Source organism: Leptosomus discolor, chromosome 11 (genome assembly GCF_034619465.1).
Source record: "Leptosomus discolor isolate bLepDis1 chromosome 11, bLepDis1.hap2, whole genome shotgun sequence".
NCBI lineage: Eukaryota > Metazoa > Chordata > Aves > Leptosomiformes > Leptosomidae > Leptosomus > Leptosomus discolor.
Window position 1 is genome coordinate 4,104,708 of NC_141401.1, and position 60,948 is coordinate 4,165,655.

Here is a 60,948-nt window from a genome sequence, read left to right on the forward strand (position 1 = left end):
GAAGGCGGCGGGGGGCTCTGCGGCCCGGGTGTTTTGGGGCAGTGGGTACACACGCCCTGCTCTCACCGTTCCCTGTCAGAGTGTCGCTTTTTGCGAGGTCTTTCTACCAGTAACCCAGCGCTGGCGTGTCCGAAACCAGTGTGAGGTACGATAGGGGGCCAGTGAGGTCGTATCGGGTCTGGCTACTCCTGTCTGGTGGCTACAGATGCTTGCAGAAGAGCAGATAAAGCACCTGGTGCGCTTTAGTTAGCGGTCAGATTTGGACAGCTCGCAGCAGAGGTTATTTGCCACCTCTGGAAGGAAATGACATTATTTTAGAGGCGTTCACACTATTTCAGCTCTGAGCAGAAGCGTATTCGTTATTGTGAGATGAGCCTACGAAATCATTGCAGGTATAAGTCGTCCAAAGTATATTTTATTGCTTAAATGATTCAACCATTGCATTGTAAGGAGATCCAGAGCCTTCAGACTCATACCCGAAAGTCATGGACTGCGGTTTCATTTTGGTTTATCTGATTTGATTTTTTTAAATGAAAATAGGGGGGTTTTGGATAGTTTGTTTTCTCCCAGTTGCTACTTGTGCAATTAACATTCAATAGTATATATGACAGGAAAAGACTAATATAGGGATTTGACAATAGCTTCCTCTGATCATGCCTCTTCGCTAATATCTCTGAGTAATTGTGTGTCATCATAAGCCATTTGTGTTAGTAAAAAAAAAAAAAGGAAAATGGGATATCAACAATGTTAGTCCAGTCAAATCAATGTTTTCTGTGACTTTGTGCTAAATTAAGTACCCCACCTTACAGAAATACATATTTCATAACAGTGATTTAGGATACTCTGCAGGCATTTGCAACTACTTAAACTTCACTGGCATGGTTTATGATGATCCTTAAACCTTAAAGGCTTCAGCTGCCATCTTGAGTTTTCGTCTCCAGTTCTTCGTTTCCTTTTCCATCAAGTTTCTTCTCATTTTGTTTGCAGCTCCACATGACTGGCTTTGATGTTAAAGCCTAACTAATGTGTTCATGAAAATAATGTATAGCAAAAATTTTTTTTTTTCTGTATAGTTTTCCTTTCTGTCTTTTGCCTGACCAGTCTATATATAAAGTTTTTGGAACTGTTTCCTGTTGTTTATGCAGGAGTCTGGCACTGTGAGGCATTACCTTAATTGGTTTCTAGGTGCTGTCATGAATAACTCAAATAAATAATACAAGTAAGGGTTGGAGTTTGTCATTTCTGGTGTATGAATATGATTGCTTTTCTTTACTCTTCAGCTTTCAGCTTTTCACTGTGCTCTCTTACTGTGTCTGAAACAAGTTTAGTCATTGTCTGACATTTTCCCTCTCTTTGAAGTAAATTTCTTCAAAATAAGCCCCCTCACATTTCATTTCTATGACTTCTATTCATGAACTGTTGTCATGTGTGAGTGAGACGTATCTTACAGTTGTTTTTGTAGTGTGGTGCAAATTAACAGTATAATACAAATGTATTCTGGTAGGATCAGGGAAAGCACAACCAATATCATGTGGTGAAGGTAAAATCTCATAGTACGTGTCCTAGAGGAGTTGTAAATCTCTTCTGCCATGACAACCTGTATCGTATGAATTTGTGCGTGAGATCTGTATGTTGACCATGTAGGATGATAATTCAAGTTGATCTTGAACACAGAAATAAATGTGTTGAGATAATTTTACTTTATTAGATATTCATTTAGGAAGAAATAAAACTCAAAGACAGGAACAATAGCTATATAAATTATTCAGAGTGATTTCTGAAAAAATTTTACGAGGTTTCAGGTCATAAATTTCCACCTCAAGCAGAATTCCAAATAGATTTGCAAACGGAAGAAGGAATTTATTGTCTGAAGTATCAGATTTATTCTTAACATCTAAAATGTGGGATATGGGAAAGGACGGGGGAAGGATTCTTAGATCTGCTGGGTGAGGGTTAGGTGAGGAACATACTATGACATTTTGGAGTTGTCAGGTTGGCCATTGCTGAATGGCTTTAAAAATACCACACCAGAGTGAATTGTAGATCACTCCCTGCAGGCAACTTCTTCTCTAATTTTAGATTCTCTTCTGAAGGAAATGCTGCCCAATGGTGGAAGAAGTGAGGAGTCTGGGTAGCATCTCTTGGTCTACCCCTAGTCCTTTGTACCTTTGGGAAGCCATTTTGTCAATGAATACTTCAACTGCAGTTAAAAAAATGAAATTGTCAAAATGAAGGTGTAATTCTCAATGTTTCATAGTGGTTTAAAAACTTGTAAATATTATAAACTAAACCAAAAATGCCTCATATACTGAATTTTGTAGTTTCATTGTTTTCTAATAGTCTGCTGAAAAGCAATAGTAATTTAAATTATTTGGTGTGATGATAAATGCAGCTGTAATTGATACACAGATGAGAAGATCTTTAGAAGTTTTCTTCCATTGGTAAGAAAAGGGAAATGTAACATTTTAAAGAAAAGCCAGCTACAGACAGATGGCTTCAGGAGTCTACCTGGAAGTTACCTGCTTGACTACGCCAGACTTAAAGACAGGCATCCAAAAAGCATGCCAGAAGAAAATTCCTATAAACAACATAAGTCCCACTCCTAACTTTGCAGTAGTCAAGGTCAATGAGTGAGTTTGGGCTTTTTTAATTAAAAGACTTCTGATTAGAGAACATGTTAAAACTGTCCTAAAAAGATAAATATTACAGACCAGCATCACTCAATATAGGTGAAAAAGAAACCCTGATGTTCTTAAGTATATCCTTGTGTTTTCTGGGGAGACACAATATCTGTCTAGCCATTTACATACCAGTTAGAAAATTGTGGGTGCTTAAGTGTTGACGCTTTAAAGAGAGATTTGCATTCTTAATAGCTCCTCTTTTCAAGCTATAATGAATGTTCCAGTGTTGTGACTGACAGATATGTTCCATCGACATGGCCATAAAGATTGAGATTTTTTTTTTTTTTTTAATATATCTTTCCTGAATGTGGTTAAGTATTTCTATGGACTTCTAATGAGTTCTACACTCTGTTTTTTAAGTATTTTTTTAATTTTAGACTTGTCAGTCACTGGGCCCTTGAGACCAACCCTGTGATATTGTTGGTCCTTTGAATTATCTGAAAAACCTCTTTGGGTTTCAAGATGTAGGTGTTCTGAATAGGAGTTCTGTGCATGTAGATGTAAAGGAATTCTTTGGTCCTTGCTAAATTAAGAGCCCAGTTCTCCCCTCCTGTGTATTCACGCTATGCAGCTTGAGCCTGCGTGCAGTGGAAGACAGGACTTGTCGTTTGGTGTCCATTGTTTTGGGGTTGGTTTTTTTTGAGAGGTGTTGCCATATCCAGCCTTAGTGGAGCAATAAACGTTGCCAGTTCAGATGAAAATTTGCAGTTGAAACTTTGTGCCTGTTTTTGGAGGAATCTGTCACAGAAGAAATGAGGTCTTAGTAGTTTTAGCAATGTAGAGAAAGATTTGATCCGACTTCTCATGTCTCTCAGAAGTAGTTTCATGTAATAGTTATCTTTGGGTTTGTTAATTCCGGCAAGTGAGCGTTGGTGTCAGTAGTATAATATTGGAACTATAAACTTCTTCATGGCGTGGTAATTCTTGTATCATTTTAATGTCTCACTGGGACGGTTTCGTGCAACTGTCGCTCTTGCTGTTTTTTCAAAGTGAGTTTAATAACACTAGTATTAGCTCTAAAAACGTGTGTTTTTCTTTTGCATCATTCTAGTTACCTGTTAAGTTCAGTAATAGTGAAATATTTATTTCTAGGTAACTCAGAAGAGAAATGCCTCATAGTGCTTCTGTTTCTCTTACTGGCTAAAAATAACTTCGGAGCTGATTTGCAGTGACCAGGAATAATCAGTGAAGACGTACGGCATTTTCTGGAGTATTGAATGTTCTCGTAATGAAGATCTCTCTTCTGCAGCAGATGTATAAGGACGTACTGGTAGGCATTCCACTACCAAAGGACAGCCATCATTATGCCTCTTTACTTAATCTGTGTGTTGAGCAGTCACCAGAAAGAGATGAATCACGTAATTGGATGCATCTGCCATCTACTGATGGTGGTACTGGGAGCCATCAGGACACCAGCATGTCAGATGCAGTTGTCCCTACAACAGATGATCTATCAAATAGCTTTGCAAACATGAATTCCTCATTCAGTGCACGAGAAGTGATGCTGCTTCAGTTAACCATGATCAAGATGATGGTTGCTAAAGCAGAGTCCCAGGAAATTGAATTCAATACAAGACAGAAGTACCGTGAAATCTTTGTCCTTCTTCTGAAGGAGGCAAAAATTGACTCAAAATTGGTAAGCTTTTATGAACTTTTGAAAGGTTTTTGTGAAAGGAGGGAAAACAAAAAGGCACATGCTTTAGATACTTCTTCTTTCAACATATCTGCAGATTTGTGTGCTTGGTAGTGACGACCAGCTGTTATCTCACATGGCTTCCAAAAGTTTGGCATCTCGTGTGTATTTCCAGCTGAAGGAAGAGGTGAGTATGGCATACCCTTTCACAGCTTAAAAAAATGACTTAGTGAATATGTGCCTTCAAGTTCATTTGACTTTAGAGCCAAGCTTTTATAATCTCTATGGCACAAAAGCAGTCACTATATGACTACTGCAACATCTAAAAGTACTTCTAAAGAGGCTCCTTTCAAAGCAGACCCACAGAGCAACATCAGAACCGCTCCTTTCCTCCATCCGTTGCCTGCATGTCTGCTCTGCTCTAGCTTTCTGAAAGGCCCATCTGCAGTTTGCTGATGTTCTGCCTACAGGCTCTGTTAGTCCCCTCAAAATGCCACAGTTTTGTTGAATTGTGTTTAGGTCCAGTGTCAGGAGCAACGTGAAGGTGACACAAAATAATAGCATGTGATAGTTCTCCCGTAAAGTGTGTCTTAAGGAGCTTTGGTGGATAGGAAAGATAAGTAATAAATCTTTCAAGAGAGTATTTGAAGTGTGTTAGGAGGGGCATGGAGTATAGAAAGAAAGTATGAAGTTTGTAGTGTGAGGTGGAATGTCCTTATATAGAAAAATCTGGAATTTTATGAAGCTATTTAGGGTAAAATGTGCCTAGATGACAAGAAATACTTTCTTTAATGTTGCAATACAGGTATTTCAAAAAACCAATCTAGACTATCAATTTTTTTACAATTACTTGATACCTGTTAGGTAGATAGAAATAGGTAATAACCTACTGAAAGTTAATCAAATGCTTTTCTGTACTTTCTTGTTTGAATATCCCGATTACTTGAGGGTTGTTTTTTTTTACTTGCTGTATATTTGGTGAATATATATTTTAGCCTCCCTTGAACATTTCTCTCAGAAATATGTTTGTAGTGTTTTTTGCAAAGTTGTCTGGTTTTGGCAGTTATGAATTCAGATACAGTCTGTCTACAGTCTTACTTTATTTTGGGTGGGTCACATGACATTAGAAGGTTTGGTTTTCCCTTTCTGGAAAATACAGATAATTCCTATTGCATGCGTATGCGACTTCATGTTTGTAAATAGAGGCCTGTGTACTTCAAAGGCACTGGACAGATACATGGGTTATACCTGTGTTTTTTCTATGCCTACATTTGAATCTTTTAATGTACAAATTTAAATCATTGATTTAATTTGCACAACAATCGTAAAGCATACGTGATTGTGGTTTGAATTAATTTTCTTAGAACACCTTGAATGTCACCTGGCTCGCCTTTAGTTTGAAGACTCTTTCAGGATTCCCTGTGAACACCCAGGCAGCAGCATGTCTGTGGACTCTTACGACTATTATCAAGGACATACTGAAAGACCAAGTTTTACCCAAAGCAGGTACTGTAGCAGTTTTATGACGTTACCGATCCGCGAGTGCCCACCAGGGGGAGGAATGTTACTTGTAATGTCATCTAGAGCACCTGTTTCCTTCGTTGTAAAGAGGGTGACAAAGTACCATTAAAAATGTAGTGGTTGAAACATGCGTAAAAACTGAGAATAGTCACGATCACCTGTTTTCTGCTTATTTGATGATTTAGCTGACCGTGCTGCATTCTGACTCCACAATGTTGTTCTTGTTGCTGTAGGTATTTTGAAGAAGTTGTTGGCTCCTTTTGATGCTGTTCTGGAAGGATTTTATAATTCCATTCTGTTCCACCATTTTGACAGTCAGCACTATACTTCACCTTATTCTGAAGCTGCAAACAATTTGATCAGTTTTATAGATCTGCTTGAAGCACTTTTGGCTTCCAGAATTGAATTAGAGCTACCACTGAGATGCCAGAGAGTGTTGTTTTTGAAAGTTTCTTATGTCCTGAACCTCATTAGCTCATCAATTCACTATTTATTCAAGAAGTTGTTCATTATGCTCCTTAAAAAATGTGTCCTTTACAAGTCTAGAGAAGATGCTAAAAGTGGATCACTGTTCTTACAAAACCCATCTTTACTTGAGGATATGCTTGCACTGAGCAATGCTGTTCTGCAGGTTGTGAATTTGACTTGGCTTAATCAGATCCCACTCAATGAAAAGACCAGTTACTTTGGAGGCAGCGAAGCTGCTCCTGGAGATGATGCTCAAGGTGGTTCTGACCAAACTGTTCTCAGAGCCTTAAGTCTGGTTGTGCTTAAAGCACTGGAATTCAAGTTTCAGAGCTCTGCTACAGAGGCTGAAATCAAAGGTAATAGTCTCTTTTAGTTTTGTTCATTAAGCAGCGAGAATTTTACAGCTTTTCAGATGATGTAATCACAGCTCATTAAGATTGTAAATAGTATTCAGCTGAATTAGTGGTGGTGGGAGGGAGGAAAGAGAGGACACACCTGCTGTCACTGTGTCCTGCCTAATTAACTGTCTCCTTGCATTTTATCCTGTCCTTAGCCCTGCAATATGGTGGGCTTGAAACACCTGCATTTGGGACTGAAAACTTTTCCTGTTAGGAGTATGTGTTAATATTTGAAATCCTTGAACCAGCTTGGCAACACCAGGCTCTTCTCCAGCTGGAAAAGAAGAGAGCCCATAGCACAAGCCTTTACTCTCTTCAGGTGGGGAACTAAAAGGAACTGCAGGTAACGCTTGCCTGGTTTCTAGGGCGGAGGTGGAACTTTACTGTATGCACTTACCCTGGTTGAAGGTACCAGGCATCACTGTCGTAAAAACATGTAATAGGGCAAAACCAGCAGTGGTAGAAAAGGTAAAAATAAGGAAGCTAGAAGGTAAGAAACAGGAAAATTATGGGACTTGGCAGAGTATAGTGGCTGTGTTCTCCACCTGATTTATCAGTCTTCGCATTGGTGGGTATGAGGCATATTTTTCATACCTGCTTGCTCGGGTATTTTGTTCTAGTGACCAGATGAATTAGCTCAGTAGAAGAGCAGACCTAGCTCTGGTGCTAGGGCTATGCCACAAGGCAGGCCGTGGGCTGGCACGGGAAGGCTGCGTAACCTGCGCCTCTGGCTGGAGAGGCTGCGTTGCTGTGCCATGCTGGTAGCCAGCTGGTAGTCTTCTCCTGTGCTATAATGAAGTGGTGGGGTGAGGCTTTTTGCCTGAGAGACGCTCCTGGAATCCCATCTTCCCACTTGCCTTTTTACCTCTGAGAGGCACATGGTGCACATCTTCTGATGCTGAGCGTGTGAACAGGGCTGTGCAAATTCCATGAGCAAAGCAGTTGCTGTCCCTGGATTACAGGCTTCGTGGCAAAAATGGACAGGCAGTTCTGAAGCAGTGTTTCTAGTGACACACAGTGAGAATAGGTGTTCCTTATTGTCAGCCAGTTGATGATGTGGCAAAAATTAATTTATATTTCTTTCTAAGCAAGGATGAAGTTTACAGCATTGTAAATATATTGAGGCATTTTAATACAAGTTCTAGATGTAAATGTTATTTTACTTTTTGTATTTCTATGTTATGGAGCAAGCATAAAATCAATTTTTAGTTCACCTGACTGTGCAAAAGAGCTATGGGCTTCTGTAAGACAGTTTCTGAAACTTTGTCCAGATTTTGGAAGATGATGCGTTTGTGATGCCAGTTGCATTTTTAGGGTTTTTTCAGTATTTTTAGAGAATATTTTACTTATGATCCACCTTCTGAAAAATGTATAGGGGCTGTCTAAGAACAAGTGAATAGAAAAATGTAGGTTAAATGTATTTTAGATGTCTCTCTGAAAATTCTCAAAGAAGAAATTCTTTCTTTTCCAGATTCATGACACAAAAAGGAGTTCTTTAATTAGATTTGAATACCCCAACTGTCAAGAGAAATTTCAAGTTGGAAAGAATGGTGCTTCTGTTTTAGTGACATTAAATTAAGTGGTTGAAACAAGCACCAAAATGCTTTAATATGCTAACTTCCCTTTCGGAAGCTTGTTGATCTTATCTTTTTTTTTTTTTTTTTTTTTTAATTAACATGAATTACAGTGGCTTAACTTTAATTCATTTCAATTTTGAGAGTAATTTCCAGATAGCTTTGATTGATAGGGAAGAATTTCAGTCTGCATAGTAACTAGTAATAACAAACATAATTTGCTGTTCCTATTATTTACTAAGAGGAAACGCAAATCTTCAAGTCAGATAGTAAGGAAAACCACATAACGATGTGGTAAGTCAAATTGATTCCCATGTTGGAGGAACCTTTTCAAAAGCGGTAATCACTGTTTATCTAAACGATGCAACTGTGCTCTTCAAGCCCTAGGTGTGCTTCCAGCCGCGTTAGCCTTGTTACTTGAGGAGTGCCTTTGGGGTGAAGATCTGGGTCACACTTTTTCACACTGTTTTCTAAACACTGAATGTGTTCTGTTACACAAAAAAATGGTTCTTAGTACTAGACGACATAGTGCCTGCGACACGATACCTACGACAGGGACTTAAGAGAAAGGGTCTGTCTGTCATATGAATACAAAGTTGTTCTTATGAGTAAGCTACTGCGCTAAAATGGCATAAACTTTGAGGTGCTTTTCCCATCCAGGAGTGCAGTGCTTAGGGAGAGGGGGAAAATGAAGATTTGCAGGAAGGACACTGCTTACATTAATGCTTCCAGCAAGGGTTTTAGACCATCTCGTGAATGTACATTTATCCCAAGCCTGTATGTACTGGAGAACATGCATCATGCATGAAGAATTTATTTTATAAAGAATATGGCTGTACTACAAGCTTCATACTTTGTGTTGCTGTAGAAATGACAACTTACTCCCATCAACTATAGATCATGCCAGTTAATTTCTGCAGTGAATCACACAGGGGGTTGGGCTGCTTCCGTCCTATCAAAACATTACAGCTGTTACTATTTTTTCATGTGGGAAAGGACTGACTACCTGAGATGAAATCTCAGCAGAGCTCTCATATTGGATCGTTAACATCTGTGGCATTGACTTGATTACAACTCACCTTTTTTTAGTTTGTGTTGTACCAATGAAGCTGCCTAATTGGGGAGCTAAAGGAAAGTATAAATCCCAGCTGCGTAGGTATAGCCCCATTTTTGTGGGTTTCCTGATACATGCAAATTTTTGAAGGTGTGATCTTGTTCATGAGTCTGCAAGCTTAGGTGTGGGAGGATTCACCCTGTTGTACCCCAGACTTTCTAGGTTGCCTCTGGTTATTCTTCCTTGAACTCCAAGGAAATGAAGAGTGCTGTTAGATGAATAAATCGTGTCCTTAAGTTTTGTCTGTCTTGGAGGGGAGGTTGGTGGTACTTGATGAGTAAATTAATCTAAACATTCATATGTTTAGAGTTCAATAGAGTAGCCATTCTCATTGAATTTAAGGTTAGATAACTGCTTGTGGTTTTCTGCAAAATATTTCTTGATTTCTTTGGTCCCAAGAAGCAAGAACTAATCTGTAAAATTTGATGCAGTGTTAGATCAGTTGAGCTCCTTAGCTTATAGATTATATAGATTATATATATATATAACTATATAGATTATAGATGCGTTCATGAACTGTTACGCACTGTTAATTTAAAAAATAAAAAGTGTATGCTGTTTAGTAACAAAAAAAATATATAGCAAAATTTGTGGTTACTTCTTTTTTTTCAGACTTTCGGAGTTCCATGTCCCAGCTGTTGATATTCTGGAGTCATGTGAAGCCTTCTCAGCAGTCTCATCCAGTTGTACATCACTGTGAATGGCTTTCCTTGATTTTCATCGAGCAAGATGATGATATGTGGGAAGCTGCTAAAGCTTTATTACTCATTTATTTAAAATTTGATAGGTTAGTGTATATTTTATTTGACAGAACTATGAAGAATTGTAATTTAATGTGGTTATTGTGATATATGTAGTATTTCCATTGATTACTTTTGTATAAAGAAAAAATATTTTTAATTTAAAAAAAAACCCAAACCTCAGGAAAATGTAATAATATGTGGTGTAAGAGCAGTTAACTTTGCTGATAACTTGATTGTTTTTTGGGTTGAAACAAGGGAGTTGTGCAGCAGTTTCCTATTAAATACTTTTATCGTATCCTGTAATTCAGAATAATTGACTTCACAGTCTAAAGTAGTCGTTAGGCAGAGGTAAAAGGCAAGACTGTTTTCTTTCAAGTCGAGTTTGACAAGAATGGGGTATAATTAAACTTGAAGAGTTCAGGGACTTCGGGCAAAGTAGACCTCTAAGGATTGGACCCGTGTTATTTCTAGCTAGTTGATAAAAACTGTTATTGCTAACAACTCAAATGTGTTCTTCGTGAATTTATCCTGGATATTCTCTGCTTCGTTGTTGTTTAAATTACTGTGCAAGATATTATCCTAATTTATAAAAGATCCCTCAAGCTTGAAATGTGAAGATGTTGTAAGTAGGGTCTCAGATAATACACACAGTAATTTTAGACACCTGAATAAAATTAGGCCACTCTTTTCCAATGTGCTTAGCATCCTGAAAGTTAATCTATGTTCAAGTTTTCAAAAATATTAAAATAGCAATTCATGTATTGTAAGTAATTTTGTTTGTTCCAGAGTGTTTCCTGTGGAGGAGTGCTGTTTAAGAAGGCCTGTTTTAAGTGCTTTGGCTTCCTAAACTGTTTGGTCTCCTAGCCCCGCTTGCCTTCATTCTTTCTCATTCTAGTATTAAAAACTTTTTTTTAAATTTTTTACTTTTTGACAAAAAAAAGAGCAAGAATACCTTTTTCTGGACATACCTGTTTTTAAAAAAACCTGTAAACTTCCATTGAATTTAATCCATTTCATGACTTACTTTTCAGGTTACGGCATGATGCTGCTGATAACTTAAGCCAAAAAGAGGAGGAAACCTGGAACTTCCTTACACATGCAAGTGGTTATAATCCTCACTGTATCTTTTTATTTTTTCTAGAAAAAATTGCATTTGATTCCACAGTACTTCTAGATTTTTTGATTTCATCAGAAACTTGCTTTCTGGAGTACTTGGTAAGGTTTTTAAAGCTTCTTAGAAAAGACTGGCATCAGTTCGTAGATGTCTGTAACCATTTTGATACCAAACATGGCACTTTTCAATCAATTTCTTCTGTCAAGCCACCCCATCAAGAAAAACAAAGCTGTATGACTGATGAGAGTTTGCAAAATGCTTGTTGTGAACCAGAACCACAGACTGTGATATCTTTGGCTGCTTCTCACAATTACTTAGTGTTTACAGCAGAGCAAGGTGATAATGAAGGTGCAGAGTCTAACCAGTCTAACTCATTGATATGCACTGATAGTACAGCTCTGCTGGGTTCTCTTCAAAGCCTTGTTAATTATGACAGCTCAGATGACTCTGAATTAGAATCAGATGGAAAAGAGAGCTTGGTAAATACGAAGCAGGTGCCTTTAAATAATGAAGGTGAGAGGTGGATGAGGGAAACTTGTTGCAGCTACACAGATGATAAATGGAATACACTCAAGTCTGAAGTGTTGCCTCTGAAACAAAAGGGATCTAATACGTCATCCTGTTTGACTTGTATGGCATCTTCGGGTAACATCGTTCCTCCAAGAATAATGATTTACAAATCAACAAAATGTTTGGAAGAACTGGAAAAAGCTATTTCTAGGTTGCAGAGACGAAATCTTTTCCCATATAATCCTTCTGCATTGTTGAAACTACTGAGCCACATTGAGAAGATCAGTAAGAATGTGAATCCACAGTAATCCAAAGAAGTGTTCTAGTGATTCTTTAACTAGGGGGTGTTTCCATGAGATTAATGACTTCAAAGCTCGTGCCTCTTGCACCTGTCAGTCTATTTAAACAGGATAAACGTGTTTTTGGTTGACACCTTAAAAATCTGCAATTGCATTCGGTGATATGATCCATTACCTTAGGGTCTTAGGCTTATTCATGGTATGTGTGTCAGTGTATGGTATGTAAGGATTAATTGTTAGGTATTTGAAATTTGATAATAAATGACTAATGTGAAAGCATATCAACAATATATGGTACTTAAAGTATTGTTAATTATACCTAATGTTATTCTATATGCGAAGTCATTTCCAGGTTGGCAGTGATTTATAGACTACAGTGCAGTGTAAATTCAACACTTGACTGCTCAGAGGTTGAGCTAAATAAAATATTTCAGTTTGGGACACTTGTGGTGTTTATACTGTGTTTTGCATCGGTGCTTTGCTCTAAGTGGACATTCAGATGTGCTGCTACAATCACGATAATCCATGCTACGCTTTTCTTAGCTGCAGTGCCTAACTGATGTCCAGGATGTACTTTTTTTTAGCTTTTAGTGTTTGCCTGATTTAATCAGCAGCGTTATCATTTCACTGAAAATTGAATTTAGTTTTTCTTAATACTTTGCGGTATATTCATTTAATTGAAAGGAAAGGTAGATGTGGGACTAATGCATATCTTGCCTATTTATAGAATGTTTTAATGGAGCACAGTATCTAAAATCAAGCCTAGGTAATGCAGAAGTCAAATTCCAACAGAATTCCTCACATCCGTTATGTATTTTATAGAAGTAGAGACTGTATACTTAATAAATTTCTTAAATCAGAAACAGATAACTAGAAACTGTCTGCAGCGTGTGAGATGGATGTAGAATTTAAATTCTTATGCTTACGTCTCTTATTAGATCTAATTTGAATAACCTGAAAAGCAAGCGTCTGAGATTTTGCCTGGGGAGAGTTAGTTCAGAACAGGATCCAAACCAGTGTGTGCACTTAGCAGGAAGCCACCTGATGCTGGTGCACTTAAGGTGCAGCTGGTAATGCTCGTACAAGGGTTAGGCAATGGGGAAGTACTGACGACGGGGACTGCTGTAAAAGTCTCAGACCTCTGCAGAACTGCGAGAAGCAGTTTTCCTCCTAGGATCTTCTCTTGAAGGTAAGTGCTCAGTTCTGATTTAGAACCATCTAAGTTCAATCTTCATTTTAAATAACTAGTGTTAAATTAAAATAGATACTGAGCTAAGACAAACAGTCTCTGGAGCAGGTGACTCTGATTCCCAAATCTCTGTGGCCATCTTCTAGATTAGTCTTGGGCTCTGAACTGGTGAATCAACACTATTGGGAGGGGAAGAAAACTAGGTGAAGCTTATGGGATAATTTAGCTGGAAATTACAGTGCTTTCCAGGGACTCTTGACTGGTATGAATTCCCAGACAGGAAGGTTTGAACCTCTGTCTTACTCTTTCAGGATGACAGCTGTAATCGCTTGGCAGTTGTATTGGAAAGAGTGATCCCCTTCTCTGGCGTGTAGGAGATCTGAATATTCTGTGTGTTTGTTGTGCTTTGGTTTCTTCCTGAGAACTTGTGTGCACAGGAGTGGGTGAGAATGCCAGTGAACAGAAATTTTGCCATTCATGCTTATAGTTAGTTTAGTTTAAAACTAACCTCCAAGTTGTCCAGGGCAGAAGAGTGCCTGCTTTCTTTTTACTGTTTGAACTTGTTTATGCTCTAGATGCTGAGCTGCTCATTTCTGTCAGGACTAAAATGCCTCTGGGCGTATTCAAAGATACAACTCTAGACAACTTGGGAACTTTACAGTTCAATTCAAACAAGGGAAGTGCCTTTGGGAAGGCGGTTAAGCAAAAGTTTCTCAAGGTCACAGTATTAAATGTAGGTAATACTTAGATTTTGGTGAAATCCTTTCCCTATGCTCACTTCTAATCTAGGCTTTGCTGACTGGTTTATTTTAACTGAGTAACTTCATTGTTTTCACTGAACATAGTATTGTTCGGCATTTCTCGTTCTATACTTTGACAGTTGAAGGTGTGTAAATTACAGTATTTCTCAGACACTGGTAAGCTCAGCAGGGTGGGAAAGGTAGAAGGAGGACATAATTTCAGTATTGTTAAGTGGTAGTCATCTTGTTTGTCAGTGATTACTACAACTACAAAAACTTCCTTGAAGTAAAATTTTAGACATCTCGAAATAATGTGTGGAGTTTAGCAAGAATTGTAGGAGCCATAAGTTTTGATTTTTTTTTTTTTTTTTTTTTTTTTTTTTTTTTTGGAAAGAGCAAATCCAGTTGCAATCCAATGGTGTTTAATTCTTACAGGCTTGAAGTTGATCGTGTGCCCATTTGGTTATTAGTAGCGATCATTCCCACATGTTTCACTTCTCAGCCATCGTTTTAATTCTCGGGATGTTTTAGTGGTAAAAATGGGTAAATGTGGTTTGTGTCTGGCAACTTTGATACCTTAATGTGTTGATATTTTACCATTTATGAACTGTAGGACCTGAGATGGAGTAAAACTGATGTGAGTCTACTTTTTCTCTTTTTGCACACAAAATGAACATGAGCAGTGAACGTAGCTGGTAGTGCTATGGCTATATTCAAAAAGTCTAGCACAGGGGAAACACCTTGCAAAACAATTTATATTTTAATCCATTGGTGAGCCTATAAGGTGAGGTGGTTGGAGTTTGTTTGGGTTGGGGGGCGGATGTTCTTTTTTTGGCTTGAGTTTTTACTGTCTAAAATTTTTACATGGAGCTGTTATTTCATTTGCTAGAGCAGATTAACTCAGCTGCGGAACCTGTTACCAATGTTAAATTAGAACTTAGGAAGGTCAGTTATTACTAGGAAGTCGATGTGCGTTACCTTTTGATACTGATATCTAACTACTTTTCTTGTATTATTTCAAAGCAAGACACAGAAAAAAATCAGGTGACCTGTCTGGAGACAGTTTTCTCTCTGAGGACTTATCCTGAAGTGTCCACAGTCTCCCTTTATATCTGTGCGGTTGTTTTGAGGAGTTTACCTTCAACATCAATAGAATAAATTATGCTTTAATGAGGTAAGCAGTCAGTACTAGAAGTCGCTTACAGGATGTGCTTTTTTTGAATATTTTTGAGCTTGAATATTTGTAGCGCTTGATTGCAATTATGGCTGAATCCAGATGGTTCAGTGCATGTGGTTCTTCAAACTGGATTTCCTCCAGTATTTTTATGACTGCTTTCCATTCTAGTTTTAAGACCTGTAATGCAAGTTTTAATCCTGTAATACAAGAATAAAAACCAACCTTGACAATTTCTGTACTTACGATACTCTTTTAAAGCTGGGAATAAGGAGCCTTGGTTGTTGCCTGGTTTATCCCTGCAGGATAAGCATTGTTGGTACTTTTTCCAAAGTCAGTCTGGGAGGGTGTCTGAATTCAGTATCAAGTATTTATCATAGCCTTTCAGTGTCGGTAGGAGTGAAAATACTGTGGTCGTTACACAGTACTTCTGTGTATTTTCCCTTAAAGAGTTTTCCAAATGAATTTGTAAATTCTTGTTGTATTTTGTACAATTCTTGTAGGCCACCTGGTTGACTCTGAAATCATTAGAAGCCAATTGTATGTGTGAGAATGGATGACAGGCAGTCTTTTACTGTCAACAGCAGGCGTGGACCTGGACTTGGCTGAGACGCATGTCGGGGATTTAAGCTTTTCCAAGTCATTGTTGTTTTAAATGTTGTGCGAATGAGTTTATTGCTGGTAACTGTCAGAGACACTTTAACAGACAAGCTGGCTTCCTGCTGGTTTACATACAGCAAGGAAGGAAGGAATACAACAATATATTTTGTGGTGAAAAGCTTGCATGGAGAAATACGATATCCTTAGTTATTTCTAGTTCCTACTGACCTGTGCTGTAAAACATGAGTTTTGTCACTCAGGAGTGCCCTTTGAGGGGGAAGATTTGAAAAAATTGTGTTATGTTTGAGAAAGTAGCACACACAACCTCAAAAGTAATTGCAGTGCTGAATGTTGGCTTCCTTAAAAAGTTGTGGGAAGGTTTGTATGTAAATGTCCTGAAACTATGTCAGGAGTTCTAGCTGCTAATCATAGTTGTCCAAGAATCTGCCCTATCTCATCCTAGGGAGAGTGCTAGAGAGTTGAAACCTGAAAGATTGTTCTGTGGAGCTTCCAAGAGCTTCCAAATGTCTGTAGCTACTCTGAAGGAAGTAATAGCTACATAGAAAACAATGGATAAGATTTTGAAGCCTGTTTTGCGAAACAACATGTACTGATGAAGTAAAGAAGATTTGTTGTCAAATGATGAAATCCTGTGTGCATATTTCTATGTTCACAATGTTCGTCCTTTGGTTGCTAGCCTTATCTTCAAAAGGAATCTTCCAGAGTTGGTCAGCTCTTAGAGTAATTTTGTTACTACGGAGTTTTTATAGCTGCTTCATGTAGGGATTGAACTGAAACAGAAATTAATGCTTTCTGGAAACTTAACCTCCACTACTTGGCTTCCTTGATAGTATTTATATTCTTCAAGAAAATCATGTATGAAATGGTGGTCTCTTTCTGCCGACAGCTGCTGTGAGAATTAGGCAAAGATCAATTATGCAGCAAATGAAAACCTCAACTTTTTTTTTTTTAATTATTTATCTCCTCCAGGGAGACTCTTGTACTTGGTCACCTTCAGCAGAATATTGGTCCCTCTAAAGGAGTGCTTCTTCACCTAAAGAAGCTAAAATAGTTGACCAGTATGATGCCAGTGTTTTCTGTAATTTTCAATTATGAGCTGAGGCAGAGTGGGGAATTGCTGGTTGTGAAGCGTCAAAGCGATTGCCTTTCAGTTTCACCAAGCAAATGCTCATATTTTGCACTTGTGTTCTCTGTGGATGGATAAAGATTAATGCTCTAAGAGTCTTCTAGTGGTGTAATCAAACAACATTTGCTGCTTGTCTTATGTGTGAGTGTTACAAATTGCTGAGGTTTATTTTCATACAGTTGTTAAACCAGTGCTTCCAGCTCTGAGGATCAACAAGGCACCTTTTTTTTTTAATCCTGTATTATTTGAACTGTTGGAAATTAATTAAAAAAAACCTCTCTGAATGAATTGGTTGGACTAATTGCTAAGTCTCTAGTGTTGAAGCCAGAATGTTTTACATATTAGTCTCCTGCGTCTTAAGATAGTAACAGCACACAGGAGTATTACTTGCGTGAATTAGCAGTGCTGTATTTGGAGTGGAAAGGGTGAACTATAGAAGTCACTCCTTAGACACAGCTGTTCTTGCTAAGGTTTTGTGAGTGGCATGCAAGTCTGGACACACTGCTTGCTGTAAATGTGAGCAACCAAAATTACTCTTCTTGCTAAATTGACCTTTTTAAATGTATTAGAACAGACTTAGTGGAAGTACCTTATATAGATAAGGAATTATATTTGAATTGCTCTAGTGTTTCTGGTTATTGGAAAGGTGAATTTGACAAGTATGGACAAGTTGCTGCTAAATCAAGGGAAAAGGAAAAAAAAAAATCTTCTCACCAAGGATAAGTTAAAGACAAAACAGACTCAGATTTTGCATTAAGAATGCTGACCAAGCTGTAACCAGATGAATTCTTCACTAGATCACGTGTGCATCTCTGTGTCTCTGGATATTTGAGCATTCTTAATTGCTGTCCTGGAGGCTTATTGAAACACTGTATGTTCAGTATTTAAATGAAGTACAGCCAAGAGTTTGTAACAACTTGAGAGAGATACCATAATGTGGTATTTATATCCCTCAATTGTTAAGTGTGTGAGAGAAACTGGTTAGAAAGCAGTCCCCAGGTAATGTCAACGTCTTTTCCTGGAGCCTTTTTCCTAAGGCATATTTGAAATCTATTAATGGTCCTGTTCTCTGCGTTTTAGTGAAGTGATGGTGGCTTGGGTCAGCAGTAGAGCGTGTCAGTGCTCCTTCACTTCCCTCTGCTGTCTCTGTCCTTCTACTGACATCCCCTTTTTATCCAATTATCATCTTCCTTCTTGTTATTGAGGCCTAGAGTCTCAAAGTATTGAGCTTTCTTATTAAAATTCACAGGAGACAAGTTCTGAAACAATAATTTTAAAGAATTTAAGCATTTTGAAGATTTCCGCTTATGTGTTCAAATTATGTATTCCTGATTTAGTCCTGCAATGGCATTCATGTCCGATAAGGATTTAATACCTTAATGCTTGCTCTGTTCAAAGTCAGGTATCTAGTCTTCAATTATGACAGATGACATTATTAGTAAATTAGAAATGAACTCTCCTTGCTTAAAATCCTGTATGGGTTATGAATCAGGTCATACTTCCTAGTAAGAAAGTTCTTGAGGAGAAAGCTTTTTGAGATTGTAAACAGACTTCTTCATCCCTTTTGTGTGGGGGGTGGTTGGTATATTAGAAGAAGATATGAGTTTGTGTGAAGAAGGGAAGCTTAGCTTTTAAACTACAGATTGCAAGATTGAGAGTTGTGATACTTCATGTTCAGATATTTGTTGATTCTTGAGGAGCAGAAAGTATGGGACTATCAAGGGGTTTTTACCTTAATCTTGAAGGAGTGCCAGATGGCAAGCAGATGGATTGCACTGGTGGTGAAAAGACAATTCAGAGTCCGGATGATGATGATTATTATTGTTGTTGTTGTTATAACAAATTGATTCCTATTTTTTCTCTGTGTATACATATGACTGAGATTTGATTAACTGTCTGCCATTGAGATAATCAATTAGCAAAAATGACTAGGCACTAACAGGCAATATATTTAGAATGTTTATCTGTTGGCTCCCCAGATTAATTTTCTCTTTTTTTTTTTTTTAATAAAGAAAAACAAAATAAACCGTTTCGTTTGGTTTATTTGGGTGGTTTTTTTTTTCTTCTCCCTGCAGGTGCCATCATACACAACAGCTCTGATTCTAGAAGTTTAAGATTTAATATAGTGTGAAAGATTTGCTGAGAGGGTTTCCTCTACTGAGAGAGTTAACTAATACTGTAATCTTTCTTAAGTAACTGCTTAGAAGCTCAGGTGAAAGCTCACATCTAATGTGTGGATTCACTGTAATTTAATAAATGTATTTAACTGGCTGGAAAACAGAAAGAAGTTAATTTTGTGAATTTTACTTGTCTTTTTTTTTTTTTTTTTCCCATTGGCAGCTTATACATATTTTCCAGTGATATGTGAAATAATTATTTGGGTGAAATACATGCCTCCATTATCTAGTTGTATTTAATTGTGTGATTGAGTAGGAGTTACACTACAAGTAGGCAGTAGTGCCACTTAGATTTTTATTTTTCTTTCTTCTGAGATGTACAGACTAAGGTGGGTTTTTTGTTTGGTTTTCTTTTTTCCAGCACTCAAATTTAGGATACCTGAAGGATATATGCTATGAAAGTGCAGCGATAGTTGAAAGGTCAGTGGACAGTTTTGATCAGGAAGGTATGGTTAGCTTGTTTTTTACTGTGCAGTATCTTTAACCTTATAATAGAGTCCTACGTAGGTGGTGAGTGCTACCCAACAAATGCTCCTCAAAAAGTATGTAAAAACATTTTGTCCTGGCTTATTTGTCGCAGCCCCACGTTTGCTCCAGTCAAACAAACGTGGTTTTTGCAATTTAGCGTAACAGTGAAGAAATCATGGACTGAGGCATAAGAAAGAGGTGTTTCTGCCAATTACCTATTACATTACTGGCACAGTATTAGCCAAGTGATATATGAATCAGCTTGCTCTAGGCTTTCCTAATTGGCAGTGTTCCTAAATGTTCTGCTTGGTTCATACTAGTGGTTCAGATGTGGGAAAGTATGGAGATAATTTAAAGCAACAGCAAAGCCATAATACTATCTTTCTGAAATAATCTTTCGTGTTTAATATTTCTCTGGTGCGTCAGTTTATTGAATACTGCTCCCAGTTTTATGAAACGACTGAAGACTTGCAATAGCTGCAAAATATAATACCTAAAAAAAAAAAAAAAAGAGCTAGATGAACAAAACCAGATTTTTCTCTGGAGGCACATAAATGAACAGGATCCAAATGTTGCCGAGGTCACATCATCTTTTATTACAGTCTTATGGATTATGATGAAAGTTTCAACATACGCAAAAGTAGTTGTGGAAATTAAGGTCGGGGTAGGGGAACGTCTCCGGTGTTATTTACACAGACATCGTCTGTGGTTTAGGAAGGCTGCAAGCCCCAAACTGCTGAAGGCTAGGGGCATCACCAGTTACTATTTTGTGTTTATTCTATTCTTCTACTCTTTCGTAGCCATCTGCTATTAGCTTCCTTCAGAGACTGTATATTGGGCGAGGTGAAACTTGGGTTCAGCTTTGACATGTCTGTTCCTATTTCATGGGTTGCTGTTTGCTGACTGCAAGCAGGAAGAAAGGGCTAATAAGAGGTTCTCTGCTCCCGGCTTGTCAGGTTCTCTCCTTCCTTTCAAACAACATTAAGGTGTCCTGCCCACCGGAACGCTAAGAGGTGCCAACACTTCTGAAGGCTGTTACTTTTTATTTGAAACTGGGGAGAGCTGCTGGGGAATGTCTTCTAGCCTTATTCCTTAGTCATAGAATTTAAAAAATAAAATTAAAAATCGCATAGGGTTAAGTACAATTTACGTGTTTGTATGGTATCTCTAACCGAATGTACACACAGTGTATGTTTCCCTCTGCTTTAGGAATTTCAAAAATTCCACTTTATATCTTCTAAGGAACTGAGACACTTTCTGTGAAGCATTTAGTTGATTGAGGCTGGAAGTATTCCTGAGACTTGTCAATCGGAGCAGAATCCTTTCTCTGACTTTGTATGAAACCCCATACTTCATCTAATAACGCAATGTTTAGACATGTCAGCGCGAAGTGATGCACTTGGCGTTTCCTTTTCTGCGCAATCAGCAGGCGCAGCATCCTCCCATGCTTGTATAGTGCAATATAAGTCGAGACAAATTCTCATCGTGCAACAAAATAAACCATGTGACTTCATTTCTTCATCTCCTGTGTTGAAACAAGCACAAAGGAAGGCACTCCACATTGCTACTCCCGAGTTTCACCGAGTAGATACGTATGACATCAGGATTGCCTTCAGTCAGAAATCTTGAAGTGCAGCTTTGCTGGGTGGGTCTCTGAAGAATTTGAAGGAGTTCTGTAGCTGGGGCGTGTTTACCTTTGTCAAAGGAGTGAGCGTAATGCCTCTTCCCTGGTAATGTGCTCATGTTCTCTTTGACTGCAACATCAGAAAGGTAGGAATTTCTTTTTCATTTTTTTTTTTTCCTGTTCTGGTTTCTCTTTTTTTGTTTTCCTCTCCCTACGTCAGATGTAGTCTGACTTGTTAGCATGTGCTTGTCTCTAACATTGTCTGTTTTATATAGGAAAATTAGAGTAACTTCTATGGTAGTCTTCAGATAGAGTGAAACAGGTGTTAATGAGGCTTTATATGTTGCCACTAAGTATTCCAACCTATGAGACCTGCTTTTTAATTTAGAGAACACTAATACAGGTTACAGTAGTAGTTTTGCTTTTCTTCTTTTATTAAGTGCTTGTAAGAGCACTTCTTTCTGGACTGGAAGGGAGGCACATTTATTAACAGGAAAAATAATGTTAACTAACGATGTAAATGTGATTGCATAACAAAACCTTGAATTTAAGTTGCTTGAAAAAGCTAGTTCTACTTTTGTTTTGTAAAATGCTAAGAAAAAAAATGTTCTGTAAGAAATTCAGTTTAACAGAGTACTTAATAAGACTTACCTGTTGAAGATCGGAAGAAGCTAGTTCTATAAATAATAAATTTCAACAAGCTGCCAGAAAGAGTTCTTTCATGGTAATGCTGTAACATTCAGATGGAGGAACCCCGTTCATTTTTTTTCCTCTTACTTTTTGTAACATATACCTATTTTTAGCTAGCTTCCTGGCTTGGGTCAAGTCTTCAGCGGGGATGCCACTGCTGATGAAGAGGCTATGCTGGTACACGTTTACGTGAAGAGTCTCTTTTGCGTTTGTTAGGACGTGAAAAGGATTCCAAACAGTGGCTGAAATAATGAAATACCAGTTACGTTCTGGCTCCTCCTCTAATTGGCTCTGTGGGTGGAGAATGTCTGGGCAGGTGAAACTGCAAAGGCGGGGATATAACCTACAGGAGGAGAACCGGGAACAGGGGAGCAGAACTCCACTTGGTTTAGTTGTTGCTTCAGGGTGGTGCAGGGACCATTCAAGTCGGTGTACAAGCTTGAGCCACTAAGTGCAGTGAGAGCTGAGGACCCTGTTTCAGGAAGCTGCAAATAGGACAGTTTGATTTCAGAGTGCAAATGCACCAGCCCTGTTCCTTTCTGTACCTCCCAAGGGCTGGTTTAAAACCTTGAGTCATCCACTGTGCAGGTGGAGAAGCCAACCACCTTTGCCTCTGCGCCCTCAGGTCCTCTCTCTAGTTCCTTACTAGTCTGCTGTCTTCATGTTTTGAGGTACTGTTGTACTTCTAGTAACGTGCTTATCCTGGCCGCTGTGTGCCCATATGCTGCTCTTCTCTGCCCTTGACCCGTATCTTAAATAAGTGACCAAGAAGGCTCACACCTCTGGTAGAATCTCCATTATATAACTTAGTATTTTAAGTTAGACTTCAGGGCTTTATTTCAAATAAAATTTTGGTAAGCTGCAAAAAAAAAAAATAATCGTTTCTGCATCTTTCCCCAATAGCAATAATTTGAAGAAAAGTGTCATACTTAAAAAGATTTTCCTGTACATTCTGACAAGTGTTACTAACAAGTTCTTGAAGCAAATGGTGTTGTCCCTCTAGGTCTGTTCCAACTTTTTATGAATTAAGCATCTATTAAGAATCTGTGGTTTGGCTAGGGCTTTTTTTTTTTTTAAAAAAAAGAACTATATTTTGACCTCAAAATTATTGCTCAAAGATATTTGAGTTATTTCGTAGCTCTTTATCCAACTCTGTCAATGTTATGGATTTTTAAAGCTGAAAAGCAGACATAGTTTGCACTGTAACTGTACAGTGTGAGAACTGTGTTTCACTCTGAGCTGCCTGCAATCAACTAAAACCAATTTAGTGACTCAAAAATGATTTACCTTTAAGTGGAGAGAGCATGGTAACCTTCACACAGAAAATGAATTATTTGAAACAGGTCTGGTTCTCTTCCCCTCCCCCCGTCCCCCAGAGAACAGAGAAAAATACAAAATCACTTGCCACCTTAATTGAGATTTATTCAAAGAGCTATTTTAGCTTGCTAGAATATAGTAACCAAGTTACGAGGTAATGTGATAGAATAGTAAAAGAAGTAAAATACTCTAATTGCCCTATAACTAGGCACTTAAACTGTTTACAGTTGAGATTTGTACAAGCTGGGGAGTAAATTTGAAGTTAAAGGTCTCACAGCAATCTTAATTCAGCTGTTTTATGTGTGTGGAGTATTTCAGGGTTTCATCATCACAACCCCTAAGTCCAACAGCTCTTTTATTCTGTGCTGCCGCTGGTGGTATGTGTAGGCTTGGCAAGGTGTCGTTCACGCTGTGGCTCGGGTTGCGTGGAATTTAACTGGAATCGTGTTTTCACATTTGGACAAAACAAGATGAGAAAAGACACGACGCAAAGAGATGGTAGTGTCCAATCCACTATCCTTCCTTCAATTCTTTCCCCCACAAACCGTAGTTCAAACCTTTTATGCCAATCAGACGTGAAACACTGCTTGATCAAATGCAAAAAGCAGTGCTAAGGAGCAGGAGCAAGCAATGTCTCCAACTGGCAGATGCCTACAACTAGCAGCTGATGCCTGAATGAATGGTGGTGTGTGGAAGAAAACTGCGGAGGTCAGGGTTGCTCTTACTGCCTTAGAGACTAGTAATTTTTTAGCATAAAAAATGATCAGTGGAGAAGCTCATCTGGTGTCACATCCTGTGATTTCTCAAACTTGCAAGCTGCGAGTATGTCCAGAAGATGTATGAAGCAGCTGTTGTACATTTGAAAGGCTGTATGGCACAATATCAGCTGTCAACACTTGCACGAATACCATTAACAAGTTAGGGTTTGTACATGTGGGGTTTTTTGGATGTTATTAAAACTCACTTTTCTGTAGTATTGGGCCTTTTTTAAAAAGATACCTCTTAGGTAGTGCCTCTGCTGTTCTCAGTAGGAAAAAGGTGGCATAACTGTCAGCAACAAAGCATAGGTCCCATATTTTTTGACCTGTTTCACAGTGGTGAGTGCAGTTGGGATTCTTTAAACACTGTGCTAGCTATTTTTAGCAGAACACGAATCTGCTGCTGAAACTTGTGTGGTAACTGTTGCATATATTGCTTAGTCAAAACCAAAACCTGTGATAGGATGGATCTGATCTTCATTTACTCTTTTAAACCACTTTGGTTTAATGTTGATGGTTAACAGCCCGGAACAGCTTTGCTATCTCGCTTCATATCTGGGAGCCTTGATTTTTTTTTTTTAAATTTTTTTTTTTTCCCCCCAACAGTCACTGCACCAGCTTTACCAGTTCTATCAAATGATGAGAGAAATAGGAGGATTATGTTATTCTTGCTTCTTACTGGTGTCATTCTTTCCCTGTTACGCCCCTGAAGTCACACTGAGTAGTCTAGTAAGATGCTTAGAGAAATTAAGGCGTCTTTCACTTGCATGTTCGTGTTAGTGAACCATTGGGTTTTCTAATTTAGTCAGTAAGTAAGGATAGGAAATCGTCCTGACGCATCCTTCCAACCTGGATATCGCCTTCTCTTAGTTCTGGTTTTGGAAATGCAGTTTTTGCAAGCCAGAGCTTTTGTGTGGAAAACACAATCAAAGCTTTGGCTCTGTTTCTTTTTATTAATTCCCCAGACTGCAGCAGCCAGAAATTCCACTTCAAAGCAGCTCCTGAGTTTGTTTTTCGAAATGTAGCCACATAGCTTTTGTCAAACCAAAATTTGCCCTTTTTGGCTTAACAGCATTAAAAATATGAGGTTTTATTTTTTTTTAATTGAATATATCAAGGATCCAAGGAACAGAGCTTTGAGACAAACTCCACATTGGTACTTCCCAAGTGTGTAGGCTTTTCTTTAATTATAAAGGATGCGGTTCTTGAAGTGATCATTCCTGATTTTCCTGTTTTGTACTAGCCCATTTAAAACTAGATTAGGCTACAGAGGAGAGCCTTCCTTAGCAAGGAGGTGATTAGATTCCTTTATCTGGAGTATTTAATTTTCAAGATGCAGGGGAAATTTCCAGTTTCCTAAAGTATCTTTATTTTATTGTTACACTGACTAGTAGGTCTTTCTAGAGCAAGGGCAACAATTCCAGTTTTGTCAATGAAAATAATACCAGTGGTGCCAGTGTACGGATAGGAAACTGCGAAGCAGCAGGTTTTTTTTCCACCCTGGGTTGGGCTGAATATGGGTCAATCAGCTGTTGTCATTTTTCACTCAACACATCTTGCTGATTGCTTGGTGCTGTTATCAGTTGTAAGGAAGAAAAATCTCTGAGCTCAGCACTCTTAGCAGTAGGAGGTTCAGGCTCGGCAGGCTTTCAAGTTTCTTCTGAGAGCTGGTCCTAAATCAGGACAAGCTGGGCCTTTGCGTCCACTGCCTGTTCTTTGGAAGCAGTGTGCGTGAGGGAAGAATAACAACGTGTGACAGTTTATACAAACTAAAAAGATCAGCTGCCTTTGAAATGCAGCGTCTACAGCCCGATCCCAGCGCTGGAGCTGGTTGCCACCACTCGTGGTTGTAGTGGAACACATGCCTTTGTGTGGTAACGAGCTCCTGACAAAAGTAGGTGTCCTCTAATTTTACACTGATGTACTAGGGAAATGAACCTAGGCCCCAAGGACTGCAGTCATAGCACCTCTCAGAGGTGAAAATTTCTCAGCTGCGTAAAATGAGCCCGTTGCAAAACACACTCCACTCACCCCAGTGATAAAAAACCTGGTTCTTTCGTTTCCCACCGAGATTTCAGGCACTGTGTGAGGAAATGTCCATCTACCTCACCATCACTGCTCACAGGCTCTGGGTGGCAGAAGGGACAGCTGAAAGACTTCTGCTATTCATTAGTCCCTTCCACAAGAGGACCTGTGGTGGATGCCTTCCCTTTCCCTCTCACACTGTGGGCACTTGGAAGAGGTGTCGTCGTTGTAAGATTGCATGGCCAAAGGGTTATTGGCCTTCCTAACCTGTTAGGATTTGGAAAGCTGTCAAAAATCTTTGGGTTAAAACCAAAACTGAACACTATAGGCATCATTTAAAATATATGCAAGTGCTCGAGGTTGGTCTACATGTAATATGTCAGAACAATAGACCTTCTGGGGACAAAACCTTTTTTCCAGAACAAGTAGCATGTAAACAATAATGGGAAAACTTTCTCTCCTATGGCACCGGCAAAGTGCCTTTAACCTGACGTGGTCTGAAAGCAGAGTTTGCTCTCTGGCCATTCAGTCTCTGCCTGGTGAACTGACACAGATGTGGGATGAAGGATTCTGAGAAGTCACTCTGCCACAATTGTCCCAGGCAGCTGGTAGTCGGAGGAGAGGTTAGCAAACAGGAGCTATGGTTTTTCTAACAGGCAAAGCTTGCTAGAGACAAATGACCTGCGTGCTCTTTGTCTCCTTTTCTCCATCCTCTGGCCTCTTTCACAATTTACACATCCATGATTTAGGGCCAGAAAGATTAAAAGTAAATAATTTAGAATGAAGCAGTCAAGTCCTAATGTGGAGAAAGCTGATCACAAGGATTAGCATTTGGGACAGTGGTTGCTGTAGATGTGGTGATTAAACCATAGAGCTGGATTATTTGTATCGGTGATGCTGGGGGAGCATTGAAAGAATCTTTTTGGCAGAGGGGATGGGATAATAGATGGGTTCATCTTTAAAAGTGTAATTGAGTTCCAATACTAATTTTAATCAAGGTTTCTAGGAAGTAGCAAGTGTGTGTTTGTGGAAAAGGAGATGATAAAGCTAGTGCTGAGCTATTCCTGGTTAATTTGCCTTGAGTGGTGCTTCCTGAGGTGGAGACTTCTGTCAGGTGTCAGCTTCCTTTTCATACAGAAGAATGTACAAAGTACTTGTGGGTTTCATGAGACGTTTCTCAGCGAGCTGAAAGGGCCACACCTTGTTTGTAGTACCGGGGAAGAGAACCTTGCTTGTATATGATGTATGTAACAAAATAGTATTTATGGAGTTCCTGTGTGTTTCAGGATCTCCATGATTTAAGGAGGGATAAAACTACTTAATCACACAGTCACAGCTGTCAGCCGTTTGAGACAAGAGGGCAGAAAGAGAAACTGTAAAATGCTCAGGTCTCTGCTGCCCGGGTCTGTTTGGAAGGACTTCACCTTCTGGGTGCTCCAGGCACCTTGTGGTGATAACTGAAGCTGGAGGGAGACTGGAAAACAGCCCAACTACTTAAACAGCTGCTATTATGAAGATGGAAATCTCCAAGATTGCCCAGGAAATGGCCTGACATGCTGCAGGGAAAACATAGGTTGGATGTAGGATGAACATAAAATTTAAGGGTAATGAAACATAAGAATAGGCTGCAGAGATGTGGAATCTCATCAATAGTTTTCTAAGAATTACTTGGGTGACATTGATCAAGGATGGTCTAATCCCCTGCGTGCCAGGCAAGAGCTGGTACAAATACAGGGGGTTACAAAAGAAAGAGTTTCAGAGAACCCACCTTACTGTGAGTCTTTCTGGTGTTTGTGAGGAAGGATTTCTTCTGAAATCTGTGGACTCTGGATCAGACTCCAAATCCCAGAATTCCCTTAAATTTTAAGATTAAGCATGTGCTTATGAACTTAGTTTAGTAGAGATATATTGACTAGTTTAGGCCCTGAAAAGATGGTCGTACAGTAAGGCATCCATGTGTGGAAGGAAAACCTGAATTAGCAAGATCCCAAGAATCCAATATGAAAATATGCACTACTGGGTTTTTCTAGGGTTTAAGTGTTTTGGGTGCATATCCAGTCACAACCCCTCTCGCCATAATCCAACTGTTAGTGCTTTTTCCATTGTGTTATAATAGACTGGCCTATTTTTATTACAGTTTGTGATAGTTTGCAATGCACAGCCTGGTTTAAAAATATAGATATATTAGGAAGCAGAACTGTGTAATGAGTCTTTCCCCTGGTCTTCTAGGGCAGTTTGCAGGTTTTGTCTGACCTAAAACATAATGTTTCAAAGCCCTGCTTCATTATCATGGCGCCTGCTAGCTGTACTTAAGGGTCTGTTAGCAGCCCCATTATAAATCCCTACTTCCAGGAGTTTCAGCAGTAAAAAATTGCTCCAGGCTGAAACTTGGCATATAAAGTCTTAGTGCAGGAACAATTTCGATTTATCCCTCCTTTATTTTTGCGTTACTTATACACAGTCAATCAATTCGGTAGGGTTTTACTGTCCCAATTCGGCATTTAAAAAGATTAAATGGCTGGGTTATTAATATTTCAATAGAGACTACTGTGCTCGGCCAGTAAATTCATTCACAGCGCCTGTTAACCACCTCTGGTTGATGGATACAAGTCGCTGTTTCACAAACCTGTAAGGCTTCAGCTTAGGGCAAACAGCCCGGCGGGGATCACCACGATTGTTCGGTTAGGTGTTGGTTGAAGTGGGCTCCAGAGCCAGCCGTGCCCGAGCCGGGATAGCCGGCGTGAGTGCTCTGTGCGTGGTGTCCTGAGCCAGCACGGCTGGGAGCTCTGTGTGGCTGCAGGCAAAACTAAGTCCTGTGGCCCCTCAGACATGAAGGAACATGGAAGGGCCTGAACTACTGTCTGTCCTCGGCGCGATTTTGATCTTCTCGCTTGATCTTACGCATCGCGGTGACATCTTCCGATGGGACATCTAATGGTGTGAGGAGACTTGGTTGAAGTTCTCCCAGATCAACTGTTTCTTCCTCAGAACTATGGTTCAGTGAAATCAGTTATTTCCTCGTATTGTTTCTGGTTTACAGGAAATTTCATATGGGAAATGTTATATAAATTTATTACTCCTAGAAATTATAGAAAAATTACTGATTTCAGCCTTATGGAAAACATTATAGTAATTTCTATTTTTATTGAAATTCACAGTATTTTTATAGGATATATAATGTGTTTGTACTGTAAAGTCCTTAAAACTAAATGAGGGATAACGGAAATTTCTAAACATGTAATGCAGAATGCAAAGGTTAAAAATGAGACCTTTACAAGAATGAAATGTTTTGGTTTAAGTGAATTTTTGTTTTTTTCCTTCAGGAACTGATTTGAGACACTTTATTCTGATCTAGGATTTGGTCATGGTTAAATCATAGTATTTCCTGCAATTCCCCCCAAGAGCTTGCTGTGCACTGTTGGTTTTTATACTTGGTCCTGTCAACAGGGGTTTGCAAAATCAGGATCAAGGTGTGTATTGCCATTAGCACGTTAACCAGCTGCCTGTCTTCACTGTAGTGGTATTATAATAGCAAAATGTCTTCATTATTACGGAACTGAGTCACCCCATGGACTTTCTCATTTCTTTTCCCCTCTACCACCCGCTTATATTTAAATTACAACGGCAGCCTAGGGAAGATCAATTCTCTTTAGAATCTTTTGTGTATTGCTATGGTAGATAATAAATGATTATTGCAAAAGATTTGACCAGTGGGTGAATGACTGGAATGAGACAGCAGAACACCCCGCTGCAGATTTCAAAGCCCCTGTGTTGGTTAACGCCGGCTCAAAATTTAGCTCTATTATTTTATCTTCTGCTGGATCATACTCCCACCTGCATGCTCTAAACTGAGCGGTTTTCAACTTCCTGCAACTGATTTTTCTTTTTTCTTTTTTTTTTTTTTTTCCCCCCCCCCCTCCTTTCTTTTCCTGAGAAACCTGACTTCACTGGCTAGGTCTGTTTGCTGTTGATTGAGCCTGTGGATGCCCGAGCATCTCTACGGTGTCTGCAGGCTCTCTGTAGGTGCCTCCTGTTGGACCCACAATACCAGTGCAACCCATGCAGGCCAGGACAGCTTGTTCTTGTAGGACCTGAGCTTCATCTGCTGCTTGTATCTTCTCTTTAGGAAACATCCTGCCAGCTGGGAACCACTGTTGTACACAACAAGGTTCAATGTGTTTTATTTCGTGCATTAATATGTCAGGAATAATTTTTAATTATCTCTTTATTTGCTCAGTATGGCGCACATATTAAAGACGCTCAACAGCTGGTTCTGGTGGGAGAATATCTGGATGCCTATCAATGTCACATGGGCACATTTTGTAGACCGGGATGGACTTGTCTTTCCAAAACCACATCAGTTATACGCCACAATACCGTATGCTTTTGTATTGCTGATTATCCGATTCTTCAGTGAAAGGTAAGAAACAGAAACTCAATTTTATGCCAACGTTAATCTTCATTAATGGTAAAAAATTTTGAAAATTAAGATATCTTTAGGTCAATGTTCTTATGTTTTTATGAAAGAGGATTAGTTGGTGGCTTTCTAGAAAGATCTAGTACAGATAATATGGCAGGTAAAAAGTTGGGAAATACTTTCAGTATGAGGAATATGCGGCTGTGGTCCAATCTAGAAAGAAAATATTTCCATCCAGCTCTTCTAGAACAGTGTTTGGATAATTCTAATGATCTCCTTTTCCGGAGAGACAATTAATGCAAAACCATTTGGATTTCCTCTTCCTTTTTCTCCTTTGGTGGAAGGGTAGAGGTGTTTGTCCTCCAAACCAAACCTCTCCTTTTGTTTGGTCCTCCACCAGAACATTTGTGCGAGGCTGATAGGTCCCAGGTGGCTAGCTGTAGCAAAACTAGGCAGACTGGGGGGATCTCAAAGTTTCACGTGAACATTTTATGCAGATCTAGTAAGGCTGATTCTGTTTTTTTCTCACTTTGGCACTGAAAGATGGCTTGCCTCTGCAGCTGGAATCATATGGGACAGGCAGAGGTTGGCTCCATGGAAGAAAGCTGCAAATATATTAAGATTTGCAGTGCTTTGACTCATTTGTGCCTTTTTTTGCTTGACTTTCTTTTTTAGGTTTTCTTCCTTTAAAGAATGTGATTAGTAGGTTGTTATAATTATTTCAGGATAGAATGAGGAAATTTGGAATGTCTTAAGTTGGAGAGACTTAAAACAGAACCAGATAAGATCATTCATGTTAGAGATCAAAAGTAATTTGGATCATATGTTTATAACCATTCACAGTGTCTCCTGAGTAAATGCTTGCCCAACTGTGTCTCACTGCGCTGCTATTGGAAATTGCTCGTGTGAATAATTAGCCCACACATCTGGCCTGCAGTGAATCTGCCCATGAATGAGGAAAACTGACCGCTGCTATGAGTAATAAGGAACCAATTGCTGATATCAGCAGGAGCGAGGGGGCCTTTTTCAGAAAAGCCTGCCCAAGTAGAAGAGCAAAGCGTTTGGCATGCTCTGCAGCAGTTTGTCTGGGAAGTGGAAGAGGAAGAGAAGCCTTTGGTCTCTGGGGGAGTTGCTGTGTGCCACAAGCTAGAGGCCACGAGCCAGACCCGGTGTCTTGGGCAGTGGTAGCCTGGTGGAGCAATGTGCTAAGTGACTATCTGCCACTAAGAGAAGGTGTCCCAGTGGTGATCTTTCAGCTCACACGGAGCATCAGTTCTTGTGTCACTCGCCCTTAACTGCTGCTTACCTCCAATATGCCTCTGAAAAACCCAAGGACACAGAAAAAATCAGGATCTTCCCTTTAGTTTTATAGCATTTCACCACCACAAACTCGAGTCCTTGGGTCTGCTATTTTGCGTAACTGCTAATGCGCCATAGTTCTCTCTTGGGATTAGCTAGAGGGAGGTTCCTTTCTCCCACGGTACGCTGTCATATCCTATGGCAGATTAAATTGCTTCAGATTTATTTTCTTCGTATCCTGGCATGAGGCTAGCTAAGGTCTTGTAACTGTGTTGTATTTTTAAAGTTTTTCATGGTATGTCTTTTCAGATATGTTGCTATACCTCTAGCAAAAGCCTTAGGTATAAAGAATGTAAGACGTGTGAAGCCACAGCCTAATCCTGTTTTAGAGAGTTATTTCCGGGAGTGCTCAAAACATCCATCCCAAGTAAGGATTCTCATTCTTTTAAACTAGTTTTGGTTTTGGAAAATCCCAGATCTTACTGTTTCAATCAGCTATCAGCAATGACATCATGGAATGAGTTCCAGCTGATTGACAGATGACTTAATTTATTTGGGTTTTTGTTGCTGTTCTGCTGACAAGGGTATACGGCATCCAAAACAGAAAATATGTTTAAGATGTTTAATTTTCTGGCATGCCTTTCTAGGTTAGACTGTTAATAATATTTGCAGTGAAGATCAGTGTTCCATCTTTAACTCATTCTGCCTGGAGAAAACATCAGCTGACATCTGTTGTTGGAAAGTGGTATCGTATTTATTGCAAGCAATAATATTGGAACGCTGGCACGGAAGTCTTTTGATCCTTTACGTTGCTGCATACTTAATCCTGGCTTATGTGAGAAAGAAAAGCAATCTTTCTGTTACCTTGCTGTTTGTTCTTAAAATTGAACAAGAAAAAAAAAATAGCCAATGTTTACAGTCTCAAAAAATGGGGCAACTTGATTGTTGATGGGAAACAGGTACTTTGCTGTGAATGCAACCTCAGAAAGTTCACTTACTAAACAATTGCAGTGTTCCTACGCTGTTTTTGAAAAGAAATATGTGCTTTCTATTAATGAGGGATATTGATAATCGCTGATATGTGGAACTTTGCTTTCTGTCCCTAACTCTGCTATTCTCTTACTGTTTCCTTTGCCTGATATCATCAGGAATAGATGTATTCGTGTTCACATATGAGTTCTTCTCTATCTGGGTGAATACCTTGATCTCTCTGTTTCACACCTTCCTTCTCCACAAGTGCAGTTTGAGGATTAGTCTCAGAAAAGAAGCACAGCAATTTTTTTGCTGCTCAGCACATGGGAAGGATTCAGGCTGCCTCCTTTAGGTGTCCAGCTTGGGGACCAGTGTGCCTGAGAAAGCATGCGGAGGCCTGGCTGGCGATTGAGGGCACCGAGGCTCCATTGTCTGTCGAAACAGAGTCATTATTCTTGTGTGACAAGTAGAGAGCTCCCCAGCCAGAAGGATGGGCTGGACACAGAGGCTGTTGGCGCTCCTGTCCTTCCCGGCACCTGAGGTGCCTGTGGTCACATACCAGGGCTTTCCCTGAGGGTAGGTGACTAACTAAACTGGACTCCCCTTGGTGGAGGCAGCCCGGTTGCCACCCAGTATTTGCATACTAGCCTTCCCGGGAAAGAGCTTCCCCAGGGATGAGTCCAAGCCTTCCTCTGCTCCTGCAGCAGCCCCAGGGGAGGTCAGCCCACACCTTCCACACTTCGGGATGGAGGAGAGGGAAGAAGCTACAGGCTGCTGGAGGAGAGGGAGGAAGCCTACAGGGTGCTGCACGTGGGGCACTGAGCATCCAGGAGGGCAAGAGTCACAATGCCTCGTGCGTAGCACATGCTGGCTGCACGGCAGAGCCGCTTCGTCTTCAGAGCTCACGTAAAGCTGACCCACCTGGCTGTGGCACTTGAATGGCTAGACGTGTTTCTAGGCCGTGCTCTGGTCCTAGTTTATTTTTAGGTGTCAAAAGGCAGTCTGGGTTTTGCTCAGTAAGATTAACTGGCTTGCCCTGTACCGCAGAAGTATATTAGATTTGAGAACAGAGCTCAGATCATGTTAATTCCCAGCTCGCCTCTCATCTGTGAGACTCATTTAAATGTAATTTAATAATTATAATTAGGTGAGATATGAGATACAATATCCACATGTGTTGATACGTGGCAGCTCTCCCACCAGCCCAACACCTTGCTTAGCAGTAGAAGTTGCACCTTTGAAACTTATCAGAAGCCACTAGAAAGACAACAGCAAAGTTTGTGGATCTGTACAGTTCATGCCTGCTTTATTTATATAAATTAGTGTCTCAAAAATCCAGGGTTTCTGTGAGTGTCACTCAAAAATTAAACCAGGAAGCCTGCAAGGCAAACCCCCATAGATAGTAAATATTAGTAATTGGACCTTACAACATCAGGAAGCTGATCTGTGAACTGCAGAATGAATGGAAGTGACATTGCTGTGCATCTTGTTGCTAATGCTATTCCATTTTTTGCAGTCAGATATTCAAGGCCTTGCCAAAAAGTGCAACTGTACCGTCCGTATGGTGGAAAAGTGGTTTAGGAGACGGCGAAACCTCGAGATCCCAACAGTGCTTCGGAAATTCCAGGAAGCTTTGTAAGAAAAGACAATGCTTTTGATTAATATGGGTTTTACTGTTTTGAAAAAAAAAATGATTGAGGTCCTTGGGTGCCTTTTAAGGGGGACTCATTTCCAGAAAGCTGGGTCTGTGCACACGCAGACAAACTGAAAGGATCTAGTAGCTTTTCTCTAAATGGTGTGACTTTAAATGATTAGGTTAACAGTTTCTCCTGAAAAAAAATCCTAACAATATTTTACAGTTTTCTTCATTGTGAAATGATGGACTTATTTGTAGGCTCCTGTACATAGCACTTGATGGAAAACATGCAGAGAATAGGAAGATGTTTTTCTGTCTGCCGGTAAACATAGGGGAACAAAAATGCTTACTCACTATTGTTTATATATGTACCCATGCTGTCATTTTGGGATGCTATTATGTGTACAGAAGTCAGTTCAAGAGCAGGAATCACGGCATCCTAACTAAATGATAGCTGTCACAGTTTGAACATGGGGTACTGTGCAAAACACGAGCTCAAATACATGGATGACAGTGGGCCATTGAGCAATTTTGAGTGACAATAATGAATATGTAAAAAGTCTCAAAACCTCCTGCATATGATTGAAAACTGGAAAAGTATTCAAGAGTGATTTTTCACAAATGTGTGAGAACTTCCCCATACCGAAACAGTTTGCTGTTTAACTGTTCCACTGCTATGCAAAATCCCATACAAATTGCACATCCCCAAGGGGGCACAGCTTTACTTACATTGCTCATCCCTTTTGGATACTCAAATTAACTGTACCAGTGTAAAACACTTTCCTAACGTCCTGTGTATTTGGCTTTTTACTAGCGTAATTATGTTGGCAAAAATTTACACGATTGTAATATTTATATATTATATATAAACTACTCTTTTTAGTGTAGATTAGCTTAAGAAATGAGGGTTAAAACTGCAAGTACAAGGCTCAAAGTTGAGTACTTTATGAAGATTATTTTCGTTGTGAATCAATATGATAATGATTTGATGATGTCCTCTGTTGGGCATAAATCCAGTTGATAAACACAGATGCTTCTCTCTGAAGCCTAACTGAGTTGAGTAAACTCTGCTGGCAAACTGACATCACTGGTTTATTTCTGCCGTTGTTTTGTGGATCAGTTAACTTTGTTTTACAAGCGACAGTAAGATTTCCTGCTCTTGATAAGGCCTGCCTGCCATGGATGCGTATCTCTAGTAATACACAGCCAAAGACTGAAATTAAAACTTACTTGGCAGCTTGAGTGAGAATGAAGGAAACAGGTTTCTCTTGTGCAATTTTGTGAACCTTACTCTGCTCTTTGTCAGTGAATTTAATTGGATACAAGTCTCAAGGCAACAAATGAGGAACAGAGTTATTCCATGCTAGTAGTCAGTGTTATGAAATTTTTGAAAGCCTGCAATCTCCAGGATCATTTTTCTGAATCACAAGGAAAAATCTGATGAGCCAGATCTAAACCATACTTAAGCTATTAGTGCTCCCAGTTAAGCAACACTGGGGTTTGGAAAGCCCTTTGCATGCAACCTTCCCTGCCTTAAAAGACTTACCAGCCTTTAACTTCACCTACTAAATTCTGTTTTGTTAGACTCAGTTCAAGAGAAAAAATTCCTGACGTTAAATCAGAAAATCCTTTTGCATAGCTGTTGTTCAGTCCTCTCCCTGGTGGCCAGGTTCAGAGCTTAAAAAGACACTTGGGTAAAATTTGGTGAATTTGGATGAGTTTTACTTCAGATTTTGTTCACCAGATTCATAAAGAAGCTTGGCTAAATGCAAAATGAGGTAGTGCTCTGGCAGTCTTGCACGTATAATGAGTTCATCTGAAGCACTGTGTGTGTTTGCTGCCAAGCGTGTTCAATATATATTTGCAGGGCTGGGGACTAATGGCACGGTCTTGTTAGGTGCTCTGTGCTTTGGATCTGATTCAGAAAAACCACTTATGCTTTAGAATCGACCCAGAATCGGTCCTGCTATATCCACTGGACTACTCACACCTCCCTCGCTTGAAATAGAGGCATGAGAGCATAATCAGGCCCGTGTAAAGTCTGTGTCATGCCATGGTGGTGTTTTTCCTAGCATCTCTTGGTTAACTCTGAGCCAGCTATTACTTGTAGGTTCCTCTATCCCCTTGCATTTGCTCTCCTAATTCCCACCATGTGCCTTTTTGAATTTTTCTGTCTGCTCAGTGGGTGCTCTGAAGTGTCAAATCACCTGAGGGAAGATGCTTTAAAGCTGAAAAGTAAAACAATTGTTTATTACCACTGTATCAAGTGGCAATTTTATAACTGTTTTCTTGACTTCTTCTGCAGGTGTGAGACATACTATCTTGTCTAGTCTCCGCCATTCCCCGTCCTCATCTTTTGTTTGTTTGTTTTTCTTGTAAAATGCTGGCTCAGGCTTGGAACATCTCATTCTTTCACCTGGGATATCAGCCTCCAGGTAATGTAGGGCTCAGAGAGGAGGGGCTGCTTTTACCAAACAGGTTCTTATCATCTTCTTTCATGTTGCACTTCATTAATGTTTGCCAAAGACCACAATCTCATTTTCGTACCTCTCAATCCATTAGTGCAATGTTCTTCTTGAGGTGCTCTCTCCTCCTTTTTAGCAAATTTAGGTTTTCTGGGAGACTACTTGCTGCTCTCCTTGGGGATATCTCTTAGAGTCACAGAATGGTTTGGGCTGGTAGGGACCTTTCAAAGCCATCTAGTCCAACCCCCTGCAGCGAGCAGGGACATCTCTAGCCAGATCAGGTTGCTCAGAGCCCCGTCCAACCTGACCTTGGATGTTTCCAGGGATGAGGCTTCCACCACCTCCCTGGGCCGCCTGTGCCAGAGTTTCACCACCCTCAGTGTAAAAAATTCCTTCTATCTAGTCTGAATCTACCCTCTTTTAGGTTAAAACTGCTACTCCTTGTCCTATCACAACAGGCCTGCTGAAAAGATTGCCCCTTTCTTATAGGCCCCCTTTAAGTACTGGAAGGCCACAATGAGGAGCCTTTTCTTCTCCAGGCTGAACAACCAAACTCTCAGCCTGTCCTTATAGGAGAGGTATTCCAGCCCCCTGATTTTGTGGCCCTCTCTTGTTCTATAAAATGTTCTCACCGGGTCCGGGGCCACGTGCCTGTCCCTGTGATGACAACCTTTCTTAGCGTCTGAAGTCCCACAGTGTTTTCCTGCTGATCTCGAAGAGCTGCTTTTGGAAAGGTCAGGCATGTTCCTGCCAAGGGGAAGAGTGGAAAGGAAGAAGTTTTCCATCACCTGTAGAGGTGGGAGTGGGAACACTCTGGCTGAGTCTCCAGCCACACCCAGTCCCAGGGACAATAGCTCCTACGCAGGCTCCCCAGTTGTTACCACACTGATTGCTGGCTCCAAATCACAACATCCTGCTCTGACATATACAAGCAACAACATCGTTTGCAAAGATATGCAAGAACTTTTTTCCCTTTGCTGACTTAACAGATCAGTGGTGAAAACCTGAAAGTTTTCTCTGCCTTGATGGATGTCCATTTAAGCCACAAGAAGCTTAAATCAGGCTAAATGCTGGCACACCTAGTCAAAGATTGAGTTAATTCAGACCTCTGTAGTAAGACATAAACTAATCCAGTAGTTGTTAAAGTTTCACAGGGCTCCCTGATTTTCAACAATCAGTGTTAAGAGACATCAAAAGAAATTAACCCAGCAATCAAAACAAGTCACTGTTGGTGCTCGCAGTGTTCACAGTGTTTGATCAGACTGGAAAGTATGTGCCACGTGGCTGAAAGACCTTCTGGAGTCAGGGAACTGTGAGATGTTCTTAATCCAGTGTGAATATTCTAGAGGGATTGATACAGTGAGAAAAGCTGGTGTTGTCAAACATTAATTTTTAGGGAATTCATTACATTTGCTGTGACTGTTCTCTTGGTCAGCTCATGCCTGGCTGGAAAATTACTGCTGTAATCACAACCAAGATATCTGTATTGTGATAATGTGAAATAGTTTGCCTCTTTAGCAATTAATCAAAGCTTAATTATTTAAATATGAATAATTCAGATATAGTTAATGTGTGACAACCCATAATGTAGGCTATGAGGGCATGTTTATGTGAAGATCATCTGTGATATACAACGATTTGCAGTAATTCTGGCTCAGGACAATATCTATAAAACCCCATAATGCTTTGTTCTTATTTTTTCATTTTAATTTTGCAGTTGGCGATTTTCATTCTATCTTGTATCCTCCGTTGCTGGACTTATCTTTCTGTATGATGTAAGTTATTTTTTGAAGAATTGATAATCTTATTATATTTTTAACAAAATAAGGACTGATTTCTAGATCTTCTTAAAGCCTGTTGAAAGACTCACTAGTTTTGGCAGTTCTGTGGGTTCAGATCTTTGATGTATGTAATCTAGATGATAAGCTGCAATATGCACTGAGGTTTTGCTTAATTTTTAAATTATCTTTTGAACTTCTGTGATAAAGTAATTTATGAGTAATCAATATTTTTAAGGCAAGTTTTAAGAAGTCACAGGGATGGCTTTACAACATGCCTTGTTAACGCCTACAAATGCATCACATGGCCGTGTTTTTCTCAAAGGAGGCCATAAACCTTTTCTGGCAGCACTTTTGGGGGTCACCACAACAGTGTATTTTGCAGCTCTTTCATTGAGGTGTTGCTGCTGAGTCAGAAGTTGGGAATAACAGAGAGAGTGCTGCTTCTAACTATGTGAACCCTGCCTGGGGTGTCATTAATGCTTCTCCTGAGCAGCAGAACAGTTCTCAGCGTGTCTACATTCATCTGGCTCCTCTCACCAAACGCTGTTTATCATCAGGAACCAGTGGTGTGTGTGGCTGGTAAACACAGCAAAACGTAATCACTGTGGCAACATATCTTGAGTAATTGCAGTAATAAAACACACACCCACTGCTTTGGATGATGAAATGATCGACTGGAACGTTTCAGGTGTCCTGAAAAGTAGCCAAAAAGCTGGGACCAATGTAATAAATCTGAGATGTAAGATCCTTTTAGAAATTGGTGGAGGACAGTTATCAAGACTATAGAGCTTCTCAGCCTTCTCCACTTAGAGAAATTTTAAGTATTGAAGATTTTCAGTGAAGACGACTTATTGTTGTTCAGCTAATCGGTCTCTGAATCATCTGTCTTCCCCAGAAACCTTGGTTTTACGACATATGGCAGACGTGGGTTGGCTATCCCTTTCAGGTGAGCTTTTCGATATTGGGCCATTGGCCTGGAGGCATTCCAAGTATTTCTCCATTGAAAAGGGTAATCCACAGAAGCTCTTCTCCCAACAAGCACCACCTAGAGAGGTGTGGAACCAAACCCTTTTACCCTTCTTTGCTACCTCCTGCTGCCTGTTGCCGGACTTCGTGATCTGCATGTGCTGCAGCTCAGCCCTCCAGCCAGACCACTATTATTCCCACCCGCCCCAGGTTACCAGTTGCACGCAGTCGGTGCCATCTGTGTTACGAATTTCAGCGCAGGACCCCTGAGCTCGCACCAGGCCTGGCGACAGCTCGAGGCAGAAGATGGTGCCGAGCAGCTCGAGTGCCGTGTGCCTGTTGGGCCCTGTTGCTTAGTCGTGCACGTGGAGCGAGGGCTGCACTGATTTGGTTTGGCATAACGTGAATCCCTGCTCTGGGGATCTCTGCTCCATACTCTGGTTGTTCCCAAGGGTCATGAGGCTCTCCTTTCTTCCTAAAATATTTACTAACAGTCTCGTAACACATGACTCCAAGCAAACTGCCTTCTTTCCCACCTGCCAGAGGTTCTTATGCGCCCTCTGCTCCTGTTTTTATAAATCTGTGACCCACCACACTGCCGCCTTATTCCTGTTGTAGTCAGGGGCCAAGAATAAAAAGAATCCAGCTGAGTTTTCCCAGCTTCTCTTACTTGTGCGACCTGATAGCCAAGCCTACTTTCTGACACCTGGGAAACATATGGATGCCAAGCTCAGCATCTAGCCCTAAGCAGATGCACAGGATTTTAGCATAAATAGCTGACACTTTAGTCATGGGATGTGTGAATGTTTAAAATGTTAATTGTTCACCAAAATGAAGGGCTTAATTTAATTTGCAGTTTGTAATTAGATGCAGAAGCGCTCTGCCTGTAGCGCTCTGACAAAAACATACCAAAAACGCACGCTGAAATTCAGAGGTGGGGAAGGAACTGCAGAAACTGAGTTTGGTCTGAGTAAAGGTTAAAATATTTGGCTCCCAGAACATCCTTCTTAATGAAGCCCAGAAGAGGGATTTAGTTTAGTTTAATTTTTTAAGCAAGACTCAGCAGAGGAGCAAAAGAAGTGAGGAAGGGAAAAAAGAAGTCATTTCACTTGGCATTTGCTTTTTGATATTCTCAGACCTAACTGTGTTTTTCTTCATTACAGACGCTGCTGCCATCCCAGTACTGGTACTACATGGCTGAGATTAGTTTCTACTGGTCTCTCTTGTTTACACTTGGGGTTGACACCAAAAGGAAGGCAAGTGGTCATGCTTGTTTGTAGCTAGCACCTCTGTTTCTGTGAGGGAGGGGGGAAAGTGTTTCTATAAAGCACTGTCCTGACACTGGATTTGCTGCAGCCACATGAGGGCAGCATCGGTCTGTCCCTGGCGCACCTGCACACATCCACGCTCTCCTGGCTGCCAGGGCGTCTCTCTGGGCGCGACAGGTTTTGCTTGTCACTTCATCCGCACGGCCACCCTCACGGGCTGTACTTGCTTGGCTCTACCTCGCTGCTTCTCTCCTTCACAGGATTTTCTGGCTCATGTCGTTCATCACTTGGCAGCCATCGGGTTGATGAGCGGCTCTTGGTGTGGCAATTACGTGCGTCTTGGGACGCTGGTGATGTTTGTGCACGATACTGCAGATTTCTGGCTCGAGGTAACCCTGCCCTGCATCTTGTTTGTTTGTTTGGGGGGTTTTGGTTTTTTTTTTTTCGTTGCTGCCCACGTTGTGTTCAATGATATTTTAATCTTTTTGCCCCAAGTTTCGTATGATCCCTTCCTATCCCCACAGAGGCATGGCTTCATAGGGTCATAGACTGTAAGATAAAAAAGAGCTTCTACATAATTTACACTGATAATCTGTTACAGAATCAATTATGAGAAAAGAGCAGAAGTTCTTCAGTACAGAACAGGGTCTGGAAATACAGTTGCCTCCCTGGGTTATTGTTGTTTCACTGTTAAAATTAGGACAAGTTGGCCAGCCTGTGAACAGCTTGTCATGGCACCAATTCTCAAGCAAATTTAGCAGCCAAAATTTTGGCTACTTCTCCAAACTGGCTTAATTTTGTCAGTGTTCACACCCCTGTGTCGACCCAAGGGGTACATTTACGTTATACATTTCTGGCTAGGGACACTCGAGCTGTGCCTGAACAAGGTATCACAGGTAGCTACTGGCAGAAGAAAAGTTTCTTCCCCTGGACTGAAGGGGAAGTCCCTTCCCTGAGCTAAATACCAAGAGTTTAAGAACTCTTAAGTTTAGAAATGTTTAAGATTAGGAAGTGTCCTGTTCTGCGCACAGCACTGTGGTTGTAGAGACTTGCTGCTGGGTTTTTTTTGGAAGACAAAGGCACACACTGTGTTTCTTTCTATAGAGTTATCCTGAGTTTATAACACCAAGATTGAGAGCGTAGTTTCATCACCTCTTTTGGTGGCAGTGCCAGTGTAAGCAGCCCTTGTAGGCTGTTGTCTGCTCCTGATACTCTGTCCATTGTATTGCAACAACTAATTACAGGGTCGTGCAGTGGATTGGTCCAGATTAAACGTGCACGTACAGGTTTTTGCTGGGTTACTTTTAATCCTGAACTGCTTTGTGGTCTGATTAACTGTGTGGCCTTACAAACAGTTGAGCTGACAACCGGTTGGACAGCACTCCGATGGGAACTGAAGTTAGGTACCACGATAACTTGATTCAGCTCTGCCACTCAAAAAAAAAAAAAAAAGTTCCTCAAACTGCTGCTTAAAACTGAGGCTTGGCACCTGAATTTCTGCTCACGCTTGAGGGCAGCTGTTCTGTTCCACAGTGCCCAGGGTGATTCCTAAACACAACATGGAGGGTTGTGCAGTTCAGCTAGGGGAGAGGCAGCAGTTACACTCTTTATTAGCAGGATCGAGACCAAGGCTATGGTCTCCAGCTCTTAAAAAGGAGAAAACAGCAGCTGAATTGGGCACAGAGAAGGGTCAGCCGCATGCGTGCACCAGAATGCCTGTGCATAAGGGGTCACCGCCGCTCCTGAGCGCGCAGATGTGGCCAGCAGCTTCTCTTTGATTCAGCCCGCTTTGAATCTGGTACAGGAATGAAGGATTACCTCTGTTTTCAAGAACACTTTGTGTTTTCATGACAGTTTTATATTCTGATTGGAGAGCTGTTCTTTAGGCTTTGATACAGATTCCTGTCCTTTAAGATGAAAGCAGAAATATAAACAAAGGATCTGTTTTGATACTGCTTTATTAGGTATCAGTAAAATGATTGCTTTACATGTCAAACAGGGAGGAAATTTTCTTCCTGCTTAGGTGGAAGATAAGTGTTTACGAAAATGCATAAAGGGACTTATTTCAGAGAATATTTGTAATATATTTGATGGTTTTTATTCAATGCAGGCAGCCAAAATGTTTAATTACGCTCGCTGGGAGAAAACGTGCAATATGCTCTTTATCATCTTTGCTATCGTATTCTTCATCACGAGAATCATCCTGTTCCCCTTCTGGTAAGCAACATGTAATGCGGTCACAGGCTTTTATTTCATTCCCGTTTCCATCGAGAGGTCAGTAGTGGTTGTGATGGGACAAGGAATGGATTGCAATGTAAAGAGCAGAAGCAGAACTTTCATTATTGTCAGCTCTTCTTACTGGCTTTCAGTAGCCAACAAAAGCTGTCATTGTCTTTAAAAATGTAATTTAAGTAAAAATAGTTTTTAAATGAGCCTTTTGAAAATATAATATTTTACATATTATTTAACTTATTATTGTAAATTGTGGTTATGTGCTATGAGCTCCTGCATTTTCAAGGAGATTGAGCTGCTTAACTAGGAGAAATGATTTTCCCTTTCATTCTGTTCATCCTGTTGTAGCTCTAAAGTCAGAGTACAGTGTAATTCCTATATAATTGTCATCAACTTTTTGTAGAGCTTTCTTTTTGCTACCTAGTTCTTGGGTAGTGCCTCACCTCACTCGCTCACATGAGGAGCATTCAGAAAGGTTAAGGTGAACCAATTAATTTGTGAAGTGAGTGCAAATAAATCATAATTTGCTAAATACTTGCATGACTTTGTAGTGCTATGATTTAATCTGTATCCACACGGGTGCTTAGTGTATTTAATGCTTAGCACGTTAGCTTTTAGAAAGCATTCAATGTGTTTCACATTCATGATTTCGTTGACTTGCTCCAGTTTGCCTTCATGCCTCTCCCTGCATGCAGACAAACCCTTAGAGGCTCAAGCTGGTTAAATTAATAGTTCTGAACACTGATTAACAGAAGGTTTTAATTTCCTGTGGTATTTTCTTTCCGAAATGCTGATGTCTTTTACTTTATTGTTATTTTTTGATTAACTATGCAAGTGATCTCCAATCGTTTTGCTTCACTGAGTTTCTTATTCTTGAGTTCTTGAGCTTAGAAGCAAAACATGGTGAGATTAAAGGGACTCAAAAAGCCCCAAATAATACAGAAGTAGTGAAGTCTGAAGATGGACAAAACATATGTTAATTAACAAAAAGCCCTGTTGCAAAGCCTGTAGGATTTTCTCTGAAGTGTGGATTTCAGATTAGAAAGAATTTGCATTTAAAAAAAATGGCATAGATGAACTCTAAGTTGCATAGTATCTAGACCACACAGAGCTCGAGATTTTAAAAAATGGGATTTTTTTTCTAACCTTATTTAGGTTACTTTCATGCAAGACTCAAATTTCTCGTGTTCTGAAGTCTGTATTTCAATAGAGATGCATAATCTAGTTAAGACAGGGCTTATTAATTAATCTGTGATCTTTGCAGAGCTTCTTAATATTTTGTGGAAATAATTAATCAGTTTGGAATGTGGAATTAGAAATAGTTGTAAATAGCACAGAGAAGAAATCTCACACCATAACAGTGACCTTTATTTTTTAGGATTCTTCGTGCCACATTGTACCAGCCGACATACTACTCCACGACTCCTGTCATAGCATATTTTTTATTCAATGGGCAGCTGTTGATCCTTCAAGGCTTGCATTTATATTGGGGTTACTTAATTTTCAGGATTTTGAGAAGGTTCATTTTCTTAAAGGTAAGCAATTTTGCTTCTGCAGAAAGATGTGTGAAGTATCAAACAGATGCTAGTACCTCCAATAGATTTACTTGGAATTTCTTGTTGTTTTCTTGAACTTTCATGTCAGCATTTTTGATAGGGACCTACGAAGTACAGAGATGTTCAAATGTGCTTTCTACCTCTCTTTGTCACATATGAGGCCATAAATCAGAATATCAAAACTTCAGCTAGAACCTTTTTTAGCCTGTATCTGATGTTTTGCTCTCATAGTAAATGAGAAATGAGCCCTCGCCAAAACTGAAGCCCTAAGATGGTGCAGAACTCTCTTGAGAAATTCCTGTGTTGTGAGTGAAAGCGATCTTTTCTCACTGGACTTTGTAGGAGCACACCAAAAAAGGAGAGGAGAGGTGAGAGATGAGATCTTTAAACACTGCAGAAAATTCGTAGTCAAAGTTCTTCAGGTTTGTCTGAATTTGAGGTCAGCTATACTTGAACACTGGCTTTAGATTAAGAAAACCATATGAAGCTGATCTGGTGTTGTATTATGACACAATGAGATTCTGTCATATTCAACTGGAGAGAGAAACAGTGCAAGTCTGGTGCTTCCATAATCTGCTCTTACCTTGTAGAGAAAACTCATGTGGGAAAAAGCTATAAAGGAAACTTTGCTGCCATTTAAGTCTTGTTTGATTGCCTGAAGTAGTAACATTTTCACAAGGTCTCTTGTCGTGAAGCGTGCAGTGTGGTGCACTGTAGATAAAGCATTTAGCAAAAAGTATTTTAAAAAGGACTTTGGAGAATGTCTGTGAAGATTTGGCATAAGCATTGATGGGTGTATTTTGCTGGTTAAGACGAAACATAAGTTGTGCTGTTGAAAAATGGTATTTCTTTTGAGGATCAAGATGCAAAAACTTAATTGAGCTGACTCTGTGCTTTTATCTGAAGCAGTTAATGCTCTGAAACATCTTAAGGAAATAGAAATAGTCCTTTCTACCCGTATTTAATTGTTGTTTGAGTGGTAATGGAAACCATCCTGTAATTATTGGATTATTGAATTCCTTCAAATCTTATGTAAGTAGACAGCTGGGTGTCATAGGGAGACCCAATGTAAAAGAAAACTGCAGTTACAAACTCAGCCCTTGTTAGACAGTGAACAGCTGTACATAAGGGACACATCTGTAGAAGAAGTGGCTTGCATTGTTCTGCTTCTAAAACATGCTTCTCTGTTCCCTTAGACACTGCAAAGCTCGTACTTCTTCCATGTCACTTACCTCTTAGATTAATTACAAAATTATTTCTGGCCTGGCTTGTTGAGTGTTAAGTGTTGTACTTCTCGTTTTCTTTTTCAATTTTGGCCTCATCTCTGGGCTGTTCTCGCACAACTCGTCTGATGAGATCAAGAGGGACATCCCTCTGCCTTGCAGCTGGGGAAGAGAAAGCCTTTGGCATAGTTCTCCATCCACGTTCGTTGAGGTTATGAGAGTACAATGCAAGAAGGTCTTCAGACACAGTGGTGAAGAGGGCGTTCCTAGGCCAGCTATGTAAGGCCATTCTGCCCTGCCTGCTCATATGCCTTTGTAAGGGGCAGAAATGTTTTATTTTGAGATAAGAGCTTTTTTTGTATGAGTCATTGCTAAAAAATGGGAAAGCATCAAGCCTGCATCCCTACCACGGATTTTTGATTCCTTATACAGCTCTCTGAGAAGATGGTTTCCAAATAACATTTTTACAGTGGTAGCAGCAGCAGCCCGAGCCCTTTTCGGTCTGTATGACTTCAGCTGGCTTGCATGTGCAGCCTGTTTTCCATAGCGGTGGCAAACTTGGCTGTGAAAGCAGCCAGTGCCTCCAAAGCTGTAAAGGCAGCGTCGAAAAGAATGGTGTTTGCAAGGCAGCGTCTTTATACCAACATATTTGTTACAGTCATACTCCACACAAATAGCTGGTGCTATTTTAGTGAAATACCAGTAAACCACCATCCTTGTATTAAAAGGGTTTTGTTTCTTTGCCCAAGACTTTTAAGTTCTCATTCAGGAAACAGGCAATTTTTGGCATTTTTTCTTGAAGCAACAGTTAGCTACTTCAGATGGAAAAATGAAGTCATGATGTAGCTGGGAATAGGGACTGATGTTGTTGTTTGACTGAAGGAAGCTCTGGGCATAGCAGGGATGTAAAGAATTTTTTAGGTGCCCTCTGTGCCTTGAGACACCCTGGGTTGTTGGGGTCACCAGTGAAGACCCCTGTGGTGTTAACAGTGAACAGCAGTTAACAGCTCCTAGCGTCCGCCCAGGGGCAGGTGTCTCCCCGATTGTGTCCTCCTGGACCATGTCATCACACTGCCTGAAAGTCAACGGGCTTGGATGTATTTATTCTCAGCGTGAAGTGCCGTTGTCCCTTGTTGAAGGACAGGTTAAAGGACTTGTGTGGGTCAGACGTGAAAGGTGGGGAATGTAAACAGGAGGGCCCAGGTCCCCAGGGTGTCACCTACCCGCCAAGACCCCTTGGCTGTTATTCAAAGGCTCACATGGAGCTGTGTCACATCTCGCTTGGAGCTGTGGGTCCAGATTCAATCCTCTCACCTCCAGACTGTGGCAGGAGGCTTTGTTAAAGGCGGGAGTCGGTACAGAACCGACCTCGAGTACTGCAGCCTTGTGAGGTGGTAGCTGCTTCTGAGCTTTACTCTTCTCTCTCAGGAAGAGATGGCTTTTGTCTGAGACTGGCTGGTCAGAAGCTCTTCATCTCAGTTGTCACCTCCCCTCTGCGCTAATAAAGGGGACAAATTGTCCTCAGTCCTGGGGTAACTGCTCAGCTGACTGACTGCTTCAGCAAAAAAGAACTTGGACTAAAGATCTTGTGATTTTCCTCCTCCCAAACACTGCAGCCGGAGATGAATAAAAATGAGGAAAAAGGAACGAAGGGAGGAGACCTCTTGCTCTGTCTGTGTCCTGTTTTCTCAGACATGGGAGTCTCTGGCACCAGAGCTGGTAGCACAGAGCAGCACTGGTCTCCAGGCTCACGGCACTTGTGCCGCCTTTCCCCTGGCCCAGTCCTCCAGAAATGCCCTAACCCGGGGGAATTCTGCGTCGACAAGCTAAGCTGTACTCAGCTACTTTGCATTAAGAAGCTTTTTATTTTCTATGGGGGTTGACTTGAGGGGACAGGAGTATTACACTTTTCAAATCAAAGACTGTTTTTACTTCTGGAAAATATGAAAATACCCGAAAAGGAACCCAGATGTCCTTTCTCGTGGCATTTTGCAATCCCGTATATGTGTAAGGCATATGCATGTAAGGAAAGCCCTTCAAGGTCAGACCTGTGGCTGTGTATCTTAGATCAGCTCTGCAAGAGGAAGAGGGACGTTCTTCAGTGTAATTTCTTTTCAAGTTAGGTCAGGCAATTGCAATGTTAGCTGCTGCCTGCCATCTTGATGTCCAAGGCCTTTTGTTGCTAGGAAACTCCGTGTGTTTCTGTAATATTGTTCAATTACATGGTTAAATTACCCACTTGTATCAAGTTTCAAGCACCACTGAAACATGTCTAGTCATCATGTCTGCACATATGAGAGTATTTTAGGAAAATTTAAAAAACATATAGAGAAATATGTACATATGCACCGATTTAAAATATCTCGCCAGGAAAATCCCGTGGAGATTAAATATTTTATTTCCAAGGTCAGAAAAAGGGAGCGAGTGACAGCAGCTTATAGCCACATTATTATGGCAAATTAAGATGTAAAATATATGTTAAAGCCATTACACACTGAGTTAAGGTTTTGAGACTACAGTGCTTTAAATCCTGAAAAATATGTGTAAGTTGTAGGAAATGGGCATGATGTCCACATGACTCAGATACTTTAGGGCTGATGTGAAGTCCATCAATGGTAGAGGTAATGGCAGGTTTTTAACGGACTGTAATGTGACCGGGAACATGTTTTCTTTCTCTGTTAATTGTTTTGTCACTATCAGACTGCCTTCAAGTAAGGCAATGAGCTGCTTACTACTGGTCACTACTATGTAGGAGTCATCAGCTGCAGTTTTGTTTGGCTCACCAGGTTCTTTCCTCTTCCTGAAGCAGAAAATACCCTGCAACGCTATAAAGCAGGCTTTTGGACTTGTCATTCTTTAAAAAAATTAGCTGGTGCCACCCATGTATCTTCAATATTCCTTTGGCGTTTTGTACTCGGTAAGCAGGCTTTTTAAAGATTTTGGTTGGGTGTATCCTTGTCCATGGTTTGTTGATTTCTTGTTTAATCCAAGTTCCCACGGGCATGGTGAGAGCTAGAGTTCAAAGGATGACTAATAACAGAGCAAGAGCAGCTGAAAATTATAAGAAAATTCTATTGTGGGGTTGAAATGAGCGCCGTGAAGTACTTGTTATGCTATTGTGCTGTTTCCAGCAATCGTGCTTCTACTTCAGCATTTTGTTTGGTCTGAGGAGTGCTCTCGCACTGAGAAATCTCGGCCAGTTCAAGTTAACTTCCTTTTCTTCATGCTTTCTTATTTACTGGTACTGGGATGCCGGCGGAGTCCTTGCCATGAGAAGCAGTTAGCCATATAAAGGCTCCTTAAGTCGGTTGCTTCCTTGTCCTGTATCAAAAGAAGACGTGCTGCTAGATCCCTAAAGGTGTGCCCGTGGGCTACAGTACCTGACGTGTTTAACATCCACGTGTAGGCAAGGCCTGAAAGTCCTTTGGAACACAGAAGTAATATTGCTGTTATGAAACATGCCCTCACGACTTAGATTGAAGAATAATGGTTCTTCACACCTGCAGAGGTGCTGTCCTATCTCACTTTCTATCTTTCTTGTTGTGAATTTTCCTCTTTAGAGACCTGCTGTAGCCCCTTGTGTAAGTTTTTAAATGAAGTTGTAGAGTTCCCAGAGGCCACACTGCCTGCTCCTGACGGATGCCTTCAGCTGAGTTTAGTCTGAGGCTATTCAGACTCGCCTCAGCTTCTACAGAACTTTCCTTCCCTGGGATCTTCTTATTATATTCCCTCTTATTTTTTGTGCTTGATCTGTTTGCATCGAACAGAACTTTTTATGTTTAATAATTCGTTCGATTCTTATATTTATTTTGTAACCCCATAGGTCCTGGGAGTATGGACTTTCAGTGCTGAACTTGGGTGAGAATTTTCTTGTTCACGAAAACACAGACCCACAGCATGTTTTTCAAAGCAATGGGGTTTTTTTTTGGTTTGCAGGTCCTTAAATATTTCCCCACAGACTGCTGCATGGCCAATATAAGCCATGAGCACTTGCTTTGCTTTCCTTAGTTACCTTTAGTATCAGATCTGTATCCTTTAGAATTAGACCATGGATCCACGGTGGTTAAAACCTACTGGTTTGCCTTTATGAAACGAGAGTTGCTCTTCAGCCTCCGTTCACCCAGGAGCGCTGGCCTGTGAACACTTAGCTGTTCTGACAGCTGAGGCAGCACTGACTTTCTCACTGAACTGTGCCATAACTTGAGATATTTAATCCTAAACAGAAATCTTATTTTTAAAACTACAGAGAGGAAAAAAGCTGTATGTAACATGAAAGTAGAACGGCCTCTAAAGAGATTACATTTTAAATCTCTTCTGTGGCAAATAGAATTGGATCCAGCATTCCTGCGCTTGAGCTGCGTGCTGTTCGGTGTGCGTGGGCCGTGCCGTAGGGGAGCTGAGCCTGGTCGCTCCCAGCTAATAAACTCGGACTTTTAACTGGAGCTGCAGAGGGTCATCACATGACCTCGATCATGCACAACAGCGCTGCGCTTCCATACACCGTGCAATGACTGGGATGTGAAAATGAAGCATGAAAGGAAATGCATGGTCAGTTTTGGCATGCACAGCAGTTTATTGGACTCCTAAAAAGTCAGACTTTCAGCTGGTTATTTTTTTTTTTCTTCTTTCTGAAGCAGTAAAAAAAATAAATCTATTTTCAGGACATTTATGATCAGATAATGAAATTTAATGAGAATTAACACATTCAGTGAGAAGTCATTCATTTCAGGAAAAACGTCATTCTACAGGAGTTAAACAGAGGACAGGGTTTAGTTTCCTAAACTAGAGGCACATAAGTTTTTTGTTCTCTTTTACTTACGTGTTCTGTTAAGCCTGTACTGTGCTAACGGCTATCAGGGTGCTGATAAAATGGACCAAGAGGTGTGCTTGCCTTAATTCCAAGTAGTCGTTTTAAAACAGTAATATATTTTAGAGGATCGTGATAATCTAGTTAGTTACAATTTCGCGACTCTGTGGGACTGGGAAGTTGTGGAAAAGCTTTCACTGGAGATTTTGTGGTTACTTTGGAGTCTGGGAAGGGCCAGTACATGCTGATGTCCTGCTTTGGAGTTTGAGTTCTCTGATTGAAGGTTAGCACAAACACAACAAAGATTGAACGAGATCAGTAGGGGTTGCCTTTTCCCCGTTTTAAAGGAAAATGGGTTATGGAGAAGTTGAATTCGTCGGTTCTCAACAGATTTTCTCATGAGGATAGCGTATTAGGGGAACAAAATAGGACAAACGAAAGTTTTCCCTCTTAGAGATGAGAACCAGTCTATCTGGGAACCTTCCCAGTTGGTTCAAATTATTGCCTTTGGGACATGAGCTTTTTAATAGCCTGGAGACGGGAGCTAGCCAGCCAGGCCAGTAACGTGAAGACTCATGCCCCAGTAAAGGGAAATTACTTCCTGTTACGACTTTCTTTCATCTGCGTATTTCCCAATCTGCTACAGCGATCCAGTTAAGCCCAAAGCCTGGCTACATGTCTGACTTGATGCTGCCAAATTCATCTGAGGGAGGAGGGGTGAGAGGCAGGCAGAAGAAAGCATCAAGAGGAAGAGGTTTGCTGGCCGGCATTGACAGCGCTAGGCAAAAGGGAGAAAAGCCGCGGGGTGCACGCTGGGGAGCTCGGGAGTCCTGCCCTCGCTGGGGCTTTGGAGTCAAGGCTGACCTCAGAGGTGTGTGTTGTCAAAGCGTGTAGCCCAGCAGGGTCTGTCAAAGAGGAGAAGCCATCGGTTCTTCTCTACTGCACGGATGTCACGTGCCAATCCAAGAGCACTGTCCGGTCTCCTTTGCCTCAGCCGCTTCCTTCTCCTGGCACTGCGAGTTAAAAGGCGGGTCGCTGCTTAAACCTTTACTTTTTACTCCAGGTTGTGAAGCAGGTCAGCAGCTGAGCAATGACTTCCAGGGAGGGATGGTAAGCTGTATGCTGAAAGATACTTCTCCGATTTCGAAACAGCCACAAAGTTCTTGGCTGGAATTTTGATTCTTTGAGGTTTTTTTGGTTTTTATTTTCTAAACTCTGTTTAGAATGCCCATAATTCCACAACACCTTTCATTTGAATATTATATAAAAGTCAGGTTTAGAAAACTTAAGTTAAGGACTGTTGTGACCATTATGGAGGGGTGAACTAATGAGAAACCAAAGAACACAATTTTTGAGCGCTTGACTGGAAGAGATGTGCTTGTGAGGGTGTGCTGGGGTCGGAGCATTAGGACAAAGTACCCTTCCACAGCCCCGTTGTGCACCCACAAGACTGTGCAAGAGCAGACTCAGTCCTCTGGCCATAGTCCAACCGATTGGGCGTGTGGATGCTCCCTTCGCCTCGCTTACGTTGATTTTGCCGTAAATGGGGCGCTGCGGGTCTCTTATGTGCTGCGATAAACAGTCGATTGTTTCCCAAGTTGCTGAGTTTGACTTCAGTAGGAGCTGCAGATGACCACTGCCTCTATGAATAGAAAATCAAAACCTATAGGTCATGCTGAAAGCGAAGCCTCCTGCCCTGGCCATCAGCAGAAGTCTGCGGTGTTGATACGGGGCCGGGTTCTCAGCTGGTATAGATGAGCGCGGCTCGACTTGAAGTCAAGGGGGTTGTGTTAGTTTTCACCAGCAATGGATCTGGCCAAACAAGCCCCCCCCGCCCCTCTCTCTGCATGTATGTCTGGCACAAGGCAACTCTACTTTTAGTAAATCCCTGATCTAAATGACTCTCTTTACATGACAGTTCCTAATTCAGATGAAAGACAAATGTTGGTAAAGTTTTTGCTTTAAAATGGATTGATTTACCTTGGTGTTCACAGAAGGGCGTTTGCTGACAGTTTTTCTGTCTTCCCTTGTTAACTGCTCATATCTTTTAATTTTCTAGCAGGATATTTATGAAACATTCCATTTGTTGCTAGTTTTATATATCTGCACCTATATAGAAGCTATGTATATAATAGCGTGCATATGTATTTATTTTTTCTGTTGCCAAAAATCAATTCACTGAGCAAACCTTAGGCCTTCTACAGAACTTTTCTTGCCTTCGTTTACTGTTTTTAATATATGCTGCAGAGGTTTGAATTGTGACTTCGTTATGACCTGAGTAATTCTCATACTTTCAGAGGGGTTCACGGTACTGCAATCTGCTGACTTTATTAAAAAACCCTTGAAATAAAGCTAGTTAACGATATATTAATGGAGAAAGGAAATTGTCGTGTCTTGTATTTAAAAAAATGTTTCCCTAGGAGGGCTTAGGAGTGCTCCCTTCTCTGCATGTAACACGGAGGAAATCCTAAAGGGAGCAGTCTCTCCTCTGTAACGCAGTTCAGATAACAGGCCCAGCACACCGCAGGGTTCCCGTCACTGGAACACCACAAACCAACCTGGTCAGCCCATCAGTCTCAGCGGGCAGCGGTGGGTGTGAGGCACAGGAGGGTGGGATCTGTCACTTAAGCTGTGCCTAGGTCAAGGTCGAGGATCGCTCTGTGATCAGTGGAGGAAGAGTGGTGTCTCCAGCGAGCAATTCGCTGTGCCCGGTGTTGCCACCCCAGCAGCGGTGGGGCAGGCCGCCCTCTGGGGAGACCCGTTGGTTGCAGAGCAGTCCCAGAGAATCTGAGTAAATACCCGCCTTTCAGCATGCTGAACTACAGCGAAGTGAAACCTTCACCGAGTCACTTGAGCACACGAGTCTCAGCGACTTCTAAGGCTATTTAAGAAACTTTGTCTGAAGTGTTCTGTACCCAGCCTCAACATCAGGCTGTTTAGAAACACTGTATGGAAAGGATTTTAGGTGCTGTGATACGAATGTCAAGTGAAAAGACATTAGTTGTTAGGTACGTGGCTTGAAAATTAGATTGATAATGTTGAAGTACAGAGATAACCTTTAGCCCCGTCCCGAAAGGAGTGGAATTCCTCCTAACAGTGGAAATAAAGAAATGAGCACCATGATGGCCGCATTAGATGGAAGTGCCTCTCATTAGTTTAATAGCGCTACAAGGCTTCTGTAGGAATATTCTTTAGCAGCTGTGTTGTTTCAAAACATTCATCTGAAGTGCGGTATCGTACCTCACTGAGAAAAGTGTGAGTGTCTGATCAGCTGTTTTGTAGCCAAAAAAGCCTCTATAGGGAATAAAAGTGCATGTTCTGATAAAAGTTCATACCACTGAACTCCTTGGCTTAATGCAAGTTCTGTCCTAGGGTAAAAAAAAGTTCACTATAGCGAGCAGCATCAAATGCCTATTATATTGTTCTTTGTTTCTTTGCCAACTGTGGATTTAAAATTGGAATAATTCAGAAAGCAGTGGGACATTATGACTCACTCAGTACCTCCTGGGCGTTTGACATTATCGTAAAGCCACATACACTGGAGTGCAAGGTTTAGTTAGTGGATTTCAATAACACAGCTAGCAGACTTTATTGAAACCACAGAGTACCTGATTAACTGTAAACAATGATTTATTTCTTCTGCACAGTCAGGGCATTATAGCTCCGGTTACAGGTGTGTTCTGCTGAGTGACAGCACAAGGGATTTTTATTTTATTTTATTTTATTTTTTTGAGGTTAAACTTATTCCTTCAGCCCAAATCAGGGACATGTTCTAATAGTAACACCTAGTTTTATGAGAGTCTTCAGTATTTGTGGAAATAGTGTAACTTTTCTTTTAGTTTGTTTTTTTACACGTCTTCTTTGAGTTCCCCCTGAAAACTCCCAGTGGAAAGCTTGGGGGAATGGGTATTTCATAGAAAAGAGAGTTTAAATAAGAGGAGTTTTGGCCAGAAGATGTCCAATACAATTAATCTAGAAAGTCTGCATCTTCATTTAAAGCTGCAGAAAGCAGAGTCCAACAGCGCATCTTCCATGGAAGTTCAACGTTATTTATGTTGCCTAGTGTGTATAAGCTGAAAAGGGAAATATATTTTCCAATAAAATCTTCCAGGCTGGAAATACAGAACAGTTTGCTTGAATCCAAATGTATATTGCTTAGTCTCCACAGGGAAGTAAAGATGTATTAAGTCATATGTCAGCTGAGTTGAATTATTGATGTTGAATTAAACATGTTGAACTCGGAGATTCATCAACTTTATAGTATTATTTGTTAGAAAAGTACCCCCTTCTATCTATTTGGACTGACTTTTTATTATCTCTCTTGTTTATTATCTCTTTTATTTGAGTCAGTGGTTGCTGACCTGACTAATAGCTTTCATCTTTGTACTGCAAGCTGTTTCCATATGTGCAGGTGCTGTGGAATTTATTGTCTTTACATTGGAAAATCAAGATCTAGTCAATATGTTTGTAGATATTTAAATGAAAATATTCTTAAGGTAGAATTAAGGTATAAGATTTAGGACATTCTGATTTTAATATAAAATACATTGAAGAGCCAGGAAATTCCAACTGGAGGATAAGAATAAGTATTTGCAAACCCCAAAATCTAAATTTTGCCAAATTGGAAAACGCATAATTAAAATTCCAGAATCAGCTGTGAATTGCTTGTATAGATCTGTACCCGGTAGAAGAAATCCAGTTAACTGTGTGGATGGATGTAGATTGTGCTTAACCGAGAAGATTAATTGGTTTTAGTCTTGTCCAGGCAGGGGAAAAATTGAAATCTCCTCATGCTGCTGAGAAAACTTGAGTCAGGGACGATCCCACCAGATGAGCTGGGCCTGGTACCTCTCCCAGCCCACCCACGGACACCGTCACACCAGCGAGAGAGCGGCTGAGCCGCTATGGGCTGGTCTGGCCTGCTCCTGCCTGCGGTAAGGCACAGCAGGCCTGTGGCCGCCTCTCCTCCCTTCGGCTGGTTGGCTGACAAAGCGAACGAACAAACATCCCCCACCACTGTGCTCCCAAACTGACCCCCTGGATCTGTGAAGCAGGCACTGCGGCGTCGCCTGCGCAAGGCCGGCTGAAGCTACCGCCTGCCTTTGGCGGGGAGAGCCGGGGAGAAGGTGGGTTGAAGCCGATTCATGGAAAAAAGGCTGTAGCAACTGAACTTCACTGCAGAGCCATCTTCTGCTCGGGTATCTCTCAGCCCGGTTCTTTCTCTCCGTGCTGCCTCAGGGGCTAGTTCTGTTTCGGAGCACGTCGTTGTAGTAACAGCTCAGACTCTCGGGGACCTCGGCTGGACGACCTCCAGTAAGGCACGCCGTCCCGACGGTGCGTTTGCTCACAAGGGCCCTTCCCCTTCTGGGAAAGCAGAAGGCATGTTGCTAAGGCTTCCTCACTGGTTATAGGATCAATCCACCTTGCTACAATCTATGTTTGCTTATTTGTTGTTTTTATTTTTTACACTGCTTGGCGCTGTCTTTCCCTTTGCTCTTACACTTCCCACTTCAACTGCTGTGTAGCAGATGTGAGGTCAGGGCTGCGTTGCTGCCTTGGTGTGTGTGTGGATGAAGATGCCATGTGCCCAGTAAAGGGGAGCGGGAGGGGGGGTGTGGTGTCTGCCCAGTCCCGCTTCTCCACCTCGGATGGTACCACCAGCCCCCAGGAACAGGAAACCCACGCTTCCAGCACAGCCGCATCCTCCTCCCTGTGCTCTCATCAGCTGTAGCAGCAAGAGTGCAGTGCCAAGAGCTTGTCAAGAGGGAAGTGATTTCTGAGTGCTTTATTGAGAGACAAACTTGCGCAATTAGGAGTAAATTCTCCGTTAGTTTCGATGGACCAGTGCTTTTCTGCTTACAAGAGGCTGGGAAGTGGCCTATGAAGTTTGCCTATCTCTTAATTTCAAGAAGTCTTTTTCCTTATTAGAGTCTCTTGGAAGGTCCTTCGCTGTTCATGCAATAAGAAGTGGTGCTAATGACTTGAATGATAAACGTTCTAACAGCAGTGAAATGCAAGAAGCCAAAACTACCTTAACAAGTACGGTTCATTTAACTAAAAGAGGCAGACTGAGCAGCAGGTGGAAGGGTTAAACAAAAGGAAAAAAGATTATAAAAGTTTGCGGCTTTGGCTTCACTACAAATGGCTCTCTTGCAGACTTTATAGCATTAGTGTTGCTTCTCATAAACCTTGAAACCATTCATCCATTTAGAAAGATTAAATTGGGTAGTCATCCAGAACATAAAATATACACATCCATTTTGTCTGTTACCCTAAACCGTCTCAAGTACAATAAATGCAGTTGATGCCATTAAACCAAAGCATCGAGTATTAATGATGGCCTCAGTTGTGGTGGTTACAGTTTGCCAGCTCTTGTGTTTCTGATGGTATATTCATCTGGTGTTGCTCAGGGACAGTAAGAGCAGAGTCTTTGAGTTGGAAAACACAACTATAATATATGATGTGAGAGACTCAGAGAAAACATCTTGGTATTAAAGCAGGGAAAATCCTAGAAATGTTACATTTTTTGTTGTTCTTAGAAGGTCAAAGTGAAGAAGCACAAACTTAACTTATGATATCTTAATATATTTATAATGATCTGTTAAACAGTTTGCAAGGACCGGTTTGTTTGGTTTTCTAGTTACAGATGAAGCTATTGCTATTTGAAGTTTTGTTCTGTCACTTAAACAAGCTAGACAAAAATAGCCAAGCTCTTCTAAAGCAAGAATTTGTAGAGGCACTTGATCAGGAAGCAGGTTCATGATTAAAAATACCACAAAAATTTCGGTTTGATTCAGCAGCATTTTTTTCTCTATTAATATCAGGATTTGAGAAAGTAGCACTCTTTCCCAGAATTAAGCAAATTTGCAATGGGTGCTTCAGAATACAAAGAAATGTAATTCCTGCTGCTTTGAAATGCATAAGGCATTATCTCAAATGCAGGATTTCCAGTGCGCTGGATAAAAACATTTACGTGTTTTTTTAATTACAACATATAGCGCCTTTAATCAGCGCATCCTGCTTGACAGCGTTAAAACTGGGAAGCAAATCCTGAGTTTCCAGCGCCATGCTGGGAATGCCGGCTCATTCCTATAGGAAGCAGGGATCGATGGGATGTGTCGGCTGTCCTTCAGAGCACAGCAGTTCTTCAGCATGGGCTTGAGCACCAGCAACTCCTGCGGACCGCAGGGAGGCACCCAGGGTGCAGTAAGCACTCACCAACTTCACTGGCTCGAGTCTGTTCACAACGAGCACGAAAGCTCTCCTCCCCCGTCCCTCCCCACATCTGCAGCCTCAGCCAGAGGCTGCTCGGGAAGATGAGAGTTCTTCCAGTGAATCTAGCAGATTCTGTATCAGATGTGGTACTTTAGTTTCCCTGTTGTTTTTTTTTTTTAATCTGAAACATTTCTGGTGGCAAAAAAAGGAACAAGCCTCCCCCCGCACCCTCAACATTTGTCTTTTACTGTGAATACAAGTCACGAAACTACCACGAGCAGGAGAGGTGATCTGAAAGAGGCAGAACCTCATAAATTGTTTGTGTGGGAAAGGCTGTCTTCCCTTTTCTCTAACTGATGGCATGCCAAGTTTATTTTACAGTATTTACAGTAAGATTTGTTTGTTTTGATACCCTTTATATGTTGTTAGGGAAAAGGCAAAAGAAAATCTCCAGGAAGTTTATAGTTTCTGATGAGACAGAGTTTAGGCTTTAATTTTCTTTTCTAGTCCTATACGTTTTACTGGAAGTGTAATATGTAAAGGGGTATGAGATTGCAGTTGGGTGAGTTATTGCTGAGTTTGTTTTCTCTGTATGAATTTGGTGCTTAAGAAAGACTTCAGACCAGCAGGCTGAGAAAGTGAAATTGTTAGTTCATTCCGAGAGCAGATACAGGAGGAGCAGGAACAACCGTGGTTTCTCCTTGTTGAGTCTCACCTCTGACCTTGGCACATCGCTCCAGGAGCGGGAGGAAGGTGCGGTCTCTGCCTCTTTAGCTGAGGTCCGGACAGATGACAAGGAGAACAAATTTATCCGTGGTGGAGCCGGCCCCGGTGTGGCCGTACAGGCAGCGGATCGTCTGCGCCAGGGCTAACGTGCCCACCCGCTCCAGCACGCTGCTCCGGAGGCAGCGTAGGCGGTTACGGAGAGAAGCCTCGGTCTCCCCCAGCAGACAGTCCTGCAGGCCGGACACCTCTGCGTTGCAAGGAGACACCACGACACCTGCAGTCCTCGATACGTGACCATTGACACCACCAACTGTGTGGCTGTTAAATTTGGGGAGTTCCCATTAACAAACTAGGTACCTGGTGCTAATGGGTCAATTCTCAGCCACGGTGTGAGGGCCCAGCTTTTGATCCTCAGCTATGGGGAAACTCCTGGTTTTCAGTGAGAGGTGGCCTGTTAAATCAGGAGACGCTGGAGAGGGGATGACTAGTGCCCGTCTCTTCCAACGCAAGAACTGGAGGCTGTCAGGTGGTGTCAGGTCTACCAGGCACCTTCCAAGTTACTGGAAGAGACAACCAGTGGTGGCTGCCGATCACACAGGAAAGGTGGAGGTGGAAAAACTTTCTTTGGTGCCTGCTTTGATCTCATTTCCATTCTCGGTCACCACTTGGGCAGAAGGAAAAGTTTACTTCATTTACAGCGTCTTTAACTAGAGCATCCTACCCGGTGTCTGCAGGGCGGGTCATCGGTTGGTGTGGAAGGTCCTTCCAGGGAGGCAGGCGCTGCTCTTGTAAGCTTGTTGCACTGAAAGGGAAATAGAGGTGGTTGGTTTTAATGCCAAAGCCTTGATTCTTTGATCCAAATTTCTGAACGCGTTACAGGGTCTTGGGTTATGGCAGGAGTTGAGAAATAGGAGGCTAATGGTGTATTTTATGTGCCGTGACACAGAGCGCAGGATTGTCTGGCCTCTCCCTAACCTGTGCTGTGAAATACTGGGTGCACGCGCTGTCTTTTTGCTCTGTGGTGGAAACAGTCGTTGGCGAGGGCCATGTTTGACTGTCTGGGGATGAAGCACGATGGCCAAACGTTAGAAGCTGTTCCTGTAGAGCTGAGAAGGGATTTTTGCAAGGGCGGACTGTCTGGCTGCCCCCCTTTTCGCCCCTGCCGATGGAGCAGCCATCCTCTGCTCCCTGGCAATTCCCTTAGCAGGAGGATGTACCCAAAATGCATACGATAGCTGTAGAGACATGGCCTCCCCTTTGCATATGTTGATATGCTGTAGACATGGTCAAGGAGGGAAGAATATTTTAGGGTCAGGAAGTCTCTTTAAGCAGAGTTATATATAATAGCAGGAGATGCTGGCACGACTAGTCGCTGTTTAGTTTACGCCTGTCAGAAGCAGGCTGCCTCTGAAGTCCTGTGTTTGGGCAAGTGTATTCATCATATTTAGCTTTTATACCATGTTCTTTTCATCTTCCCCGCTCTTCACAGTTGTTAATTAATCCCACAGCACCCAGGGATTACTAGTAACACTTTACAAGGGAAAGCGGAAACAAGCAAGAAGAGGTCAAGTGGCTGGGCCAAGGTCATGGAAGAAATTTAGTCTAAAGAACATTAGGTTCTGCAGGGTTGAAGTGTTGTTAACTGGTCTGTCCTTGGATGTCAGCCTCCATTTTGGGGGGAGGGCGTGTTTCTGGGGGGCAGTTTTGATATCGCCTAGTGTACTTAGAGCTCCCCTTTCATTTGTGCCCTTTAGCACATTTGGGTTTTTTTCCTCTTTCTGAGGCAAATGGAGGAGTTTTGTCCTCAGAGCATGATGGGGAATTCCCAAGAAGGGAGATTGTCTCATGTTCTGGAACTTTTATGCACCATCTTTTCATTTTGCAATTACAAACTGGGGGCACCTGACTAATGAAATTAATTAGTTATTTTTCCAAAGTCATTGCAAAGATCCACACACCCAGTTCGCTCTAAAAATGAAAGCCTTGCTTGTCTGGCCCCGTAGGCCTTTTTGAAAGGTCTGCACTGATAACGGCAATCTGATAACGTAGTCCCGTATGGAATATGCTCACGGTGTTTTCTTCCCCCTAGGACTTGAAAGATGACCGGAGCGATGAAGAGGAGGAAGATTCTGTTACGGATAATGAAGAGGAGTCCACAAAGAACGGCCACAAGAACGGCTGTGGGTCAAGCAAGCACCTCCTAAGCAGCAGTCAGCACTAACCCCGTCCTGCCTCACCTCCTACAGTGATTTCTGCTCTGTATTTAACCCAACCTACAGGATAAAATTTAAGTCAAAAGGCTTATGAGAGACTGTGATTGATTTATTGTTGGCTACTGGACCTGGAAAAAAGCCCAGTTTAGTAGGGGAGGGAAAAATTGCATAACATGACAAAATGTGTTACAGACCCACTTTCTGAATC

The 60,948-nt window shown here is 41.1% G+C and overlaps 2 protein-coding genes across 3 annotated transcripts; both read left to right on the plus strand.

Moving 5' to 3' along the window:
- The first annotated feature begins 3,845 nt into the window (after positions 1 to 3,845).
- LINS1 (lines homolog 1) lies at positions 3,846 to 12,489 on the plus strand. Of its 2 annotated transcripts, none has more exons than XM_086471608.1 (7): positions 3,846 to 4,317; positions 4,412 to 4,501; positions 5,679 to 5,820; positions 6,069 to 6,659; positions 7,189 to 7,191; positions 10,002 to 10,176; positions 11,164 to 12,489. In XM_086471608.1, exons 1-7 carry the CDS (start codon positions 3,910 to 3,912, stop codon positions 12,062 to 12,064), a joined length of 2,310 nt encoding a protein of 769 aa, XP_086327734.1. In that variant the 5' UTR covers positions 3,846 to 3,909; the 3' UTR covers positions 12,065 to 12,489. The 2 variants fall into 2 exon arrangements, with proteins under 2 accessions (XP_086327734.1, XP_009955893.2); XM_009957591.2 differs by lacking the exon at positions 7,189 to 7,191 and adding an exon at positions 9,208 to 9,210.
- An 8,802-nt stretch (positions 12,490 to 21,291) lies between these two features.
- Positions 21,292 to 60,748, plus strand: CERS3 (ceramide synthase 3). Its single transcript, XM_009957592.2, has 11 exons — positions 21,292 to 21,320; positions 30,202 to 30,384; positions 31,990 to 32,107; positions 34,169 to 34,287; positions 38,471 to 38,528; positions 39,430 to 39,480; positions 40,664 to 40,756; positions 41,029 to 41,157; positions 42,879 to 42,985; positions 44,379 to 44,535; positions 60,617 to 60,748. The coding sequence occupies exons 1-11, from the start codon at positions 21,292 to 21,294 to the stop codon at positions 60,746 to 60,748; spliced, it is 1,176 nt and encodes a 391-aa protein (XP_009955894.1).
- Positions 60,749 to 60,948: the final 200 nt, after the last annotated feature.

Excerpts from the sequence above, each read along its gene's own strand:
- LINS1 (XM_086471608.1), top strand. The coding sequence starts at position 3,910 with ATGAAGATCTCTCTTCTGCAGCAGATGTATAAGGACGTACTGGTAGGC. Across the intron at positions 4,318-4,411 it reads CAAAAATTGACTCAAAATTG|ATTTGTGTGCTTGGTAGTGA; the intron begins GTAAGCTTTTAT and ends ACATATCTGCAG. Across the intron at positions 4,502-5,678 it reads ATTTCCAGCTGAAGGAAGAG|AACACCTTGAATGTCACCTG; the intron begins GTGAGTATGGCA and ends TAATTTTCTTAG.
- CERS3 (XM_009957592.2), top strand. The coding sequence starts at position 21,292 with ATGTTCTCTTTGACTGCAACATCAGAAAG. Across the intron at positions 30,385-31,989 it reads ATCCGATTCTTCAGTGAAAG|ATATGTTGCTATACCTCTAG; the intron begins GTAAGAAACAGA and ends ATGTCTTTTCAG. Across the intron at positions 44,536-60,616 it reads GAAGGTTCATTTTCTTAAAG|GACTTGAAAGATGACCGGAG; the intron begins GTAAGCAATTTT and ends TCTTCCCCCTAG.